Source organism: Panthera pardus, unplaced genomic scaffold (genome assembly GCF_024362965.1).
Source record: "Panthera pardus isolate Hobbes unplaced genomic scaffold, ASM2436296v1 HiC_scaffold_25, whole genome shotgun sequence".
In the NCBI taxonomy this organism is placed as follows: domain Eukaryota; kingdom Metazoa; phylum Chordata; class Mammalia; order Carnivora; family Felidae; genus Panthera; species Panthera pardus.
The window spans coordinates 29,208,679-29,279,291 of record NW_026526821.1 but is presented as its reverse complement, the minus strand read 5'-3'; the positions used below and the strand labels follow the sequence as shown (position 1 = coordinate 29,279,291).

The window sequence follows — 70,613 nt, the reverse complement described above, 5'->3', positions numbered from 1 at the left end:
GCTGGTGTTGGTTATGGCAAGATGGGGAGCTGTGTCTACCCCTCTCCCACTTTGCCCCCTGTCCCCGCCATCTCCGTGGCCTGGCCCTGGTTCCCCATCAGGACCACGGGTGAGGCCTCTCTTCCCAGACTTTGGTTGCTCCCCAGGGACCGGGCCTTTGGTGGAGCTGGCATCTCATCCTGAATTTACAGGTGGCACTCTTTACAGGGGAGAAGGCCGGTGGCCTATCTTGGGGAACCACCCCCTGAAACAGCCCAGGGGGACTTGGCACCTGTCAGGTATTAACTATACACAACAAATAAACGCTCTTTGCCTCCCTTGAGCAAATCTCGTGGCGTGCGGTGTTTGGGGGACCGGACAGGCCCAGCAGCATTAACAAGAGACTGGAACGAGCCTGCGCACTGAGCTGGGACGTGTGTTGGGAGCTGGACCCCTTCCTACAAGTGGGAAGCCGAGGTCAAGAGGAACATCCAGCAGGTACAAACATGGGGGTCACCATGACTCTGTCTTTGGTCCTGTTCTCTCATTCTCGACCGCTACAGATACATTTGTCTAAAATAACAAATGGAAAGTGTACTTTTGAAAAAAAGTGAACTCACAGGGACAGAAAGAATGACGGTTGCCAGGAGCCAGGGGTCTGCTGGGGGAAAGAGGGAGAGGTTGGTAAAATGGCACAAACTTGTAGCTAGAAGACGAGGAGGGTCTGAGGGTCCACGGTAGAAAATGGTGACTATAGTTGATAACACTGGATTGTGTAATTGAAATCTGCTAAGAGAGGGGAATGTAAATATTTACATACACACACACACACACACACACACACACACACACACACAGATAAATCTGGGAAAGGATGGATGTCTTAAGTAACTAGATGGAGAGGATCTTTTCACAATGTATACGTATAGCAAATTGTCAGGGTGTCCATTTTAAATATCTTACAATTTTATTTGTCCATTTCACCTCAACAAAGCTGCAAAAGAGAGGTGTTTGAAGTTAAAACAGACATTCCTTCAGAAAGAATAGAAGTACTCTTTGATAGAAATTCCTTCATTATGGCTAGAACCCCACCCTTCATGGGGTGCCTGGGTGGCTCATTCGGTTAGGTGTCTGACTTGGGCTCAGGTCATGATCTCGCGGTTCGTGAGTTCGAGCCCCACATCCGGCTCTGTGAGCACTTAGGATCCTCTGTCTCCCCCTCTCTCTGCCCCTCCCCTGCTCATTCTCCCCCCCCCAAAGTAAATAAATAAATTTAACAAAAAAGAACCCCACCCCTCAGAAATCACTAGTTAGATTGGAAAACAGTGATTCTGAAACTTCTGCTCTAAACATTCACCTTCACTGACCTCATCCAGGGCCAGGACTTTGAGTTGATCACTTATAGCTTGATATCTTTTGAACATCTGGCTCCTGAATTCCAGAGACCGATAACCAACCTTCCCCAGGATACCCCTCAGGCGCCACAAACACACATTGAAAACCAATCTTTTTATCTCTCCCCAGTCTGCTCTGATTTCCACCTTCGTCCCTGCCAGAAGCTCTGGGCTCTCTCCTTTGGTCCTCTTGGCCCCTGGACTCCTGCTTCTAGTCACCCTGGTCTGTTTATCACACTTTCATTTTACATGAAGTGTTTTAAATGTTGTATGAAGTCAAGGGCCTTGATTGTTTTCTTTTGGCTACTTTTTCCTGAGTTCAGATGGCTTCTTGGAGGTGAAGAGGGCTAGGCCACAGTAGTCGAGAAGCATGGGGTCTAGGGATGCTTAGGGCAGTCAAAGGCCGTCACCCACCCAGGAGGATCCCCGGCAAGTGTCTGGGGAGGCCTGCAGGGGGCAGTGTTGAGTGGTGTCTTTGGCTTCCCCTGAAAGCAGGGCTTAAGACAAGGGCTTGGGTGCGCATAGTTGATCTGGGAGATGATCCAAGGAAGCAGAAGGAGCACTCCGGCTGGTACGGAGGTGAGGAAGGTCAATCAAGCGTGTATTAGTAAGTGTCCCACCCGAAATTCATATATTGAAATCCTCACCCTCTGATGTGATGGTATTGAGAGGAGGGGCTTCTGAGAGGTCAGTAGGTCACGAGGACTGAGACCTCATGGACGGGATTAGTGCCCTTATAGAAGAGACCCCAGAGAGCTCCCTTGTCCCTCCTGCCACATGAGGACACATCGAGAAGTCAGTAGTCTGCAACCCAACAGAGGGCCCTGACCGGAACCTGAACACACAGGTGCCCTCCTCTCGAACTTCCAGGCTTCCGAAGCGTGAGAAAGGAGTTTCGGCCAGTCCGTGGGGCTTTGTTATAGCAGCCTGGATGGACCAAGGCACTTCCTCTGGGCAACTGGGGCTTCATCCTGCCGGCCACTTTCTGAGAACTGTCTGGAATACACCTTAGGACCATCCCTCCAAAAGATGGGGGGCCCGATTCCAAAGTACGGGCCAAATGAAATCTTTTATCGGCCTACCTCATACACCAACGGTCCTTAAACATCAGTGTTCAAGAGAACCTTCCAGGGTGAAGGTAAGCGTGTGTATTTCTGGGCTTTGTCCACACAGATCCTGCACCAGGAACAGGCATTACTATGTCTCTAATGAGAATGTTTGTCTTAAAGTCTATTTTGTCTAATGTTAGAATGGACTCCCCAGCTCTTTCGGTTGTTGTTTGCGTGGTATGTATTTGTGTATCCTTTTACCTTCAACACATTTGCCTCTTTGAATCTAAAGCGTGTCTCATGTAGACAGCGTAGAGTTGGGTCACGTCCTTTTATTTTCTTTATGCATTCTGCCAACCTCTGCCTTTTGGGGTGGCGGGGGGGGGGGGCGGGAATCACAGAGATAGACACTGAGAGCATTTAAGGTAATTACCGTTAGGATAGAATTTATATCTGCCGATTTGTTTTCTGTTTTGTGTCTTCCTTCCTGCATTACTGATTTCTTTTGTGTTGAGTAGGTGTTTTCCAGTATACCATTTTCATTGCCTTGTTTCTTTCACTGTAATTTTTAAACTTATTTTCTTAGTGATTGCCCTGGGCTTACAATTAGTATCTTAAAACAATCCCATTTGGATGAATACTGACTTACTGTGAATTGCGTGTAGAAACTTTACTTCAGGGACACCTGGGTGGCTCAGGCGGTTGGGCGTTGGACTTAGGCTTAGGTCATGATCTCATGGTTCGTGAGTTCAAGCCCCACAGTAGGCTTTCTGCTGTCAGTGCAGAGCCTGCTTTGGATCCTCTGTCTCCCTCTCTCTCTGCCCCTGCTCCTCTCTCTCTCTCTCTCTCTCAAAAATAAACAAAAGTTCTTTTTAAAAAGGGACGCCTGGGTGGTTCAGTCGGTTAAGCGCCTGACTTCGGCTCAGGTCACAATCTCATGGTTCATAGGTTCGAGCCCCGCGTCAGGCTCTGTGCTGACAGCTTGGAGCCTGGAGCCTGCTTTGGATTCTGTGTCTCTCTCTTTCTCCCCCTCCCCCACTCATGCTCTGTCTCTCTCTGTCTCAAAAATAAATGAACATTAAAAAATTTTTTTTAATAAAAAAAAAGAAACTTTAGGATACCTTCCTCTCCTCCCCAATCCATCGTGTAATTATTGTCATACAAATGACATTTTATGCATTATATATTGTATACATTATACGTTTTTATACATTATAATGTATACATTATACATTTTTATACATTTGTCGGTTTTATTAATTTTTTTCAAGAAACCAATGTTTTGCTTTGTTGAGCATTTCTACCGAAGGTTTTCTGCTTTTTTTGTTTTTGTTTTTGTTTGTTTTTGTTTTGCCCTTTCTCTTATGTCCTTTATTCTATTTTTTCCCCCTTATTCCTTTATGCAAGGCTGTCTGGTATTGTTTTATGCTGTTTTCTTTTTTAAAAATCCATACTAGATTAATACATGCAGCTCTAACAAGCTCCCAGTGCCGTGAATGCACTTTCTATGGTGCTGATTCTGTCTTGTGCCCATCGAAATCACCCGGTTTCCTGGGTCAGTCTTTTGCTTGTTGCTGAATTTTAGGGAGGCTGGTTGCAGGCTAGGTCTCCCTCTGTTGGTTGTCCTTAAGATTGCAGCAGGCCATCCCCAGCCTTCATCACCCTGGAGCCTTTCCTTAATATCCAGGCCACATCTCTCAGCGTCTATATCTGTGATTCTCCGGAGGAGAGGACCTCTTCTCTACTCCAGGAAAACCCTCAGAGCTGTGAGCTGAACCTCAGCCTGGGTCTTTCCCCAGTGCTGCCAGTTCAGCCCTGATTAGACCACCCTGACCAAAGGGGAGATCAAATCTCCCCTCCCAGTTACCTCCAGGCAGAATGATCGAGTCCTCCCTCCTCCCTAATACTCTCGAACCCTAGGCCTCAGATAGGGGTGGGGAGCCTCTGGCCAGGGCGATGCTTGGACCAGTGCTTGGGCCTGGCAATAATAATTAAAGCTGCCCTTTACCAAACACTCTGTCAGGCACTGTTCTAAGAGCTCAACATGATTAACTCGGCTCTGTGAGGCAGGCACAGGTATTAATCTGCATCGTACAAATGAAGAAACGGAGGCACAGAGAATTTAAGTAATTTGCCAAAGTCCTACGGCCAGTTGAGAGGCAGAGCTGGGGTCCCCCAGGCAGTCTGGTACGAGAAATAATATTATGTATTAGTTTAATAACTTTAATAAGTTAATTCATTTAACCATTATTCATTTAATAATGTAATTTAATAATTTAAATACTTGGTTTGATGATTAATTTACTATTAATTTTTTAACGATACCGTTTCTGTGTCCAAGCACCGCTAAGTGCTTGATGGTCACGACCACATGTAGTTTTGCAGATGGGAAGTCGGCATTCAGAGAGGAGGACTCAGACAATGGCGTAGACTCGGGTTCGCCTGTCCCGAAGCTCCTCTGAGCCAGGGCGCCTGTGTCGGCAGAATTCATCCGCGATGCTCATCGAGCGCCTACATCAGATACATCTGGATGCCATAAAATGCATATGCCTCACGATTCTGAGCCAGTGAGTTTGGATGATGGGCTGTGAGAATGTGCATTTAACAAGAACTCCCTGTTGATCCCGATTTATTTAAAAAAAAAAAAAAAAAAAGAAAAAGAAAAGAAAAAAGCGAGCAACCTTACTGCCCTGCTTCTTCCACCCATCAGAGCACATCCTATCAGTCATCTTAGACGTGAGTTACTTGAGCTCGTGTCGCTTTCCCTCGATCACAGTTAAAAAAAGTGCTTTTGCTGCCAGTAATAGGACCTCTGACAACAGTGGCTTAAGTTCTGAAGGGCTTTATTGTCGGCTTAATAAAATGGCCAGAATGAGACAGTCTCAAGGCGGGTGTAGCAGTTCGGCAGTGTCATCGAGGGCCTCGTTCTTTTCGCCTTTCCGTCACGCTCTCCTTGGCTGTTGGCTTTTCTTCTTCACGCTTGTGGTTTCTTTTTTTCAAATGTTTTATTTAGTCTTGAGAGAGAGAGAGAGAGACAGAGCGTGAGCGGGGGAGGGGCAGAGAGAGAGGGAGACACAGAATCCGAAGCAGGTTCCAGGCTCTGGGCTGTCAGCACAGAGCCCGATGCGGCGCTCAAACTCACGAAGCGTGAGATCGTGATCTGAACCGAAATCGGATGCTTAACCAACTGAGCCACCCAGGCGCCCCTCACCTGGAATTGTTAATTGGGAGGTGGTGGCAAGACTGGGGACAGTGAGGACTCCATTCCGGGGGACAATGGTGATGGCTCTGGGGGCCCAGATGGGTTCTTCTATATCTTATTCTTAGGTCGGCAATCATGTGCTCACTCCATGGGTTTTGTGATGCAATTCTCGCTGCAATGCTGCCTGGGTGGTCACCCTTTGGTCCTGCCACTTTCTTTTTTTTTTTTTTTTTTTAATTTTTTCTTTTTTTAACATTTATTTATTTTTGAGACAGAGAGAGACAGAGCATGAGCAGGGGAGGGTCAGAGAGAGAGGGAGACACAGAATCCAAAACAGGCTCCAGGCTCTGAGCTGTCAGCCCAGAGCCCAATGTGGGGCGCGAGATCATGACCTGAGCCGAAGTCGGACGCCCAACCGACTGAGCCACCCAGGCGCCCCGCTCCTGCCCCTTTCTAAGCCTTGTCCTCTGTCTTCTCCACCCGGTCTGGGAGTTTCCTGAGGTCCCTTTGAGATTTCCTCCTCTCCTGGGTCCAGCCAGAGTCGGCTTCCGTGGATTGCGGACAGACCCACCAAGTGTGGCCCCTTCAGGTCTGAGCTGAAAGACGACTCCTCAGAGAGACATTCGCTGGCCATGGAGGGAAGGTGGCCTGTTATTCCCCAGGACAACCCCCCTGGCTTTCTTTCACCGTGTGGATCGCAAACGGTTTGTATTTTATTTGTTCGCTTGTTCTGTCTGGCTCCGCATTACGGTATAGGCTCCAGGAGGCCACAGACCATCGTGTTCTCGTGTGTGGGGTGCAGTTCTGGACACACAGCAGGTGGTCCAGGTGGTTGCGATACAGACATGACTGGTGGATGGCGTGTTTGGGAAGGGGTTGATGTGGGAGGCACCCGATGGGCAGATAAGCCCCCCATCTCAGGTCTCATCTCTCCACTCCTCCCTCTCCCCCCAGTCTCCTCCTTCATGAAGAGCAGTCAGGTCATATTACAAGAAAGCATCATGAAGAGAAAACCCTGCTCTTAAACAGGATCACAAGGGTTGTCCCTGCCTTGGGTGAGGAGGGTGCCTGCCTCCCCAACGCACAGGCACCAGCCAAGCACGATGGGGAACAAAAGTAAAATAATATTTAGATAAAAGGCCATAATTAGCCTTAACGCCTGTGCATAAAGCCTACTCAGACATTGATAACCCTGGAAATAATATGGAGACATAAATGGCACTAGGAAATCATCCACCACGCTGACGTGTGTTGGGATGGTTCCAGTTGCTACCGATGCATAACAAACTACCCCAGGCTTAGCGGTATAAAACATCCATTAATAATTCTTATGTTCTACTGCACCCCATTTGTGAAGGCCGTCTCAAATTGCAACTCTTAGGGAGGAAGTTAGACTCCACCTTCTGATGGAATCTGGAAGAGTATGGATGGAATTCTCACGAGCACTGTGGCCCTTTCCGGAAAAATGGAAAACATCATCCGCTGCAGGGCTCCTCCCCCTGCTCCGCCCCGTCAAACTGTAGTGGACTCTGGCCAGTCAGGGTCAGGCCTCCTCTGGTCCTTGGCCACCCGCCTCTCCAGCCTCACATTCTGACACTGAGCCAACACGGCTTCCTTCTCTTGTCTCCCCCTGCCAGGGTGAGGGAGCCCTAACATCCTTTGCAGGCCGGCTCCTCTGAGAAGTCTGCTCTGATTGCCCCAGCCTCCCAGCTGGACCTCAAGCTTTCTTCCCCGCTGGACCCTGCTCCTCCTTCCAGGACTAGCGTTGAGCTCTCAGCACCTGGGAACTTGGCTGAAGAAGATGCTTTGTGAGCTTAGGCCAGGGTCCCGGCACAGTGGCTAAGGGGGCTGGACGCAGAAAGGCGGCCGATGGGGGCGCAGGAGGGAGCCTGGAGGGGGAGGTAAAGAGCCTCCCACTTTACCGTTTCCCACGGCTCACATTGGTGGAGGAAGAGCAAAGCAGCCGTGCTGCTTGAGGTCTGTCTGGAATCATCGAACGGCTTGGACTATCAGACGATGTCATTCCGGCCTCCTTTCTTCACGCCCCACATCCAATCCCTTGGGACAGCTGGTGGGTTCTGCCTTCTCCACCACGTCTCACGCCACATTGCTGCCACCTTGGTCAGAGCCACCGGCACCCCTGCCCTGGACGGTTGGTTACGATCGCTTCCTCACTGGACTCCCGGCAACAGCCGGAGGGTTTCTTTAAAAACACGAGTCAGAGGGGTGCCTGGGTGGCTCCGTCGGTTAAGCGTCCGACTTCTGCTCAGGTCATGATCTCTCAGTCCGTGAGTTTGAGCCCCGCATCGGGCTCTGTGCTGACAGCTCAGAGCCTGGAGCCTGCTTCGGATTCTGTGTCTCCCTCTCTCTGACCCTCCCCTGTTCATGGTCTGTCTCTGTCTCAAAAATAAATAAACGTTAAAAAAAATTGAAAAAAAAAAAAAACAAACACGAGTCAGATTCTCTGCTCCTTCCCCCTCCCCTACCGCTCCTCCCGCCCTCCGTTGCTCACAGCAAGAGTGGTGCTTCCTCTGTGTCCCCTGTTACTCCTGCCTCGGGGCTTTGTCCCCACTGTTCCTGGAACCCATTCCTTTAGATCTTCACATGGCTCTCCCTCATAGTCCACACCGAGTTTCTACCCAGATACCACCCGTCAGAGGGCTTCCCCAACACATACCCACAGCCTGGATTTTGTTCATCCATTATAGTTCGTGTTTATTCGATTACTCCTTTTATTATTACCTATCTCCCCACACCCACCCCTGTACCTCTGCCTCCCCGCGATGACAAACTTCCAGAAAGCACAGATCATCCGTGCTGAATCCCTGGAACCCGCTCACGGTTGGGGCCCATGAATCATCTGTGATTCAGTGAGATCTTGGCCATGGAATTTTTAATGGCTTGGTGACCCTGGGAGGTCACAACTTCCACGATCAGGTGAGTCAGACTGCCGGTGTCATACACAAAAATACCAAAATCACTCTGTAGAGTGGTGCCCCCAGCCCCCAAGGGCATTTCAAGTTTAAATAGAAGGCTAGGCTTTCAGTCTGAAGCATTGGCCATCAGATGCTTTTAGAAAAGCCTGCAATTCCCACAGTGGAACAGTGGGAGGCACCCCACTCATCCCTCAAGGACTCAGAAAAATCAGGAAGGACGCACACTCCAATCTCAAAACTCGGGTGTCCTCTGGGGGAAAAAGTGGAAGAGAAGTGGGGAAAGGGAACCGTCTATCATTTCACTCTCGCATGCTCTTGTATTTAAGCAATTTTTATATTGCGAACATATTTGCATAAAAATATTTTAATAAATGTGTGTGTATATTTTAAATTTTTTATTTCACAAGAGAGAAAGCTAATTTACTATGGAGTGGCCATAAACTCAAAATACATAAGTAATATTATTTTATTTTGTTCCAGATTGAACCCCCTCGAATACACTTTCCGAGGCATGCTAAAAGTGTGGGCTTATTCGATGGAAATCAGAGACATAGATCATCCAAGGCAGCGTGCAGGATTAATGGAATCGCTGTGTTAACACTCCAATTTTGTCGCAGTTTTGCACAGCACAACAAATTGTGCCGTGCAATAATTCAAACACGTTGAATTTATCATGCAATGTCACCGAATGTATCATATATTCTAATGTGATATCAATAAATCGTGTTTATGCATGTTTGCCAATGCTTGCACCCTGTAGATCGGCAACCATTGGCAGATAAACGGTTGCCATAAAATATTGTAGGTGATCATAAAGGCATGTGAAGGCTAGAATGAGAGCGAAGAATGGAGAGCGCTTGCTCTAAGCCTCTGCTTCCCCGTTGGTACAACGGTGGGTAAATACTGCCCCCTTTTTGAAGGTTGCCAGCGGGGAAAACAACATAATGAGGGAACCTCTCCTACTGGGCAGGCTCCGGGAGATGCTGGCTGAATCCAGTTGTCTGAGGCTGGCTTCTGAGGCACGTATGATCAAGATTGGGAGGAGGAGCGGTTGAGAGCCAGAAGCAGGGCAGATGAGGAGGCTGCTTCTGGGAAGAAGGACTCTAAGGTCCCTTGCTTATGGCACCTCCTTAGGTTGGGAATGCGAGAGCCAGGAGCCAAGCAGTCGCAGGAGAGTAGGCTGGGAGGAGGCATCCAAGAGTGGCTCTCTGGGGCTGGGTGCCACTGCACAGATACACTTCCTTAAGTTTCTGCATCCTTTAGCCCCTGTCTCTTTGCAAACCTGTGATAGAATTCATCACTGGATACCTTTTTAGAATTTGTGCATAACACTGAGGCGAGGCACTGGAGCCGGCCTGCCTGGGTACCAGCGCTGCCTTTGCTAACTCTCCCGCGACCCAATTCACTGGCTAAGTCTCGGTTCTCAGATCTGTAAAGTGACGGCAATATTATTAGCCCTTTCCTCAAAGGATTATTGGAAGGAGTAGATCAACAAATACCTATGAGACGCTTAGAACAGGCTTCCGGCTTCCAGCTTCTGGTCTGGCACAAACGAAGCTTCAAAGTCTCCACTCCATCCTAACAAGTAAAAAGCTGAACAAACCAATTTTTCACGGTGCAAACCACTCCCCGAAATTGGAGACACTGACAGGCGAATAGAGAATCATAATTTACAGGAGCAGAAACCCACGAATAGCATCTTCTGTAGAGGCCAGTGCCGGGGTAGGGAAACCTGAATGGTTATTGATGAAAGGCTAGAGGCTCGGTGTGGACAAGTCTGAGAGTTAAAATCCCCGAGGGGCCCCATCCTAGAGGGCACTTAACACCTCTGTGAGCTTTACCCCCCAGGAAGCTACCAGACTCTCACAGTGAAGATCAGAGAAAAATCTCCTCAGGCTTCAGGAAGGGAAAGGAAAAGAAACTATTTTGAAATATGCCAGAACATTCTGTTCTTCTTAGCAAGGTCGGCCCCCAGGAGAAACTAACCAGAGCTGGGCTTTTGTCAATGCCTAACTGACCCCGAGGAAGGGAAATACCTAATTTCAGCCCCTTCTAGCCTTCCATGTGGGAGAAGGGAAATACACAACTCCCGCACATCCCCGCCTTTCAGTCCCAACCCCCTATGGAGAAGGGGCAGGGACTGAGAAGCCTATGTAAATTTCACAGGTCAGAGGCACAGACACACTACAAACCAGACCTGACCATAGAACTATAGAATGCTTCCCCTCCTGCCACACCTGATGACCACATCACTAAAGCTTATTTACAGTAGTTCATCTTACCCGGTGCATCATGTCTTGCTCTCAAGAAACAAATTTACAAGGCATACTAAAAGGCAAAAGCACAGTTTAAAGAGACAGCCCAAGCATCAAAACCAGACTTAGATATAGCAGGGATGTTGGCATGATCAGACCAAGAATTTAAGACAACTGTTAATATGCTCAGAGCACTAATGGATAAAGTAGACAGCATGTAGGAACGGACGAACAATGTAAGCAGAGAGCTGGAAATCCTAAGGAAAAATAAAAAGAGAAATGCAAGAGATCAGAAACACTGTAACAGAAATTAAGAATGTCTTTGATGGGGGGCCCCTGGGTGGCTCAGTCAGTTAAGCATCTGACTTTGGCTTTGATCATGATCTCACGGTTTGTGGGTTCAAGTCCCACATCAGGCTCTGTGCTGACAGCTCAGAGCCTGGAGCCTGCTTTGGATTCTGTCTCCCTCTCTCTCTGCCCCTCCCCTGCTCGCTCCCCCTCCTCTCTCTCTCTCTCTTTCTCTCAAAAAATAGCTAAAATAAACTTTAAAAATATGTCTCTGATGGGCTTATTAGTAGACTGGACACTGCTGAGGAGACAACTTCTGAGCTTGCTATCTCTCAATAGAAACCTCCAAAACTGAAAAGCAAAGAGAAAGCAAAGAGAAAGAAGGGCTGGAAAAAAAAAAAGAAAAAAGAAAAAAAGAAGAACAGAATACGCCAGAACTCGGGGACAACTATATATGGTGTAACATCCATGTAATGAGAACACCAGAAGGAAAAGAAAGAGACAATGGAATAGAAGAGATATTTGAAACAATAATGACTGAGAATTTCCCCCAAATTAATGTCAGACCCCAAACTATGAGCTAGGAAGCACGGAGAACACCAGATAGGATAAATGCCAAAAAAAAAACCAAAAAAAACCAAAAAAACCCACAAAAAACAAAAACAAAAACAAACAACCCCCCCCCCAAAACCCTACATCTACATATATCATTCTCAAACTGCAGAAAATCAAAGAGAGAGAAAAAAATCCTGAAAGAAGCCAGAGGTGGGGCAGAAAACAAACAAACAAACAAACAAAAAATCCACCTTCTCTATATAGGAGCAAACATAAAAATTATGTCTGATTTCTCAGAAAACGTGCAAACGTGGAGCTAAATATTTAAAGTGTCAAGAGAAAAAAAAATCCATCAACCTAGAACTGTGAAATTATCCTTCAAAAGTGAGGAGAAATAGCGACTTTCTCAGACAAACAGAAATGAGGGAATTTGTTACCTTGCAAGAAATGTTAAAAGCAGCTCATTGGAGAGAGGAAAAAATGATCTAGTTCAAGCACTCAGCTCTACATGAAGGAAGGAAAAGCACTGGAGAAGGAATAGGTGAAGGTAAATAAAAACCTATGTATTTTTTTCTTTTTTTTTGTTTTTATTTTATTTTATTTTTTATTTTTTTAAATGTACATCCAAATTAGTTAGCATCTAGTGCAACAACGATTTCTGGAGTAGATGCCTGAGTGCCCCTTACCTATGTAGCCCATCCGCCCTCCTACAACCCCTCCCGAAACCCTCAGTTTGTTCTCCAGATTTATGAGTCTCTTCTGTTTTGTCCCCCTCCCTATTTAAAAAAAATTTTTTTTAATGTTTATTTATTTTTGGCAGAGAGAGAGAGACAGAGCATGAGCAGGGGAGGGGCAGAGAGAGAGGGAGACACAGAATCCAAAGCAGGCTCCAGGCTCTGAGCTGTCAGCACAGAGCCCGACGTGGGGCTCGAACTCACGAACCATGTGATCATGACCTGAGCTGAAGTCAGCGCTTAACCGACTGAGCCACCCAGGCGCCCCTCCAGATGGATTTTTAATGTCACACCTTAGGAGTGTCACTCCAGGAGAAACCCAAGGATAGGGATCATGCTGTGGTTGATTTTTAATCTCTCTTGACCCCATGCCCAGCAGAAAGCCTGGAACAAAGTAGGTCCCTCCGGAAATGCTTGCTGATAAGATGACTGTTTGTGGAAAGTAAGGTCTGGGGCAGGCCTCCCAGGGATGGCAAGATACGGATTTCCTTCTTTCTCTCAGAGACCGGAGTAGGTGTCTGTTGATTTCACCCTCTCCTACCTCACTGGGGACTGCTGCAGAATTTCCGAGGAGGAACGGAACACCCCATCTTCAGGCCTAGTGCAGGGCCAAGGCCCCCAGAACGCTTGGAGAGGGTGGCAGAACTTTCGGGAAGAGAGACAAGCCCCTCGCTCTGCAGGGGAAGCCTCTGCTGCGTTTAGACATGGGAGCCGGGGTCTGGTGATGGTTCCTTGATGTTGGGAGCAGAGTTGGGCACGAGTGCTGGTGGCGGCTGCCTCCAGGAAACTGTGGAGGTGGGAAGCTGAGCCTGGAGCGGCTTGAGTGGCAGGAGGAGGAAAGAGGCAGCTGGGGCCGGCCAGCCCTTTTGGTGGATCAAGGAGGTTGCGAGCGTCCCATGGGCCAGGGGACCCCACTAAGGGCAAGTGGGCTCTGGAAAAAGCACAGGACCTTCCAGTGCGGTTAGAAGTAGTGGGGTGAATCTCTGGGGGCTGAAATTAAGGGCCATGTTGCCCCCATCATGGAACACGTAGTGGCGAAATCCTGCCTTCACACGCTGGCCGACATCAGTGGATCAAGCCATACGAGGGGAAGGGGGAAGGAAGGAGGAGCAGGTCGGGCCTGAGCCGAGCAGAAGGCAGACGCTTTGAGCTGGACGTTGAGGCAGAAGCTTCTGTTTAGCCCGGACTGGCCGACTCAAGAGAGCACGGTACTATTGCCAAAACGGAATCTGTCAGCACAAGGGACCGGGAAGCTATGGGCTCTGCTTGGGGTCATTTCGAGGGGCAGGGAGACCGAGGAACCACCAAAGCGTGCACGAAGGCAGAGAAGGTTCCGGCTGAGTTAGCAGTGCTGTGGCCTCCTGGCTGCAGGAGGAGAGGTGCGGCTTTGAGGAGGGAAGAGCCCGGTGCGAGCAGAGGCTGGGCCTCTCCGGGAGTCTCCTCTGCAAAAGGGTTCCAGGGAGGACTTTGAGGTCCCTTCCCACTCGGCCCAGCAGCCACACAGAGAGCACGCAAAGCCTGCCTGGGACAAGGGGCTCCCTCTCCCGGCAACCTTGTCTATTTTTGGACATCCTATTAGAAAGTTTATTCACTGAACAGTGAATAAACAGTGATCTGTCCCACACAAGCCCACACTCCCTTTGGACACTGGCATGTGGGGAACAAGATGTCCTTGGGTCATCCCTTCTGCAAAAGAACATGGCCGCTGCCCCCCTTCCTCCTCCACCACCTTAGGCAAAGCAGCAGTCTAGTACAGCCCGTGCTGATTGTGTTCTTTTTAACTTTTATTTTGAGTGTAAAGATGTGAGTGCCACGACAGTGTGAGTGCGGGACAGTGCCTCCCGCGGTGGCCGGAGGGAGGAGCGGGAATGTCCCAACTGCATAGGCTTGGGATCAGCAAACCGTCCGCACCGTCTCCTCCCCCACAGCCATTCAGAGAGTCGCTGGGTCAGATGCCACTCTGTCCTGCAGCATTGCCGGCCTTGAGGGCCGAGCAGGGCCACGGGGCTCATGGGAACGTGCAAAAGTGAATGCGTCTCAGGGCGGGAGGTAGCCAGCCCAGCCCGGGAAAGGTGGGGGGGGGGGGCGGGGGCGTGCATGTGCCGGAGGCTGGGGGTCCCGTCCGGGCTGGCTCGGGGGACGTCGTGGATTTCCCAGGCTGGACATCATGGGCGGGAGGGCTCACTCCACAGGCGAGCGCCGCCTGCCCCGTGTTACCCAAGTTTGTATGGGGCCCCCTCGCGCCCTTCATTCGGCCACGTCGATGGACAGCATGGCCTTGATCGCAGGGAATTTGTTGCAGGAGAAGTCAGCGAGCAGCTGCTTGGTGCCACTCCGGGTGGGCAGGATCTCAAAACGCACCCGGGACCGCTCCTTGGGGCGCAGGGTCGGCACGCTGGTGGGGAAGCGCACCGTCAGGGTTGATGGCGAGGTTCGCGGACCTCGGGCTAGAGGGGCCCCCTGCAGCCTCAAGTCTTGCGCTGGTGGGGCTCCCTCTGGCTCCCTCCCTGAGTCATGCCCCACCCCCTGCTAGCTTGGGGCCCCTCAGCTGGGGAGGGAGGGAGCCCCATGATCTCCCACATACGGAAAGCCCTGAGGACTGGCTCCCAGCACCGGTGATCTGGACTTCCTGGGAGTTCAAGTCTGGTCAACCCCCAAACCAGATGCAAACGTGGGTGCCCGCGTGCGGACTCTCCCAGGGGCTGCGGGGAGGCTGCCTCCGACCCCCTCCCACCGCCCCACACTGGCCCCTCAGGCCCGGGACTCACTCAATCCTGAGGCTTCCCAGCAGCAGCCCGCTGCCCTCCACCATCAGCACGCAGTCCTTCACGGGCTCATCCAGCGGGTTGGAGAAGAGCATCTGGACGTTCACGGGCTGCTGCACCCGGGCCTGGTCCAGCACCTACGAGGAGAAGGGTTGCCGGAGTCAGGACATGGGCTGGTAGCCTCACCTGCCACTTGGTGAGAGCCCACGCAGGCTGGGTGGACAGCTCAGTGACAGGCAGCCACCCCTGCAGGGGCTCCCTGGGGGACCGCTGCCAGGCCCCGTGCTTCTGACGGGACCCCAGGCTCGGAGGGAGAGGCGGCACGTTGTAGTGACTGAGAGCACTTTGTCTTCTCTGCCCCTCTTCCTGGTCGTGCTGGGAAGGGCAGCCCTGCTTCCCAGGAGGGCCCGTTCCACGTGGGCTGCTCAGAGGGCGGGGGACTGTTTCATTCTGAACTTAGAACTTTCCTGGGGCGCCTGGGTGACTCGGTCGGTTAAGCGTCCCCCAGTCTTGGTTTCAGCTCCGGTCGCGATCTCACAGTTCGTGAGTTCAAGCCCCACGTGGGATTCCGCGCTGACGGTATGGAGCCTGCTTGGGATTCCCTCTCCCGCTCTCTCTGCCCCTCCCCCACTTGTGCGTGAGTTCGAGCCCCGCGTGGGGCTCTGTGCTGAGCTCCAGCTCAGAGCCTGGAGGCTGCCTTGGATTCTGTGTCTCCCTCTCTCTCTGTGCCCCTCCCCCACTCACACTCTGTCTCTCTCTCACTCTCAAAAAAAAAATAAACATTAAAAAAATTAAAAAAAAAAAAAAAAAAGAAAAGATAAAAGCAGTATTTTCTTTGAGGCTCCCACTCACCGGTCTTTTTCTTCCCTTCCAGCCTGGAAGCCCTCTCCCTGGGAGGCCTGAGCCCACTCAGACCCCCACTCAGAGCCTCATGCTCCTCTCCACAGGACATGGCATTGGGCCCCTCAATTCAGGCCACTCTCTGATGACACCCCGGTCTATCGATGTCCTTTGAAACTTCTGGAGCCAAAGTTTTCCCTGCGTGTCATGTGTGGTCTGGACAGGGCTCCCTCCCCGCACTGTCCTTGGCCAGAGAAGCCTCGGGTTCCCATCAAGAAAGCAACCTGGACTATTTGTTTGCTGTCGAAGAGAGAGCTGTGCTTCTGTCCCTCCTTGCCTTCCAAAGAAGGAGCCAGATGAGCTCATGGATACGTAAACACTGACGTAGTGTTCACACTGATATTTGGTTTTCGTGTTATTTGTTCTTCTTGCCTTATTGCTGCTTACCACCCTGTCCAGTTGACCCAAATCTGTATGTGCACCCAAAAGGGAGGATAAGAGCCACCAGAAATCTGAATCTGATTATCAGTGGTTCATGGGCCAACGTGAGGGACATCACCCTTTGGGACAAAGTTCAGATTTCATGGTCTGATTCCACAGTATAACGTCCTCAATGCTTGCTGCGAATCCGTGCTGGGTTAGAGAACGGGACTTCATCCGAATGGTTACCTTTTCATACAGATTACCCTCACGGGTTTAAAAATCCGCACCCTGCTCTGAGTGAGCTGTGCACGGATTCTTTCAAATCAAGGTAAGAATGCGTGGTGCTCTGCAGGCTGATGTCAAGGCGAGATTGTGTTAGGAGCAAATTCGCACAGAGACGTCCGAAAGAAGAGAGATCAGATGCCCTTTTGAAAGATTAAGTAAGAGAGTTCTTGGTGGCACATTTCCAGCCTATTTGTATTCTGATCTCCTTTCTAAAGATATTATAGTCTCTTCAAAGACAAAGGCCACTCGATATGGAAATCCAAAAGCAACAGTGTTGCACAACAGTGTTGAATAAAAGAGAAATGATAAAGCTACAGGGGCGCCTGGGTGGCTCCGGTGGTTGAGTGTCTGACTTTGGCTCAGGTCATGATCTCACGGTTCTTAAGTTCGAGCCCTGCGTTGAGCTCTGTGCTGACGGCCCAGAGCCTGGAGCCTGCTTCTGATTCTGTTTCTCTCTCTTTCTCTCTCTGCCTCTCCCCTGCTCATGCTCTGCCTCTCTGTCTCTCAAAAATAAATGAGCTTTAAAAATGAAAAAAATAAATACATTAAAAAATTAAAAAAAAAGATAAAGCTATAAGAATATTTGATGATACTGGATAAAGGAGTATAATGGGGGGAAAATTACCTTCACTTAAACACTGATCATTTTAACACAATGTTTTCATAACTGAACCAGCTGCTACCCAGCGTCCCCTCCCAGCTTCAGCTGTCCATCACGTCCATGGAGAGGATGCGTGGTTCTTGGAAATGCCTTGGGAAGCAGGAGAGGCTTTGGCACACAGGGGACAAGCACCAGCTGATGACGAGGACGCGCGGGTGGGGAAGAAGGCAAGCCGGAAGCCAAGTGCCCTGCTCTGCTCATGACTATTTTACAAAATCTGATTAGCTTCTAAGATGTGGCAGCAGGGGAGCCAGTGATGGGCCCAGAGCAGGGACAGCGCCTCCCCGGGTGGAGTTTACAGATGGGTAGGAGAATGGAGCCAAGGTCAAAGTGCACAAATACAGGTATAACTTCAACTAGAACAGATGCCATAAAGTAAGAGCACAGAGGGCTCTCAGGGACCTATAACTGGAGACCGAGCCTTATTTGGCGGGGCAGGGAGGGGACGCGTCAGGAAACGCTTGTCTGGGGAAATGGCCCCTGCAAGGGAGGTATTTTATTATCGCGATGACAGAGTTAGAGCAATGGAGCCACAGAGATCAAGGGACTTAACTCAGGGTGGCTGCTGGGAAATTGGTGGGGCCTGGGTACAAGGTCAGGCCCAAGGGCTGAACGGCTGCCCCTCTCTGTTTTCCCCTAAACTCCCTGGCCAGGACAGGGGCTGCTCTTCTGAGGTGGGGGACCACTGCCCACTCTGAAGCACAGTCTAGACGATGCTCTGCAAACGTGGCCAGCAGCTAGGCTGTGGGCTAGACCCACCCCTTGTGAGTCTCTGTGATTCTCGAGCCTGGCCCCGCCCGGAACACAGCAGGTGCTCAGAGCTGAGGAACCCCTCCAGCGGCTTCTCAGCTGATGCCCCCAGTGCATCTGGAACCTGATCCGAAGAAGCCCAGGGGCAAATGTGTTTGTTTATTACCAGAAACAAGGATTCCGGTCTGAGCGGGAACGCTGGGCCATCCACTTGGCGGAGGCTGGACCTAGGTCCCTGACCCTCTCAGCGGGGAAGGAGCTGCTTTGCGGTTTGGGGGTATTGGTAGGGCTGGGCTGGCTGGGGAGGCGCCCATTCACCGCCCCCCTTACCTCCAGGGTCAGGCTGGGGTTGTCCAGGATGATGTCCCTTTCTACCACCACCTCTGCCTCGTCGGAGACCTGGCACACGGCGGTGGTCCGGATCATGTTGTCTGCCTTTAGGTACTTCTCGTACTGAGCGTATGTAATCTTCACGGGATGCTTTATTTCTGGAAGGAGAAGCCGGGGAGGGCAGAGTGAGAGAGAGTGGGGTGGACTTCTGGAACCTTCAGAGCTGATGATACCAAGCCAAGGCTTCGGGAGCTGGCAGGGAATGTCTGCAGCCCGGGGCTTGACTGAGCCCTCCCTGCTGGGCCCGGTGGGAAACAGGCCCCTGTTCTGTGCAGCCTCTAGAGCCGAGGCTGGGGAGAGACCAGGACTCCGGCTGGCTGGGCAGCTTCCCAGGAGGATGGGTTGGATGGGCTGGAGACACTTCCCTTCCTGGAACATGTCAGAGGGCAGGGAAGAATACAAATGTTAGCCGATTGCCTAACGATGACGACAATGGCGATGACAACAAAATCTTAACTAGGAAGGGAAGCCAGGGATCGGCTGAAGAAATCGAATAGCCTGGGATTCTATTGCGACAGGTCCCCGAGCCACCTCGCCACCGCTGGTCTCTCCTGCTTCCGAGTCCCCCCAGCCCACACACCAGGCGGACGCGGCTTTGGAAGCGCTCCCCCCACCCACCCCCTCCAAAATCATGTTCCTCCTCTCCCATGCCACTTCACAAAGCTCCTTGCTGGCTCAGAAACGAACAGATGATCATAAGGGGGAAAGGATAGGAAAAATGAGGTAAAAACAGAGAGGAAGGCAAACCATAAGAGACTCTCAAACACAGAGAGCAAAGTGAGGGTTGGTGGGGGGGGGGGTGGGGGAAATGGGGGATGGGCATTGAGGAGGGCGCTTGTTGGGATGGGCACTGGGTGTTGTATGGAAGTGATGAATCATGGGAATCCACTCCCAAAGCCAAGGGCACACTGCATACCCTGCACGTTAGCTAACTTGACGATAAATTAAACAGAAAAGAAAAGAAATCACGTTCCGATGCGTCCGTCTGGCCCTGCATCCCTGAGCCCAACTCACCTCCCCCTTGAAAGAGCCCTTAGTGATTGTCATTGTTCCTTTGACCACACAGACACATGGTGGCCAAACCACAAGGTTCCTTCGGCTAGAAATGCCTCCCCCAGCTTCTGTCCATTCACCTGGCTTTTCCCAAGTCTCAGGGCCCCTCTCCCTCCTCTGTGGTCCAGGCCATTCCCGCCTCTCTCCCAGGGGTCACACTGGGTGGCCCGGGGTGCCCCGGCACCCCTATGCCCTTTGAGAGGGAAGCTGCCTCGGCTGTTCGCACTGGAGGAATGTACGAGGACTGCCTCGACTGTACAGATGGATGTGCAGAGTTGTGGTTGTTTCAACCCTTTCTCTCATGTGAATTCTTTTTGGTCCACAAAAATAGCTCTCCCCTAGAGCCTTGAAGGGAGACAGCAGCCCGGCGGTTGCTTCTGGAGGGGGGAAGATTTCTGCTGAAATTCTGCCAGAAGACAGGTTGCTAGGGCTGCAGCCTCCTGACAGGTGTAACACCTCTCAGTGTCCCTATAGACAGAGCTCTTCTTTCAAGACGGGCTGTATAATTAATCAGTTTTTATTATGGGAAGCAAATAGCCACCCCACCCTTGTTAATCTGCTTTGTAAGTCCCAACTTTTCATAACAGCTTGGCGGATTTTGCCAACGTGGGCACGCCTGCCTTCTAATCCTCTCAGAGCGCCGGGCCTTTTTCTGCCCCGCCTCGCTCCTTTCCCATCTGCGCTACCCAGGACCGGGGAGTTTCTGCTCCTCCCAGATTCTCTGGCCTCCAAGAACACCCATCACTGCCGAGGGAAATCGGGAAGCTTCCCCCGTGGCTGCGGTGTGGGAAGGAACATTGGACAAGGGTTTGAGACCCTGCTCTGTATTGCGACCCGTCCGGGGGCAAATCTGAAAAGTGGTTCGTTGTGGGGTGGGGGTGGGGTGCGCTGGGGTGGGGGTGGGGGTGAGGCGTGTGGGAGGGGTAGGCAGACATATAATCTAGAAAATGGGGGGTGGGCCTGGATTTAGCATCAGGACGCCCAGGGCTGAGACCCCCGTACTGCCGCTAGCTGTGACGCGTAAGCTCTTAAAGCAAGGTCACAATGTCTGCAAGCCTCAGTTTCTGCCTCTGGGAAAGGGGATACTGAAATCTGCCCGTTTCAGAAGATCAAATGAGAGAGGATGTGAAGAAGCTCTCTGCACGCTGAGCGAAGTGCGTGTACCTGCAAGGGACGTCGCGGTGTGGCTATTAACTGCCAGAGCCTCCTTCCTTCCTCCCCCCAGGGGTGTAGAAGGATCTGGGTTGGCACCGCCCTGACCTGCACTGTTCTCACTGTGACAGCTTTCAAAACTTCAAAACCCAAGGCTTAACCACAGCAACCATGGGCTGCTCCTCTCTTAGTCAGCTGAATCCGTTCCAACAGGAACCCTCCAACCCCAAAAGAACATGAGCCGCCTTGGATGCATGGCGTCCCCACAAACCACAGGGCGAGTTACCTTCTTCGGGATCCAGGGATATTGTGACAGAGTCCTTCCACACTTCGTGTACCAGTGTGCCGTTGTAGACGATGGTCCAGGCCGTCATGTTCACGGTCACCGTCTTCATGTCGCTCGTCAGGTTTTTGAGTATCAGGGCCATGTTGACTTCTTTGCCCACCTCCAGGATGCCGGTGACCTTGAACTTCCCAGAGATGCTGGGCTCCCTCCCCCCTCTTTCCAAGTGTCTCGCAGACGTCGCACCAAAAGCCATGCGGGGTTTAAGTTTCCCCAAAGCCTTCTCAAACACTTGTCTCTCCTGGCTGGAACCTGTGTGGTTGGAAAAGAGGGAAACATCTCAGGGAGGGGGTGGAGCCTGGACAAAGGACAGCGCTCTACCTGGAAAGGCAGCCTGGGACTAGTTGGCTTTGCCCACTGAGCCACGATTCTCATCGTAGCAAGTGGCCACGCTCTTGGGGCCTCCATTTCATCCTCCTTAACGCGAGGCTCACAGACCCACCAGTCTGTGGCGCTTTCCCATTCAGTGGGGAAAGCTTTAGCGACACCTGCACCAAGTTACCATCTGGCTTGATATTTTGCTCAGCTTAATCAGTGTAGATTTCGTGCCCCTTTTCTTTGTTTTATTTATTTATGTTTGGATAAAAGGTCCCTGGCGAGAACAAGCAGGTACTTTAAAAATAAGTGACGGGGACATTCGTGTGGCTCAGTTGGTTAAGCGTCCGACTCTTGATTTTGGCTCAGGTCATGATCTCAAGGCTCGTGAGTTCGAGCCACACGGCAGGCTCTGCAAGGACAGCACAGAGCCTGCTTGGGATCCTCTCTCTCTGCCCCTTCCCCTCTCACGCTCGCTCTCGCGCTCTCTCACTCAAAATGAAGAAAGGAGCTTTTAAAACAGAAAAAGTAACAAAAACGGAGTAAAAAAAGGTTAGAGTGAGTTCATAAGCAAAAAGTGGGGAAAAAAGGTTATGATTTAGAATTGGCTTCATTAAAAAAAAATTTTTTTTTTTTCCAAACCACTTCACCGTGTTATTCTGCTTTGTTTCTAGAGGTACTTTGGGGTCAAAGAGTGGCACTTCTGTCCGTGTCAAAAAAGAACTTCCTGTGGTTGATTTGGTCCCGCATTATGACTGGTTTAAATTGTCGAGAGAGTTCAGGTTTTAAAACCCCAAGGATGGATTTTCTGACTCCGACTCAGATTGTGAACACTGCTAAATGTGACGGTAGAGATGTCCCCTGGAGAATGGCCATGGTGACCCTCAAGGTCGTGGCTCTTGGGCATTAAGGTGAGTAGCCACCTCCACGCCTCTGGGCCAATGGTGGCCACACAGTTCACATAAGGCTCCCTGCCTTGACCTGAAGATAGACCCAAGATCAAGGAGAAGGTGCACTGACCCTCCAGGAATGTGGGCAGACATACACAAGGAAGGATTCCCATGTTTGTATCTGCAGACCATACTTAATGGCCCCCGTCTTCCCCAACCAACTTGTGACATTTTTAAGACACCAGATGACTTATCGTAAGCACTTTACAACTTAGCGAGGCCTTTCCCGTAAGTGACATGTAACAACTGGCTGAGACCTCAGAGGCCAACCCATCCAAGGCCATCGTGTTAAAAGGAAGGCCTTAAGAGAAGACACGACCGATCCAAGCAACTGGTCTAATCATGGGGTTAGAAGCAGAGAAGAGGGCCAGTCCCCACGTGTCTATACCCGTAGTCCAAGCTTCCCCCCGAACATCCTACTGAAAAGGAGACAGGCAGCCAGATTACCCAAGCTGAAAGCTCCTGGTGGGCTGGGTTCTTTCTGGTGCCTTCCCATCTTCTAGCAGAGTTGTAAGTCCACACCCAGGGCTGGTGTCTGTGCAGGGAGCTGAGCCTTCTGTCCCCAGGACCTCAAAGCAGGCGTGTTTGCACAACGAGGCGCAGAGCCCAGATACCTATATAGGTCACCTGCTGAGCTTACTCAAGACTCAGCTTCCTGCTACTGTCTTCTCCCTTGGTGTTGACGTTGTGCAAATGCTTAGCAACCCATTTTATGAGCTTTTCCTCCCCGGGGCCCTCGGAGACAGGCCGGCGGGCATCATTAGGTAAGGAGAACCGGGGACAACAGTCATCAGCTCTGCTGTCACGCAGAGGCTGGGGCACTGTCCTGCATGGACTCACCCCAACCTGGCCACGGCCCAGCCCTTCTCCATTGGTGAGGAGGTTTGGCTGGGACAGGCAGAGCCCCTCAGTAAGCAGAATCAAGGGGTGACAGCAAGGTAAGGAAATCCACAGGATATATGTCCAAGGAAGCAGTACACTTCAAAAGGCACCTTGGGAGGTCATCATTTCAGTGCAGCGACAGAAGTCCAAGTTGATAAAAATCACCACTATTTAATACATCCTCACTGTGCCAGGCACTGCTCTTGGCCCTTCCTGTGCACAAGCTCATTTACTCATTTATTTATTTTTTAACGTTTATTTATTATTGGGAGACAGAGAGACAGAGCATGAGCAGGGGAGGGGCAGAGAGAGGAGGAGACACAGAATCCGAAGCAGGCTCCAGGCTCTGAGCCGTCAGCACAGAGCCCGACGCGGGGCTCGGACTCACAAACCGCGAGATTGTGACCTGAGCCGAAGTCGGGCGCTCAACCGACGGAGCCACCCAGGCGCCCCTGCACAAGCTCATTTAAATCCTACTGAAGACAGGCATTGCTGTTCTCATGTTACCGGGGAGGGAGCCAGGGATCGGAGATCCTAAGACTCCTGCGTGAGGTCTCCTGGTTATAGGTGTATGACGGGAACTGACCTCCTGCCCCCCGGCCCCTACCCTTGTTTCTACATCATGACAGTGTTGAAAATTCTTCGACATCTCCCTTCCCCCTGGCCTGTGAGCTCAGGGAGGGCAGGGCTCCCGTCCGCTGTGTCGCTCATTGCCTCCCCGGAGCCGATCACGCAGTGGGCACCAGCTGGGTCTCAGTCCATGTTTATTGACTGAGAGAAGGGCTGTCTGGTCCCAGCCCTGGGGATGGCCTGCAGAGGCACCTTGGGGACCAAACTGAGGCTACCGATCTCATTACCCTAGGCCTATGCTTCCAAATGTCCATAAATACCACTACCCGGGCAGGTTCCCTGCCCTCCACCACCAGACTTGGAATCAGACCCCGTCTCCCGTGCTCAGCTTTCCTCTTTTGTGAGCTGCAGCCGACATCAACAGCCAGCATTTGTGAGAGTTTTGGGCTTCACTCCAGGGCGTGCTCTGGGTCCCTTTAGGGGAGCACCGAGGCAGGGACCCACATCCTCGGGGGCTTTGCCCATTTCGGAGTCCGGAGAGTGTTTCCTGCCTGTGTTTCTTTTAGGCTAGCAATTTCTCCTAAAGCCCCCGGGCAGCCTCCCACGGGAGTCGTGTTTCTCCCCGTGATGTCCCATCGCAGGGCTGTCACCCCAGTTGTGGGAAAGGGTCCCGGCCGGAGAGGAGCCGCACTGCCAGCTGCCAGGCCCCGCGGCAACATTCCACGGGCGCCGCGTCTGCCTGTGATGGTTCCGTCCCCACTGGAAACAGTCGGAGGAACTGGGCGTTAGGCGCCAGGGAGCAGTCCTCCCATTCAGGCCGAACGGGCTGAGAGCACAGGAGGAGGAGGAGGAATTCTCTCCCTCCTCCGCCCTCAAAGCCGTCTTCCCACCGCCCAGCACTGGGCGGCGCAGCCCCCAGGGGCTGTGCCCCCTTCCTACCTTCTGGATACTTGTACTTCTCCGTGATGTCCATGCGAGAGTTGCTGCCCACCGCCTTGGTGCTGATGTACCTGCCGATGCTGCGGGTGTCCGTGGAATTCTGCTTCTGGGTGTTGTTGCGGACGTCGTGGATCCAGGTGATGCGGTCGGCGTTCACCTCCGCGAAGACGAAGGGCATGTCGAAGTCCAGGTTCACGTCACCCTCTCGCACGGCGGTCACCGAAGCGGGGCCGCACTGGAACACCCCTGGTGGCCCAGGCGTAGAGATTGGATGCGTGCCAAAGCCAGGCCAGGCGGGCGAGAGCTCACCCCGGGGAGGCCGCCCACGGCGACGCAGCTTCTCTGCCTCTACCCCCTGAGACTCCTTTGGCCCCGGCTGCCTGCCCCACTCCTTTGGCCCTGGGCACGGGCCCTCCCGGGGGTGCTGTTATCTGCCGTGGTGACACCCCGCTCAGACGGCACTTCTCCGGAAGACTGGCCAGTCCCGCAACCCGCTGGCCGCCCCGGGGGGCTGTCTCCTAAAGAGGAAAATCTTGCCGTCTTGTGCCCTTTTCTACCTTCCCAAATCCTCACCCCCTATTCCCAGAAGAATACCCTAAACCCAGCCCGCAGGGGTCTTGCTCCTCTGAGCTCCCAAGCCCTGCCTGTCCCCTCGCGCCTCCCGCACTTGGCCGAGGTGGATCAGACAGGTAGAGACAGGTGTAGATGTGGATACACAGGATACAGTTTCATGTGACATTCAACATGAACGTAGCCCGCGACACACGGCCCGCAGGTCACAAGCGGGAAGAAGAAGACTTCCTGGAGAGTCTGGGGCCCAAGCCGCAAAGGGAGAGGCCGGAAGTGGGAGCCGAAGCCCTGGGCACCGGGACAGGGAGGGGGCCAGCCTGCATGAGGAGAGCTTGGCTTGGCAGAGGGGCACCGTGGAGGGGACAGAGGTGCTGGGGGCCCTGATCACGGAGGTCTCCAGCTGAGCGGGGGACTCTGGGCGAAATCCCTGGGCAACAGGGGACCGGAAGGTTTCTGTGCTGGGAGGGACAGGCTCCTCGAGGCAGTGTGGGGAAATCCCTGTTGGCAGAGCGTGGCGTCTTCCCCTTGTCGCCTGGCACGTGCCAGGGCCTCCACAGCAGTGACAACAGTCACGTGGGCGAAGCCACTCGTCCAAGTAGCAGCCTGAGCCAAGGAAAATTAGGATGGGAAATCTATGCTGAAAATATTTTGTCTTCGTTCCATCGAGCCTTCCTGACATCGAGCCTTCCTTTCCTTCCATCGAGCCCTCGGGTGGCTTTCCTGAGCCGCGTCCACTGCTGCACAGAATTGAGAGGCCGGGACATAGGGTGAAACCCAGAGGAGGGGGCGGTAAGCAGGGCTGCTGGAGGGTTACCTTGGCTCCTCTCCTGGGGGGTGGCGTCCAGGACCTGCCATCCACTGTACGAGGGGCCCAGGTCAGTCCGCACAAACCAGCCTTCGTTCCAGACGTGGAAATTCCTGCGGACAGAACCACAGATTGCAGAGCTGGCCAAAGGCCACGAAGCAGGAGGCGGCAAAATACCACACCTCTGCCTGACAGTGCGGCGCCCCTTAGTCACCGAGCGAGTTTCCCCTGTGCCAGCTACTGTGCTAAACCTCACCGAGCACCTAAGTCCTCACAGCGCTAGGAAACAGCGCCTTCATGCCGATCTCATAAGAAGGAGAAACTGAGGCTCAGGGAAGTTAAGCAGCTTCCAACAGTACGGTCACAGTTTGGATCCAGGCACCCCTAACCCCCAAACCTGGGTCCTCGACCACGATGCTCTACTGCCTTTCTGAGGAGCAGAATGGCCCCAGGTGGGAGCAAGCATCCAAGCAGGGAAACCCACACAGCTTTTTTTCCTGCGCGTCCTGCTGGGAAACACGTCTGTATCTCACGCCAGCTGAAAATAAATGGGGCTGCAGCAAGAGTGACAGGTCTGGCTAAGAGCCACGTGCTTCTGGGCTGAGGTCTGGCTGAAGAATGACACACGCCAGCGCAAAGATGTTCTTCGTCAACCGAGTCACCTCGTCTCCCAATCTGCGGGGCTCCGTCGCGTCTCCAGGGATAGCCAATTAGCCGATGTCTCCGTCATCCCACCTGGTGGTTCTGCCCTCTCCTGTCCTCTCTACGCCCACTGCAACTACATTAGCCTTGGCTTTGGCAGCTTTGATCCAACTAGAAGAAACTGCACATCGGACACGAATCCAACTTCCATTCGACTTGGAAACACAGCGTTTTATACTCGTGAGGTGGAGAGAGTTTGAAGCCGAGTGCCCACTCAGAAACCATAAAGGAAAAAGATCGATACATTTGACTAGGCAAAGATATTAAACTTGCATATACCAGCCAAGCAAGCAAAGTGTAGTTCCATTTCCCGTATGGAAGAGGAAGCTCCTTGTACGTGGTCCCTTCCGCAGGTAACAATAAACTCGGAAAAGGAAAGCAAAACAAAACAAGCCCCCCCCCCCAAAAACAAAAAGAAAATAAAAACCAAAAAAACTAGACAACTACCTGAGCGTGAACAAAACAGAAGGATTTTGGAAAGGAGTCTGAACTTGGAGGAAGGAGCCAGCGTGGGGCAAATTGGACTTTTGGTGACTTTGCCCTAAGTCAGACCACATCTGGGGCGAGGTGCGGGGCAGTAAAAACTTCAACGGGTAGCCCACATGTTTCTGACCTGAGGAGCCAAGAAACAGCCTGGGTCAACCAGGGCCACTAGACAGTGAGGGGGAAGCCCTGGAGGGAAGGAGTCAGAGAAAGAAAATCCCAGATTTGTATATAAACTCTGCCCAAGCCTCTGGGCGACTCTGATCCATGCATGTATACAGCAGACAGCAAGCAGTCGGCTAAAGATAAAAGAAGTGAGCTGAGATTCGAGTTGTTTCCTCCCATAGGGTGAGATGAGGTTTGCAGTTTGGACCCAGCCCAGGCAGGCTGCTGAAATAAAATAACAGAATCCAGACATCTCAATGCCCGGGGTTACAGTCCCAGATGACTCAACATAGGAAGAACCAGAAAAACATGACCCATTCTTCAAGGGAAAAGGCAACAACAGAGAGTAACCTTAAACCAATATAGATGTGGGAATTATTGGACAAGGACTTTAAAGCAGCTCTCGGAACGAGGCTCAGTGAAATACGGGGAAATATGGCAATAACAAGTGAAAAGAGAACTTTTAGCCGAGCAAGAGAAACTATTTGAAAGAAAAAAAAAAAAGAACCAAATGGAAATTCTCAACAGAAAAAAGACGAATATCTTAAATTAAACCATTCAATGGGTGAGCTTATTTGTGGAATTGAGAGGACAGAGGAAAAGTTCTGTAAACTTGAAGATAGACCAGTGGAAATTGTCCAAGCTGAAGAAGAAAGAGAAAAGTGGTTGAAAAAAGATCAATAAAATAGGGAAAAAATACGTAACATATACATAGACAGAGATTTACTATAATTAATATTACAAAGTACTTATAAATCAGTAAGAAAAACACAAGAGGACGGGTCAAACACACCAAGAAAGGACAATGAGCAGGCAATTTTGGTAAGAAATACAAACGATTAGGGCACCTGGGTGGCTCAGTTGGTTAAGCGTCCAACTCGGTTTCAGCTCAGGACATGATCTCAGTTCGTGAGTTTGAGCCCCACATCGGGCTCTCTGCTGTCCTCGCAGAGCCCGCTTCAGATCCTCTGTCCCCTCCCCCACCCCCGACCTTCCCCTGCTCATGTGCTCTCTCTCAAAAATAAAAAAATAAAAACTTAAAAATTAAAAAAAAAATAAAAACTGTCAAGTAAACATATTAAAAAAAAAAAAAGAAATACAAACGATCACTGAACATATGATTACCCTAGCATACATTTAATCCCATGACCATGGAAAGAAAATTAAAGTGACAAAGAGATACCATCACACCCATGCAAGGAAAAAGACAAAGGCCCAGGATGATGCATGTGGTTGTGTGATGCCTGTTTCCAGATGTAGGAACACAGGCACTGTCAGAGCTCACTGGTGGGAGTTTAAATTGGGGTGACATGTATGGAGGGCCATTGGGTAATGGGTACGAAAAACCTTTAAAAATCTACATACCCACTGAGCTGGTAATTCCACTTCTAGGCATTTTTTCTATAAAATAAGTCACACGGGCTCACATAGGGACACGTGGAAAGGCGCTCACCGTGGCATTGTTTGCAATAGCAAAAACAATGGAGGAGAAATTCGTCAGGAGGGAAATTGCCAGAGAAGTTGCGGCACAGCCATGCACCAGAATATCAGAAAACCGTCCAAAAGAATGAGCAAAACCAAGCTAGCATTTACGTGGAAAGACGTCTAAAATATATCAAGTAAGAAATGGTGCATGGTCCCTGATTTTTAACCACCACACGATCCTATCTGTCTCTCTAAATTTTTACTTATTAAAAAATTTTAAGAAAAGAAAATGCAACAAAAAGAAAAGAAAGAGAAAAGAAAAGAGAAGAGAAGAGAAGAAAAGAAAAGCCAAGAAAAAAGAAAAAGGGGCACCTGAGTGGCTCAGTCGGTTAAGTGCCTGACTTCAGCTCAGGTCACGATCTCATGGTCCGTGGGTTCGAGCCCTGCATCAGGCTCTGTGCTGACAGCTCAGAGCCTCGACCCTGCTTTGGATTCTGCGTCTCCCTCTCTCTCTGCTTCTCCCCAGCTCTCTCTCTCTCTCTCAAACATAAAATAAAACATAAACAAATTTAAATTTTTATTGATTGACATAGAAAGATATAAAAAATTATAAAATAGTTTAACTTGATCCTATTTGGGTCATGAAAACCACCACACATCCATCTAATGTGTGGACAGGACAAAGGGTCTGGGAGAATCCATCTCAAAATGTTATTAGTGTTTTTCTTTGGGAAGTAATTTTGCGCATTACTTATGTACTTCTTTGTTATTATTTTATAATCAGGAAAAATTTGTTTTCATGTTGCATGTTTGGAAGAGGCTTCCTGTGGGGCCAGACGGAAATCTGTGTATGCTAGGCAGCTACCGAAGGAGTTAGAAGCACCCCGTCAGTACTTATGGGGTGCCACATGACCGTGCTAGTCCTGCAAGGAACGAGGGGAGATATAAAAAGTCAGCTCCAACACAAGGCAGAAGGGGATAAGGCCATAAGAGGTGAATAAACAGATGAGTAAGAATAATACGAAGCAAGGATACGAGTGAAGAAAAACAACGCTCTTATTCACGACTGCAGTGACCATAGGTCATCACAATCTTTCTGGAAGGCCACAGTAGTAGATGTCAGAAGCCTTAAAAATGTTCCTTCCCTTTAATCCAGGACATGCCATGTCTAGGAATCTTTCTTACGGGACTAATCACAGATTGTGCTCAAGATTTATATCTGAGAACGTCCATTAGTGTGTTATTTATAACAGGGAAATAGATAGGTAACCTAGGGAATAGGGATTATAGTAATAGCAAAGGTAGGAAAAGAAATAATGGTTCAACCATACAGTGGAATTTGACACACTCAAAACCTTATTTTGGAGATTATTTAAAGACAGGGAAAATGCTCATCATGTAATGTTTGGGCGAAAGCCCAGGACTTTAAAACAAACAAACAGGGGGCGCCTGGGTGGCTCCGGCGGTTGAGCATCCGACTTCGGCTCAGGTCATGATCTCACAGTTCGTGAGCTCGAGCCCCGCGTCGGGCTCTGTGCTGACAGCTCAGCGCCTGGAGCCTGCTTCGGATTCTGTGTCTCCCTCTCTCTCTGCCCCTCCCCTACTAGTTCTCTGTGTCCCTCTTCCTATCAGAAGTAAATAAATGTAAACAAATAAAATAGAAAACAAACAAAACAGCGAGGTTCGTTTCCAGGTGTGGAAAAAAAGGAGGATGCATCTGTGATACGCTCTGTCTTGCACCCTGCCTCGTAAAATGTATAATCCCAATTCCATAAACAACTGATGGAGGAAAGATGGGCTGGAAAACGATCAACTACTCAAAGTATGTGAACAATGGGACTACAGATGGCTTGCATTTCTTTATTCTGAAACTGCCTGTAACTGGGGGGGAAAAAGGGTCATCATAGAAAGGATTGCTAGGAAGATCCATAAGTCTTTTGGAACGGGCCTCCAAGATCAGTGAGAGTTCGCCCGGGAGAAAGCAGGGGGTGTGAGGTGATCAAGGGATGGGACAGGGATGGGAAAGCAGTAGGAACACCAAGTTTCGCGTTCGTCTACTTCCTGGCAGAGAACCCTAGGGGAAGGGCGGGTTTGTATCAAAAATTGATAAGTTGCTGGATTTTAATATTTATTTGCAGGGCGGGAATTTAAGAGCAGATAACAGATTACATCCTGGTCCCTCCCGCATTTGGAAGCCAGGACTTTACGCACGATTATTTGGGATGCATGTGCCTGTCTCTCGAGGGGTTTCAGGAGGGGGGGGGGCGCTCAAGAAAAGGACACACTGCAGGTGTTAGAACTACCTGAGGCGTTTACTAAAAGATGCAAATTCCCCTATCTACCCCCACCCCCCCACCTAAGTCGGTTCTAATATAATCTTGGAAGTTTATAAACCATTGCCTTAGAGATGGCATCTGCCTTCTGCTGAATTCATGGGGTCAGGAGACCCCATCTAGAAAGGAACCCCCAAAGCCCTCTCCCTTCCCCTGGTAGACTCCCATTTGTCCTCAAAGCAGTCCAGACACAACCTCCTCCAAAAAGTCTTTTCCTGATGCGGGGAGCCAGTGCCAGCCGCATTCTGGGCTGTCTCTGAATCTCGCTCAGGATGCGGTTATCTGGGCTTTTCTCCTCCACACCTGCCAGTCTCCTTACGCAGCCGCGAGCTCCTCTGGCCCAGTGCCTGCGTCTCGCTCCTCTTGGGGCCCTGGGCCCCGGGCAGGGCCTGGCACGGGGGACGCACGTCATCGTGTTTTCCGGGGCCCGGGCCATTCTGGGAGCCTTGGTTTCCTCGCCGCAAGTGTGAGCGAGGCGCGTTGGGGCGGCCGCGTGTTCGTGGAGGCCGGTAGCCATGGAGAGATTGCATCACGAGCCAGCTAACAGGGTGAGGTGTGGTTGCCAACAGCTCTGCCCCAGAACTGGGCAACTCTACCTCCCTGTGACCGGGCAGGGCGGGCCCCACGTGCCTTCTATCTCAGAGCTATATAAAGTCTGCAAGTAGAGTCAGGTCTGTGACTCCAGAAATTGAGGAATCGAGTCAGGCGAATAAGGAAAACAGGCCAGAGATGTCAAGGGAACGATAACCTTGGCCGTACTTGTTCCAAATCTTTTGCTTAGCGTTCAGTGACAGAACAAGGCCCCACAGGCCTCCTCTACAGTGGCTCGGAAAGGAACCGAATGAAAGAAGCATCTCAAACTAAGCTCCCTGCCCCCACCCCCAGAGGAGCCTGATTCTCGAGAAGCGAATACTCCAGAACCCTGTCCCTCTTAAGCCGAACCACTGGCATGAGCAGCATGGCTTGGAAGAAAACCTACCCCACTGGATGCAGTTAATGTGATTTGAAGAAAGATCTGGAAGAAATTGCTGAGGTCCCCCGGCCTAGCCCTTCGTTTTGCAGATGGGAAACTGAGGCACAAAAAAGTTAAGGAACCTATGTAAAGTCATACACTTTAATTTAGAAAGCCTGAGTGTCTCTCTTATTTCTCTCTGGGCCTTTGTTTTCTCATGTACGGAATCAGCAGGTCCCTCCCCAAGATCCTTCCAGTCTCCTAAGGTTCTCTGACTCGGGAGAGTCCTGTTGACAGGGATCTGTGTTCCACCCCTCACTTGGACCCGAATTCACAGTTTGACTTTGGGCAAGCCATTTCCCCTCACTGAGCCCATGAGATAGCGTTTAGTCTTTTTAAAAGATGTTTATTTTTTAATTTTGAGACAGAGAGAGAGAGAGAGAGAGAGAGAGAGAGACAGTGCACCAGCGGGAGAGGGGCAGAGAGAGAGGGAAAGAATCTCAAGCAGGCCCCTGGTTATCAGCGCCGAGCCGGACTCAGGGCTCGATCTCACCAACCGAACCGCGAGATCCTGACCTGAGCCGAGATCGAGAGTCAGACACTTAGCTGACTGAGTCACCCAGGTGCCCCGAGAGAGAGCGTTCAGTCTCCCAGAGAAGGGCCATCTGCCACCGAAGTGTGAATCAAAGAACCAGTCCCCTCCATCTGCACGGGTTGGACGGCACCCAACCTCACCGCAGCCCTGCTTGGCATCCAGCCAAACCAGGAAAATCTCAGAGTCAGCAGGGTTCGATTGCTCAAGGTAACATTAATCAGGAATAATAACAATGTTCTCTGGCATGTCTCTGGTACCAAGTTGCCTGGGTTCCGAATCCCACCTCCACCGTTTGCTGGTTATGTGCCCTGGGGGGGGGGGGGGGGTGACTCTGTGTCTCAGTTTCCTTGACTACAGAATGGGGGTGATGACGATACCGCCCTACCTCATTGTTCCTGAAGACCCCGTGTGGGCCCCGAGAGAAGTGTCCGGTAAGCAGCGATTGCTCAACAGGCTATTCGTCACTGCTGTCATTATCAGGCACTATTGGCCATTTCACCTCACTTGATCCCTACCTTCTATTTATTACCTGAGGCAGATCTGAGCAAGGTTCTCCAGGCTTTCAACATTTGCAACCCGCAGAGATTCGGATCAAGGTTTTTCTGTCCAAACCCAGACTATCCTTCTACTAAGAGGTTAGCGAAGTCCCTCCAGGCGGAGGACGACTTGTGGTTTCTCTCCCTCCCCGCCACCACCCCCCCCCCCCGGGTGGCATCTGCACAGAAGGGACAGCACGGGTCCCTTGGGAAGGGAGACAAAAAGTGGGGTGAGCCGGAGTTGCAGGGAATCGAAACAACGAAAGCCGGTGAGAGTCTTAAGGGAGCCAACCCTCGTATGTCACTGATGGATAAGCGTGGAACCAGAAAGATGATGTAGCTTACCGAAAGTCCTCGGGCAAGATGCTAGCGGGGCTGGAACCAAGACTCAGGCCTCCCTGTCCTTCTATCAACCAGTCCCCACCTGCAACCGGTAGGGAGTGGGGTGGGGAGGGACCCCTGGTTGCCACTGCTCTCTGAGGAAACTTCAGAAGAAGCTGGTGGGGGGTGAGAGGGTGAGGGGTGAGGGGTGAGGAGACCCCCAGCAAGAATCAGAGCTTTTGGGGCCTGATACCCTCCAACAAGCCCCCCCCCCCAAAAGACAGCAGAGACACCCTGGAATGCCTCCAGGGGCCCATGCTTGTCCTAAGATGGTCGCATCTGGAATGAATTATAAAGCTAATGTGGTGTGGTAGTGTGAACCAATAACCACGAGAGCTGGATCCTAATTCCAAATTCAGCTTAAAGGCCCCACATTTCTGTTCTCAGGAAGCCTTCCTTGAGGCCTCCTTTCCCGAGCTCCCACGGTGCTTGCCGTCTGATGTGTTTCCCTGGCATACCACACACCATCCTGTGTTGCTAAATGGTCTTGACTAATGGCTTGCCCCTTCCCTGTCTTCTGACAGCAGCAGAGGGACCGAGTCTCAAGCTCTCTGGTCCCTCTGAGGTTCCTAGCATGTAGGACAATCACAGAAGTGTTGTGCCCAATGGGACCTCCCCTCCCAAATGGTATTGGGCCAAGCATCAACTCTTGTGAAGGAAACCAAGGCCAGGAATGACATTGCCCCAGCGATGAAAACAGGTTGCGGTGGGATTTTGGACACAACAACAAAAAGGAGAAGAAAACCAGGGAGAAGAGACCAGGGAGAAGAAAAAGTACCCATTTATGAGAAGCTGGAAAACAAAATCTTGCTAAAGCAGCAATGCCATTAGAGAGGAAGTTGTACGTGCACAGATCAAGAAAGGACATCCTGAAATGAGCTTTCTCTCCCTCATTACTCCCTGGAATCCACGTGACCTTGGGTGAGCTACATAAGCCTTACGCTCCTTCCGAGGCGAGGGGATATTGATATCACCCAGTTCCATTGTTGGTGTGGGGGTTGTTGTTGATTTGTCTGAACAACTTTTCCCATTAGTATTTAGTCCCCTTTGACTCATTAAATCGGTTACACTAAGAGCATTTCAGAAAAGCTGGACCTCCCTCTTCTGAGAATATTAAGTAACAGGGAATATTTTATAAGACTGTCTCAGAATTGAACGTCTGGAAATAGATGGCATCAGGTTATCTAGCCATATGCATGCATGTGAGGGATGGTGTGTATGGGGGGGAGGGATAGCCTTTGAAATGGATTAAAACAGTAGATTATCGACATAGGCCTGTAGTTCTTTGCATATATCGGCACAGAGATATCTACGTGTATGTACAGATATAGACATAATTATTTTCAGTTGCCATTTGGTAATAACTTGGCTTACTGCACAATCTCAGATAGCTGTAATAATATTTATTGCATGTATATATATTGCCATATGAAGTCATAGGTCTATGTCTATAAGTTTTATATAGCCTGCCTCTGGGGGCCATCTATTATACATTACATGTGTATGTGTGTGCACATGCCATATATACGGTTAGAAATGTATATGTTCAATTACATACCAAGCTTCTTATGTTCAGCTGGAATCCAGAATAAACTAGCTTTGTATCGTATCGATCCAGGTACACGAAAAGTACATATGCATAAGAGAAAATGTGTTGCTTTCCTTTAAGAAAGCCCCTAAGTCATACGAGTCGCCTGAAATAAGGTAAATTTATATTTATCAACGGAAAATCAATAGTTTCAGCATTTACCGTTCTGAAGTACAGAGGGTCTAATGGGCCCTGTAAATTCAGGGCGATTGTGCACAGCCTGTGAGCCATTGGTTTTCACTGGTATCAGAGCCTTCATCTGAAGGCAGGGGGGTGGACTGCCAGACTTCCCAGGACCCTGGGAAGGGGTGTTTTGGATCTTCCTAGACGTCTAATCGGCACCGCCCACGTTTCCATTCCAAAGCTTGTGTCGATGCGTTAACTTGCCTCCCAGCTCCTGTTGGGAGCTGGGTCCCAGAAGCCGCTCAGGGCTGGTGCTCAGAAAGGGTCAACTACTCACCACACGCTATCACTGCCCTTGTCCATGGGTCTCCCATAGGCGTCATAGTACACGTCCACACTGAGGTTTCGGTCTGTGTCATGAGCCGAGTTGAAGTTGGTGACCACCCGGGAGGGAATCCCGAAAGAGCGCAGCACTGCAAGTCAAGGGGGCCATATGAGGACCCAGGCTGCTGTGGACATGACCCTCCTGGGGCCCCCTACTGCGGCCCACTGACGCAGAGTACCTGTGTTGAGGGTCCCAGCAAAGACCCAGCACTGGCCATATCGGACTGGCCTGAAGCCAGACCTTTTCCACTCCTTGAGGATCTCCACACTGCCATTCCAGTTCCGTGGGTCCCGGCCACCCGTGTAGCTGCCGCTCCAATTCCCAGAGATCACACCGTTGTCATCATTGCCGTTGACCTGGGCAGGAAAAACCCCACATGAATCAGCGTAGAGTTCAGGGGACAAGGCGGCGAGATGAGGAAGGAAACCGGGGACATGGTCAAGTGGTTTCTCTGTGTCTTTCTGGCTGATTTGGGGATGATCATTGTAATAGCGATCCTCTAGGGGCACGGAACAGTTTAGCAATTTAAAAGTGCTTTGGGCCATGATCGATGGCCCATGACCCATCTATCAATCCTGTGAGCGGACTCACATGACCAACTGAGGCTCCACGGCTTTTCAGTGGCAAGGCAGAGTCAGTACCCCAGCCTGCCAGAACTCAGGGACTGTCGTTGATGTCTGACTTGGAAGTCTATGAAGCAGCCAACTTCTTGGAACGCATAAAGATGGAATATTGCTTTTCATTCATTCACTTCATTCATTCATTCATTCATTCAACTTAAGATGTGATTCTTGGGGAAGTAACAAGCAAGATGCAATGTGAACAGGGCACCCGATTAGGAATCAAGAGACCGGAGTTCCATTGTCTTTTAGAGACACATATTGAAGTCTTTACGAATGAAATGATATCCTCAAACAATCTGTAAAGGAGGGGGTCAGAGTGACACAAGACTGGCCTTGAGTAAAGTAACTACTGAAGCTGAGGGTGGGTCCACGGGAGTTCAGTTTACTCTTTCCTCTACTTTTGCGAAGGTCTTGGCTTTTCCATGACAGAAAAGTTAAAAGAGAAAGAAAGGAGAAACCAAGTTATAAGGCCAACTTTGCCACTTGTCAGCTGGGTGACTAGGGGCAGGCCATTCAACCTCTCTGGGCCTTGGTTCTTCACCTTCCTTCCCCTACAGGGAAAGTTAGAAACAAATGACTTCCAGCGGCTCAAGTGTTCGAAGTTTAGGAAACTTTGACAGGCATTTAACCCAACCATCGAGGCTGCGAGGCCTGCTCCCTCTCTTTGTGGGGCTCCGCGAGTGGCAAGACCGGTGAGAACAGATAGTCTGGACCCAGAAGGATCTTCACCCAGCCTCCCGCAGCCCCTCCGTATGAGGGATGTGCTCTTCTGCCCAGCTTACGGGAAGGCCTGGGCTATAATCGTGGAATCAGGCAAGACGGGCCTCCTCCAAGATGGAAGATTGCACGGCCCAGCCCATCTCCTGAGTCACAGGTACCCCCGCCACAGCCACCGGAGTGGTAATCAGCAGGGTCATCTCCAGCTGAAAACAGAGCATCTCAAAGCACTGCACAGGCCATAATTAGCTCAAAGCCCAGCCCGACCAGGAGGTCTGGAGAGAGTGGCAGGGAGGTGCAGCTCAGGAACTTGGCACTGAGATACGGTGCTTTGTCCCCAGGGTCAGAGTGAGTCAGCAGCTGCCAGAGCCGGCTGGCCTCACCCACCCTCTCCTGGGCCTGTGAGGCTCAGCCTCCCTTAACCTAGGCCTCAGCTCCGTCCCACCCCTCCCGGGCCACTTGGTTTTCAAAGCTCAGCCTAGGCCCCACTTCCCTGGTTCTAGCCCACCGCCTCCATACTCCCTGGGCCTCCCCTCTCCTTTCCTGCAAGGCTCCGTTTTAGACTCCATGCCCTTGCAGGAAGCCCTTTGGTTAGTAAGCAGTCAGAAGATGGTTCCAATTTCTAACAACGTAACGAGCTCATTAACTCAGGCTCCAACTCAAAAGTAGAGACCAGGAATGCCTCGTCCATTAACAACATCCAGAAAGGGGGACACCTTCTGGGCAATTAGTTTCAGAGGATTAACGTTCAAGAGCTCTTTAGCTTTCAGCTTTTTTTAAAAAAAATTTTTAATGTTTATTTTTGAGAAAGAGAGAGAGAGAGAGAGAGAGGGAGACACAGAATCTGAAGCAGGCTCCAGGCTCCGAGCTGTGAGCACCGCGCCCGACATGGGGCTCGAACTCACGGACCGTGAGATCGTGACCTGAGCCGAAGTCGGATGCCGCCCAGGCGCCCCAACTTTCAGCTTTTTAACTGGTAACTTTTGAGCAGATTGACTCCATGTTTGGACCCTTTCTAATGGAGGCTTTCTCTACACAGCCAGTACCTGAGAGAGAGAGAGTCCTCCAGGATCCAGCCTGTGTGTGTGTGTGTGTGTGTGTGTGTGTGTTTGGGGAGGGGGCACAGGTCTTCCACGTGGAAGAACTGAGTGAATGCCAGAGGCCGTGCAGGCAGCTTGCAGACTTGCTCTGGCTTGACTCAGGCTGTGTGCTGTGAGCAAGTCACTTCGGTTCCCCCATGGGTTCCCACTTCGGTTCCCACTTGGGATTCCCCATCTTGATAAAGAGCGGGTGGGCCTGCTGCCTTTCCAGTCTGACATTTGAGCACTCTGCTGCACGGGATGGAGCACAGCAGAGGCGGGTTGATACCCCGGGCTCACTTGGGAACTCACCTTTTCCCCCCTAGGGGGTCCGGTGATGGAGCAAAGTTTCAGTTGTGCACCCTACTTAGCGTGGGGGACGGCAAAAGGGCAAGTGCCCTTATCATCTGAGAAAGGCTTCAGGATACAACGGAAAGGGCCTTGGGGCCCGGCCAGTTTCTGCCTCTGCCATTCACTCACCATGTGTCTTTAATTTAGAGGAGCCTCACCTCCATATGTGCCAAATGGGGTGGTTATAGCCACCAACTAGATTTTGTGAGTCTTCAATGACAGGTGTAAAGGACGCAGGTGCCTAACCCATAGCTGGGTTTGATCTATGGGAGCCACGAGTTATTATGGTTCTCCTGTCACTCACCATGGCACTCAGCACTCGGCCGACATATTTGGGGTCGCTTCTGCGGGCCACATCGGTAGCAGGGTCCCGACGGAAATTCAGGCTGTGATCCAGGATTGAGAGGCAAATGTCCAGGATGCCTTCTTCAAACTGTTCCAAATGGGACCATCCGTTACGATGAGACAAATGACAAGCAGCGTTCACTATTGAAGGGTACAGGAGCTACATACCGGTGGGAACCACAGGAATGACTCGGGCCCTTTCGCTCCGTGGCCTCTGGGACACGGAGCTCTCTAGGAGCAGCCACCTCGCCCAGCCTCTAACCTGCAAACTCGTCCGGAGCCCTCGCCATGCACGAGGTCCCGTGCCGAGGTCCCGAGAGGGGACGAGACCCCCTCACTGTCATGGCCCGGGGAACAAATCACTTAGCCTGCCTGGGCCTCGATTTCCCCATCTGTACGACAGGGGATCGGGCCAAGCTCATCCCAAAGTTTCCATCTGGCCCTGACTATGATTTTGAGCATAGTCTTTAGACTCCGGGGAACTAGTTATAAAGATAAAATATCTCACTAAAAGATTTTGAAGCCGTGTTCCCCAAATAAGACTTATTTGTTGTCACTGCTTCTCAAACAGAGAAGGCCACGCTCTCTCCTGCCTTAGGCGCTTTGTGTGTGCTGTTCTTTTGCCTCTGATGTGTTTCTCCAAGATATCTATCTGGCTCCCTTCCCTTTCTCAGGTTTCTGATTAAAAGTTCCTTCCTCAGAGAGGTTTTTCCAGACCATGCCGTCAAAATCAGCCTGCCTTCCACCCCTGGGTGCACTGTATGCCCTTATACATTTTTTCCCCCTTTTGTCTTCCTTCCAATGCACTTCAACCCAAAGGGCCAACATCTAACTAGGCTGAGCACAGCTGAGAACTCTGTGGACTCAGATTGGGGGGGGGGGGGTGGGGGTGGGGGTGGTCATAGTAACGAAGGACCAAGAGGCTACGGCTTTGAGAGGCCAAATGCTCACGCTAGGGAAGTTTCGTCATATTCTTACGCAGAATTACGATTAACAGAAAGTGTGTGGTTAACCCGAGCGTCTCTCCTAGGTCTTATCCTCATTCGTCTGTCATGACACCAATAATTCCTCAATGTATTGATTTAGCTGTATATTCGTTTTGCCCCCCTAGACTGTGTCCCCCTCAGAGAGACAGATAATGTGCTTTTCTCCACCTTCCGTGTCTCGAGTGTGCGGCTGGGGCCTGGCACACAGCGGCTGGTCAATAAATGTCTTCTGAACGAGTACATGTATGACTAGAAGGGCAGGCAGGTAGGCAGGTTTGGGAACTTCTGCCTTTCCGCTGGGACTGCCACAGAGCTTCTTAAGACCCTTTTACCTGCCCGAAGTTCCAGCCGACCATGCCCATTCGATTTGTGCTCCCCACATAGATGATGCCGGCATCTTCCTGAACGTACTCCTCTCTCTCCGCGTGGTTGCTCATAAAGACACCATCCTCTGTTTGATACAAAAGTCAGATCCCAGGCACTAGACTCCTACAGAGGACTATGGAGACCCGTTCTCCCATTCCTGAGGGCCGGCCTGGTGGCTGGAGCAGGCCACACCTGCAGCCCGTCCCCCAACCTCCACCGAGGAACGAAGCCTGTGAGCTCTAATGTTTCCAACTCATATTGTGGGAACTATAAACTTGTAAGAGAACCTGAAATGACCTGGAGGGCAGAAAATGAGACCCTAGGAGGGAGATACTTGCTCCTTCGGGCAAGAAGCGGCCTCCATGCTGTAGAATTATACTGTGGTCATTGTTTTTTTATAGTTACACCACGTGACGTGCTTTGTAAAAGCTCATGGGGTCCCCACAGTAGCCCCGGAGGCGACAGCAGGATTTCCACGTAATGGTAAGGAATTTGAGGCTCAGAAGGATAGAGCCACTGCCCAGACTTACAGAGCTGATTAGGTGGCGGAGCTGGGATGAAAATCTGTGACTTCTGACTTCTGGCTTCTATGCTATTTCCTTATCCCACGCACTCCTGCTACTCAAACTTGAGCCTATAAAAATCATCCCCCCATCTCCTTTCCATCGGTGTTGCTTAGCTGATGGCTAGGCGTGTGGCTGGTTGGATGCCTACCTTGCACCCATGGGTTAAAGAGCAGTATGAACGTCCCAAGTTTCTGAACGAAGTCATTGCCCTGGGAGGAGATCTGGGTGCTCAGCGTGTACCATCCGATGGGCGCATTGGCAGGACTAGAGATGGAGATGGTCAGAACATTGTCCTTGTTGGACACGAGCTGTGCGCTCCAGCCACCACGACTTATCCCACTGGAGAGCGGAAACACAGCCTTTGTCCTGGCCGACTCTGAGGGGTAAGGCCCTGTAGAAGAAGACAGAGGGCAATGAAAACAGCTGGCCAGACAGTGGGGAGCGATCAGATTCCAACCTAACCACAGGGGTGCTTTGGAGGGGGACGTCATCCCCCGAAGCACCACAGAAGAGCGCTGAAAGCGACGACAGAGAGCAGGTAGGCCAAATCTCTCCTGATTTGAAGAATAGGACTCTTGGGCTCAAAGACCAGCAGAGGCTTGCCCAAGGTCACACCAAGTATCAATGGCAGAGCGGGGTTAGGACCCAGAGCCTAGTGGCCCAGTGTGACGCCACCGAACCCTTGGAAGCACAGCCCCAAGGGCTGTTCTAGGCCTGTGTGTGGGAGCGGGGAGCAGGTACCTGTGGAGGCTATGAAGCCCAGACTGTCTCCACTGTCAAGACTTCGGTTCAAGTTCATAGAGAAGCTGAAGGGTTGGCCTCTGCGCACGGTGAGCTGCTGGCCAGAGAACCTGTCTGTGCGATGTGCCTGCCGGTTGGAGGTCACCTGCCAGTTGATACTCTGGGGTTCTAAAGCTGGAAGACAGAAGAGGGGACCTAAGGTCCTGGAAGGCGAGGGAAGGTGGGGTGGGGAAAGGCGTACGTTACCACAAGGACAAGCTTTTGGGTGGGGCCGGTTGGGGAAGAGTCCAACTTCTAGGAAGCACCCCATTAAAATTCAAAGACCTTGATGGAGAGAGGTGAGCCCTTCACACCCTTCTCCCCGTTCTGTCCCTTCAGGCAGCTGAGCCTCTCTGCACACACTACCCACACGGCTTGAGAATATCCTCTCTTCCACTCGATCAACCTTCACTGGACCCTGAAAGAACAGGCCATGCGTTCAGCATAGCTTCACCCAACCAGCCAGGAGAACCAGGTAACCAGCCCTGGGTAATCACACTCTGTGTCGCGGGAGCGTCATTGCTTTGGGGGTGGGGGGGCTCACGCAGGACCGGGAGGGGGCGCTGTCTCTCAAATCCGCCACGCTGGTTTGCCTCGCTTTGCTTTTTTCCCCTTCGCGCCTTCCCAGATACCAAGTGCCACATCCAGCAAATACTGACCCGTGTATTTCTTGCTTTCCCTAGATGTGCAGCACCCGGATGTCGGCCTGGGTCTCTGCTGCTGGCTGAGGAGGACAGCAGGACTCCTTAGTGCTCTAAGGAGCACTTCTAGGCCTAGAGATGGGGCGATCACTGGTCCGGAGGGGACTTTCAAATGCTCACCGAAAACAGTGGTAGATAGCAACAAGTCAAAGCTCCAGGAGTTCTCTGGATAAGATGCTGAGGGCAAACATCTCGGACGCCTTCTTTTTTTAAAAAAAATTGTTTTTAATGTTTATTTATCTTTGAGAGAGAGAACGAGACAGAGTGGATGAGCAGGGGAGGGGCAGAGATAGAGGGGGGACACAGAATCTGAAGCAGCCTCCAGGCTCTGAGCTGTCAGCACAGAGCCCGATGCGGGGCTTGAACCCACAGACCGCGAGATCATGACCTGAACCGAGGTCGGATGCCCGACCGACTGAGCCACCCAGGCGCCCCCAAACCCCTTCTTATGTGATTGTGGAACTAAACTGAGGAGGGTTTATGACCCACACCATGATGTACAAGGAGTGTCACCTGCATAAACCTTCTGAGAAAGTTTATTCCTTCAAGCAAGAATTTGAGATGTTTTGTGATCCATTCCTCTGCAAACCAAACCGTTTTTCTGGCTTTATGATGGGAGTGTGGTGACGCATTCCCATAGACGTGCCGGGCACAACTATTTTTTTTTTATATGTGTCTGTCTCTCTCCATCAGAATATGTCTTCTTTTTTTTTTTTTTTTTAAATGTTTATTTATTGTTGAGAGAGAGAGAGCTCGTGAGCAGGGGAGAGGCAGAGAGAGAGGGAGACCCAGGATCCGAAGCAGGCTCCCGGCTCCGAGCTGTCGGCACAGAGCCTGACTCGGGGCTCGAACCCAAGAACCCGTGAGATCGTGACCTGTGCTGAAGTCAGATGCTTGACCAGCTGAGCCACCTAGAATGTGCCTTCTTGATCTTCCCGTTCTGATGCCTGGCGCCTTACTTGGTGGTGTTAGGACAAGTAGATAAACCAATGGATGAAGGAATAACTGAACAAATAAAAAAACTAGTCACGCAACGGCCATGATGACGACAGTTCAAAATTTTGTCCATAAGGAAAGGTGTGCAGGGGGCATCCAATCACCAAACACATCTAGAGTACCTAGTATTTGCAGGACATTACATTAAGCACGACGCCGGGGGTGTAAACATGTATGAAAAGCAGTTTTAACCCTCCAAGAGCTTCAGCCGTGGGTAAGACAAGCCCAAGTGGGACTGGATGATGGGAAGGGGGTGAGTCCACTCTCCCCCGATAAAAGGTGGCTAGGAGAGGCAGGCAGAAAAGAACCACTTCCGGTCGTAGAGATCAGAAAAGCCTTCATTGGAAGTGCCAGGTCTTGGAGAGAGTTTTGTTCGATGTGAAGGGATTCCAGAAGGTGGGGAAGGGAATCCGAAGGCAGGGCAAGCAGGGGTGTCATTTGGCTAGCGCAGAGGCGCTGCGCACAAGAGGAAGGGGGGGCGGGAGAGGGTGGGCCTCCGAGGCAGGCCTGGGGCCAGGGGCTCCGGCCCAAGCAGCTGGAGAGATGGGTACAGGCTCATCAAAGACACTCCCAAGTGAAATGCAGGCTGTCCGGGCTGGTGTGAGCCAAAGACAGCGGGTCCAGGGAGGGATCTTGCCACAAGCTCAGGGTTTAAACCCCCGTGTCCTTCTCTGCATCTCCCAACACCAAGCGTGAGCCCCGGCACGAAGGAGCCAAACTCCGCAGCAGGGTGCCTGCGGGATGCACCGGGGCCTCTCTGAGCGGGGAGGTGAGGAGAGCGGGGCTCACATGTGGCCTCGGTCTCCTGCATACGCCAACTGCTGTTAACAATACACTGAGCACATGGCCGACATCGTGGGTGGAATCCTCATACGTGTTGGAAACTGACGCTCAGGGGGATAAACTTCTGAGTTGGGGTCCGTAGGCCTAGCAACTGGCAGAGCCAGGTTCTGAACTCAGATCTTACTGGCACCGTCCTGTTGCCGGCGGCCCCTGGGTCCCTGCTTGGAAGGGGGACCCGTGCAGGACCTTCAGTTCCCAAGTTACCCAGGGGGTGAGTGGACCTCACCATGCATTTTCCTCCCCATGGGCATGTTCATTCCGACAAAGAAGAGAGAGTGAGCAGGGCAGGGAAGGGAAATGTGTTCCCAAATAGCATTCGCTCTGCACGGGGTGGGGGCATAAAACGGGAGCAGCCTGTCCCTGCCGCCCGGAGTGGACAGGGCAGCTCGAGTGCCTGCTCGTGAAGCCTCCGGTGTGGTTTCTGGAAACTTTCTCCTTCCACTGGCCGCCACCTTCAGTCACTGTCCTGCCTCTGAACCCTAGGACTGGCTCTGCCAGCCCCCAAATCGAGGATCTGGTCACCCTGTCTGTGGATTTCCTCATTTCCCTCCCCCCTCCACCCCTTCATGTCCCCCTAATCACAGCCCCCTCTGCCAGAGTGGAAGGGAGGGGAAGGGCAGGGAGCGGGGGAGGGACACAACCATGTAAGGTTCTTCTCAGGTTTACGAGCCTCAGGGCAGTTTTCTGCACCAGTCTGGACAGAACAAAGGGAGGAAGGGAGAGTTGTGTGATGTGACTCCGACAGTGGACTCATTAACACACACTCTTAAAAAAACATCAGAGGGAAAGGAACCTTGGAGACGGATCATGTGCTCACGTCCTTATTCCGGATGCGAGCACAGGGAGGCCCGGAAGGTGGCTTGCCCACAATGGGACACTCTGGATTCTCATTCCCGTGTTCTCCTGGTCCCATGCCACCTCCCTGAGTTCTGCTCGCCTCTCGTGTCAGGCCTGGGGCCACGACTCCAGTTCCTTCTCCTGAGAATAGCATTGACACCAGCAGTCCCAATGGGGCAGAGACTGCTAAGTGTCCCTCCCGATATTTCCTCACCCCTTCTTTCTTGGTAATTAAATCCCCCATATAACTGGGCACTACATTTCCTGGGCCCCCCTGCAGCCGGGGACGGGGGCGGGGATGGGGAAGAGTAGTCACGTGAATGAATTCTGGCCAATGACCCATAGGCAGAAGTTCTATATGTTAACTGCCAGGACACCTCTTTTTTTTTTTTTTTTTCATTGAGCTAAAATTCACAGAACATGAAATTGGCCACTTTAGCCGTTTTAAAGTGGACGCTTCGGAGGCGCTTAGTACGTTCACCATGTTGTGAAACCATCACCACTATCCGGTTTCAGAACCACTCATCAATCCCCATTCCCCCTTGGCGACCACTAACCTGTTTTCTGTTCCCCATGGACTGGCCTCTTCTGGACATTTCGTATAAAAGGAACCACACAGATAGGTGGTCTTTAGGGTTGGTTTCTTTCGCTTAGCATTACGTTTTCAAGGTTCAGCCATGTGATGGCATTTTGGGGGAGTTCATTCCTGCCTCTGGCTGCATGATATGGCTATACCATATTTCGTTCAGCCGCTCATCAGTTGAGGGACATTTGGGTTCTTTCTGCCTTTTGGCTCTTCTGGATAGTGCTGCTATGAACGTTCATATGCAAGCATTTGTTTGAATACCTGTTTTCAGTTCCTTTGAGGAAACCTCTTTTTAAAAGCAGTTGGCAGGGGCAACCCCGGGTGGCTCAGTCGGTGAAACGTCTGATTCTGGCTCAGGTCAGGATCTCGCAGTTCGTGAGTTGGAGCCCAGCGTCGGGCTCTGCACTGGTGGTGTGGAGCCTGCTTGGGATCCTCTCTCTCTCTCCCTCCTTCTCTCTCTCTCTCTGCCCCTTCCTCACTTGCATGCTCGCTCGCTCTCTCTCTCTCAAAATAAAGAAATCAACTAAAAAAATGAAAACAAATAAAAATAGTTGACAAATGCCCTTAATCTGCTTACCTCCAGAGCCCGGGCCCCCGGGGATCCGTGCACCTGCCTTCTGCACCCAGAACTGCCTACATCAAGATCAATTGTTGAAGGAAGAAGTAAACTCCTGTCTTGTGTCTCTAAGCCATTGCTCCTTGGGAACTCGGTGTTATTCATTACCAAACCTAATCGCATACACCCGAAATGTAACTCCCACCCACTTATTCTGTGGTCTACCTTTGGCAGGGATAACATGAGAAGCACAGAACAGATTCCAGACTGTGCTACTAGTCAGCTGTCTCCATCTTTATCAGCCTGGCTCTGTAATTGAATCACCCACCGCAGACAGGACAGCAGTAGACAGAGGTTGCCAGCTGTGTGGCTGGGGTTCTTGCTTCCTATTCCTGGGGGGGGCCACACCATGCAATTGCTGGTAGGTGATCCAACATGACATAATTGATACTCAAGTGGTTAGGTCTTCCCCACCTGCCCAGGTCCTGTCTCTAGACAAGACAGATTTTTATCTTACAGATTTCTAGACCTAATTAGGTTGATAGATAAACTAAAAACCGTCTAGCTGAGTGTCTTCAAGCATTTTGTTAGAGACCACATTAAGAAATACATTTTCCAGAGTATGGGGTGCCTGGGTGGCTCGGTTGGTTAAGTGTTCACCTCTTGATTTTGGCGCAGGTCATGATCTCACAGTTCATGAGTTTGAGCCCTGAGTCGGGCTCTGAGCTGAGTGGAGCCTGGTTGGGATTCTCTCTCTCTCTGCTCCTACCCCACTCACTCATGCTCGCTCTCTCTCTCTCTCTCAAAGGAAGGAAGGAAGGTAGGAAGGAAGGAATGAAGGAAAAGGAAGGAAGAAAGAAAGAAAGAAAGAAAGAAAGAAAGAAAGAAAGAAAAGAAAGAAGGAAGAAAGAAAGAAAGAAAGAAAGAAAGAAAAGAAAGGAAGGAAGAAAAGAAAGAAAGAAAAGAAAGGAAGGAATAAAGAAAGAAAGGAAGGAAGGAAGAAAGAAAAGAAAAGAAAGGAAAGAATGAAGGAAGGAAGAAAGAAAAGAAAGAAAGAAAAGGAAAGAAGGAAGGGAGAAAAGAAAGAAAAGAAAGGAAGGAAGAAAGAAAGAAAAGAAAAGAAAGGAAGGAAGGAAGGAAGGAAGAAAAGAAAGAAAGAAAAGAAAGGAAGGAAGAAAGAAAGAAAAGAAAGAAAGGAAGGAAGGAAGGAAGAAAAGAAAGAAAAGGAAGGAAGGGAGGAAGAAAAGAAAGGAAGGAAGAAAAGAAAAGAAGAAAGGAAGGAAGGAAGGAAGGAAGAAAGAAAGAAAGAAAGAAAAGAAAAGAAGGAAGGAAATAAGAAAGAAAAGAAAGAAAAGAAAGGAAGAAAGAAAAGAAGAAAGAAAAGAAAGAAAGGAAGGAAGAAAGAAACAAAGAAAGAAAGAAAAGAAAGGAGGGAAGGAAGGAAGAAAGAAACAAAGAAAGAAAGAGAGAGAGAAAGAAAGGAAATTTTAGAGTGTTTAGATACATGGGTCTACAACTAAGTTTCATAAAACAATACTAACCTTTACTATGTACAATGTACCGATATTTTCTCTTCTACTTCTTCCTTTTTTTTTTGGATGGCTGGTCATAATCCACTAAACTGATTTTACAGTCTTCTAATGAGTGACAACAGGCAGCTTGAAAAACAGTGATGTAATCCCATATTCCCGTCTTACAGGAAGAACACTGAGGCCCCCAGAGGGTTATAGGGTAGTTTAGAAGCAGAGCTTGGCTCAGAAACCAGGTCTGAAATCCTGGTCACTGAGGGGCTGTGAACCACTCCCAGTTCTCCCTCTTCTCCCTGTCACTCCCCTCTAGGCACCTGGAACACCCCCTAGTTCCTGGCCAGTCTCCCACTGGCCCTGGGCACACAGGGCTTTCCTCTCAGATCTCAGGTCTCTTGAGCCTGGCCCATTTCCCTTCGTCCCCCCCCAACCCCCACCATGTTCGGACAAGTTCAATCCCTGTGCAGCATGGGGGGGGGGGGGGAGGGTACTGTCCCTTGGCACCCAGCTGGTGGGGAAGACGGGGTTCTGCGGGCAGCTGAACAAGGGGCTGGTGAAGCTCCCTGGGGTGCTGGGGCATGAGCCCTGCACTGGCAGTCTGGAGGGCCTTGGGCAAGCTCCCCACATCTCCATCTGTAGAAGGGACAGTGACACCTGAACATCCTCCCTTGTAGGGTTATTACTGGGATCCAAAGTGTGCCCTTCACTAATGCCTGGGCCCCAGCGGGGGCAGGGCAGAGGGACAAATCCCTTGGGCTCCTTCCCACACATAATGGCAATAGCAACACAGGATAGAAGAGGGCTTGAGCTTTCTCATGGGCTGCCATCGAGGGCCTCGGATGCACCAGGCACCGTGCATTTTTTACCTGCGTTACGTCCTTCGATAGTTACAAAACCCCTACGATGTCGTTATGCCCATCTCACGGATGAGAGATTTGAAAATCCAGTTGGCTGACGTCATCTGCCAAGTAGCACATGCTCAGGCAGCTCCTGGACCCAAGCCCAGACTGGAAGCCAAGTTCTGCCTGACCACACGTGACTCCTAGCTGCCACCAACTTTGACACGGTGCCAGGAAGCTGCCAGAGAGAAGGGGCCCCCATGGCCTACTCCCTGCCTTGACATTACATGGTCAGGGGCACGGGGAGGAAGAAGGATTCCTTGGCCCCTTCACTTCCAAAGACAGGTGAGAACCTCTTGGCCCCGTGGGTCTCCAGCCTGGCTGCACATAAGAATAGCCTAGAGAGTCTTACTGGCCTGAGCCCCTTCCTAGACCAACTAAATTAGGATCTCACGGTTAGGGTCAGCATTGGTGGGTTTTGTTGGTTGTTTTTTGCTGTTTTAAACCCTGCTGGTGATTCTAACACGCCAGCAGGACTGAGAATCACTCCCGTAGGCCTGTGCATCATTGGACATCCATCAGAGGACTCTCACGACCAAGTGCCTCACCGGAGCCACACGGCAGCTCTGGGAAGCAGGAGGGGGAAATCGCTGCCTCCTTTTTACAGGGGGAGGAAGCTAAGGCTAAGAGCAGGGAAGGCCAGGCACCTTCTGAACCCATCCCCCAGCCCCTACCAAAAACCCTGGGGCCTTGTTCCCTCCGCTCCGAGGTGATAGGGAAAAGAATTTCCTGCCTTCAGCTCACACCCCAGGCCGGCATGTGGGCCCTGGGGAGAGGGATTGCCCCATCCGTGGAGCACAGCCCAGCAGGGTGGAGACAGACTGAGAAGTTATATGAGGTGAATAAAAACGACACAAAGACGAGAACTGGGGACTTGAGAAGGGGCTGGTGAGGGGGTCGGGGATGGGGGTCTTAGTGGGAGAGGTTCCTTGGAAAAACTCCTCCATTAAAAAAAGGGACTTCATCTCATAGCGTTTGTCTTCAGACCCCAAGGCAAGGAGGAACTAGGCTCAGGAAAAGAAGTTCCCAAGTAATAATGAGCCATGCGGCCTGAGCATCTAGAAAGGGGATATTAAAAGAGCCCCATTAAAAAAAAATTTTTTAATGTTTATTTTTGAGAGAGAGAGAGAGAGAGAGATTGAGCACGAGTGGGAGAGGGGCAGAGAGAGAGGGAGACACAGAATCTGAAGCGGGCTCCAGGCTCTGAGCTGTCAGCACAGAGCCCAACGCGGGCTCAAACCCACGAACCACGAGATCATGACCTGAGCTGGAGTTAGACGTTTAACCAACTGAGCCACCCAGGCGCCCCTAAAAGAGCCCCATTTCAGAGAGGAGAGAGCTGAGACACATGGTTAAGTCAGCTGCCTAAGGTCACTCAGCTAGCAGAGACAGAGCTGAGACGCAACCCAGGGCCCCTCTCTGGATGTGAGCCTGTCACCCTTTGGCGATTCGACCTCCCCATACAATCTTGGGTAGCAAAAGTGGAAACGGGCAGCCTGCGTTGCAAGGGGATACAGCCGCTGGCAGGTCTGGGTCCGATGAGGGCAGGGGGACAGCAGTGGCGACCCCAGGTGAGAGGAAGCCGCTGGGCCTGAGGCAGGCAGGGGGCAGCTGTCCTCCTCCACAAGCTGAGCCTGAGGGCTGCAACCCTGAGCCCCGGAGCCTTACAGGGCGGCTCGGCCTGCAGAGAGAGCCTAGATGTTGCTCTGGTCCCGGGGGCTGAAACGCAAAGCGAGGGCCCCTGCGAGGAGAGTCCTGGACGCTTCCGGGTCTACAGACGGAGGCAGGACCCCAGCAGGAATGCCCGACTGCTTCTACAGCAGAAAGAGCCGCCGGTGTCCCAGCTCCGGGGAAAAATGCTTTGTGGCAGACCCACAGCCCAGAATGGCACGGGTCCTTTGCACATCGGGAACGAGGCCCGGAAGGTAGTGGTCTGCCCAGTAAAGCAATTGGCAAGAAAGCTGACGGCCCCAGGGGGACGGAGGGTTTCATCCCCAGAAGGTCGGTCCTGGTCTCCCACAGGTTTGTACCCTGAGGACTCTGCCTATGACCCCAGGCCCCCAAGAGGCTCTGGGGGAGAGGGAACAAGGCTTCCCCTGCAGGTGAGCCCAATGTCCCCAGTGGGCAGCAGGCCCAGGACACCCCCTCCACCGCTGCCAGCCACACCTTCCTCTGCCACCGTGGTCCCCACCGCAGCCCAGACTGCTCTCTCTGAGCCCCTGCAGATTCCAACTAGAACCTTAAGTTAGGAACGGGACACAGAGTCCTCTCAAACCTGCACACGTGGGACCCTGCTGGTCCCCTGGGTCACGCCTGCTGGCCCACCCACATTTCTTTTCCTGTTCCCTGTGCCCAGAACACTCCTCACCCCGCAAAACTCCTCGCCGTGCCCGACTCCTTGTGACCAAATGCCGTCTGCTTCGCTCCCCCGGCGCCATCCCTGGTTGAGTGAATCTCCTCCCCCCCTCGGCCCCCACAGCACGGGGGTCCGATTCGCAATGCAGCCTCGTGACAGTCCACCTTGCGGGTCACTTGCCTACCAACTGGTGTTTCCAAGCGCTGTCAGGCTGAGAGCTCACGGAAGGCAGAGACCACAGTTCATTTGTCTTTGTCCCCATCTGCACCTCCCCTTGGCTCCTTTCCCGAGGTGTCCAACAGGTAAAATTCATTCATTCGGAAAACATTTTCTGAGCACCGCCTGGCTGGGGGGCTAAACGCTGAGCTAGGAACTGCCTGTGTGACAATGTGACACGTCGAAGGGAGTGAAGATAATTCACCTGTCTCTCCCCTGCCTTTTTAAAAAATTGATTTTTTTTTTCCCCCAACCGGCTATTGTCTACCTTCTGTTGTGACCTTAGGACATCTCTGGTCGATTTAGATGCTGAGCTCTTAGAGCTCAGCGTCTCCACGAGTCACAGGCACTGACACGCTGGGCCCACACGTGTGGAGCAGCCTCACGGCGGGCAGGTTTAGGGGGACGGGGCTTGCAGGGCCTGCAGAGCTATTGGGGGGGTACACTAGGCCCTGGGGCCCATGCTCCCCGCCCCTGGTTTTCCTCTCATGGCACAGCATTTCCTACTAGAAGGAGCCTGGAGTCTATTTACTCCAGGCCTTTCCTCTTGCAAACGGAAACCTGAGGCTCGGTGACATTAAGGAACACAAAAGCAGCTGGGGAGGAGAGTTCAAGTTCGGTACCGCTTTTCCACGTCACAGAGGTCACACACGGCTCATCTAGGAGCTCAGCTCTGGTAATAGGACAGAATGGAAAGGGCAGTCTGGCTTCTGCTACCAACTTTCTGTGCGGCCCCGACAGTCTGCCTAGAGGGAGGGAGTCGGCCCAGGGGACCCTGACATCCCCTCGTGCTAACGTCTGCGGGATCCAGAGCTCTTCTCGGCAACCCAGCAATGCTGCAGGTGCACAGGAGGAAACGGGGGACCGTGGGGGCCGGGGGGGGGGTTCGTGTTTGCAGCCCCCCCCCGCCCCCGTCCTGCTCTTTGGGATTCCGAAGTAACCGGCCTTCGCCGTTTGCATCGTGCTGAGCGATTTCTTTGGCAAAGCTTCCCCAGGTCCTAACCCCCACTCGCGATATTTTACAGGTTTGACTCATGCCTTGTTTGGGTTTGGCGTCTCTGGCAACCCACTAGGCTGAGCACCCATGACAGGCAATAATTAGCACGCTGCCTGGCAGGGGTGCTCACAAGAGCCCAGAGCCTCCACCGGCAACCGGCGACCGCAGAACTAAAAAACCTGTACTTCCTGTAGCTCCTTTTCACCTCCTTCCCGGGTGCTGCTTGCAGGGATGGCCTGTGGTACACCTGCTCCTTCCGCCCGGGGGAAGTTTCAGCTCATCAAGTCCCTTTCAAAAAAGAGCCTGCGGTGCTTCCGGATGTGTGGTTTACTTAGGAACATTCCAGCCGCGCTAATGATTTTTTTTTTTTTTTTTTTTTGAATCAACGTACACGCCATCACTCTCTCTCTCTCCCTTGGAGCTCTGAGATGTGCTTTTCTTTGCCGACATGACTGACAGCTGGGAAAACCGCACTGAGAAATACGGGAAGCAGGTCTCAGCCAGCTTGAAAGGGGCGAGACTCGTCCATCTGTCCGAGGGATGTGAGGTCCAGCTGGGTTGAATACACGGCCCATTACTCTGGACTACATTCCAAGCATGTTCTACCCCTGGAACCAAGCTGGAGGGACTAGGCAGCCACTGAGAAAGAGGCGCCTTTGAATGCCCTCCTTAAATACTAAGATCTAGCCTTCAGAGCCCCTGGGGCAGCTGTCCCGAGCTGAACACTGGCCTCTCAGGCTGGTCCAGGAGAAGCTTCCAGCAAGGACCTGTAGAGTAGACGCCATGCACTCACCCGTCATGTTCGCCTTCCTCTGCCTCTTCTCTGGGAATGGCGCGGACAGACGGACAGAAGGTGTGGGGAGACAGCTGGGGATCTCCTTACCATTTATAGCAGCCTCTCCTACACATCCAATTAGAATTCTAATGAGGTGGGCGAGGCACCAGGTCATTCCTGTCGTGCATGTAAACGTTTCACTTACGACATACTTGTCACCCAATGGAAGGTCATCCTGCTTGTGCAAGACCAGCTTAGGGAGAAGAAGGGAGATAAGAAACACCAGGCGTTCACTTTTATGATTTTTTTTTTTTCCCGAAGACAAACTTCCTGGATTGTAGGGTTTAGGAAATGATGTCATGCTTTTCTCCAGGTACCTTGTCCAGAGTTGGTGCTAAGAAGTCCTCCGGGAGGTCAACTCTTTCTAAAGAAGCAGCAGGGACAGCCACAGAACGCGTAGTCGTGACACGGTGTCATGCCACTTCTGCCTCGTGCTCTCTGTAAGAGGGAGGGTAGGTCCTGCATGGTCTGTCTCGGGGCCCAGGCTCCATACCGGTTTAAAAAAGGTGGAGGGGGGCATGGGGGTGGGGGGGACTCAGACAGTCTACCTCTTGTGTGTGCTTGTTTGTCATTTATGTATTTTCCCCCAAACCCCTCTTGTGGGTATTTACAAGCACCAAGGTTTCCTGTGATCGACAAAGGAGTTTAAAAACATCATAATGCCGGAGCGCTGGGGTGGCTCAGTCCGTGAAGCATCCGACTCGTGATGTTGGGCTCAGGTCACGACCTCACAGTTCGTGGGTTCGAGCTCGGCTTCGGGCCCTGCGCCGAGAGCGAGGAGCCTGCTTGCGATTCTCTCTCTCCCTCCCTCTGTCTGCCCTCCTCCGGCTTGCTCTCTCTCTCTCAAAAACAACGAACTGAATAAATAAACAACCAAATAAACGCTAAAAAAAAAAAAAAAAGTAGCATAATGCTTCAAAGATTCATGACAGAGCAGAGACGACTCAAGGCCTCCCCCAGAGGTGGAGGGGGAATGGAGACCTAGCACCACAAAGACAGGATTCAGTCTCTAGGGACAAGGTGGGCAGGCTGGGCCTTGAGAAAGCTGAGACGGAATAGACAGGTGGGTTGGAAAGGAGAAATCAGCATCCTCTGTCCAGCCTCTCAGCTCCCACGGGCATTTTGCGCCGTGCGTACTTTGGGACCTCGTTTACCGATGCATGTCACCACACCAGATCACCTGTTTACGTCTGCCCCCATCCCTAGACTGAGCTCTGGGAAACACGGGCTGTGTGTTACTCGCATCTTCTCAGAGCCTAGCGTCGGGCTTGGCACACGTATTTTTGGATAAGTGAATCAATCAATCACCATAAACGCGGAAGTGTTGAAAGTTTATTTGTTTATTTGGCGGGGGGGGGGGGGGGGTAGGGGCAGAGAGAGAGGGAGACAGAATCCCGAGCAGGATCCGTGCTGTCAGCGCAGAGCCCGACTCAGGGCTCGAGCTCACGAACTTTGAGATCGCGACCTGAGTCGAAATCGGGAGTCAGATCGTAACCGGCTGAGCCACCCAGGGGCCCCAAACATGGAAATATTAACCGCCGTCAAATTAGTGCTCGCCGTGGGCAGATCAAACATCTCATATCTGTTACCTTTTCTCATCTTGGTAGCAATCCTATGACATAGGATTTCTATCTCACAGCGGGAGAAACGGGGTTAACTTGAGTCTCTGCAAACCGGGAGATCACACCCATATGTGAACACCTCCAGAGCCTGTTTGAAGTCCGCTGGCCAAGCGAGGTGCCATCACACCCATGACAGGCAGAATGTGACCCCCCCCCCACCTTGGCTCTGGCAAATGACCAAGAAGAGAGCAGAGGGGTGGATGACAAAGAGTGCTGGACCCTGACGAGGGGGTTTGAGTGGGGGTCTTGGCCCCCACTGGCTGTGACTCGAGACCCTAAGAACTTCGTGCATCATTTCGGCTGAATGGGTCTGATGCCCTAAGATGCACTACTTTGGGCACGTGGATTTTTTTCAAGCTGACAGCAGTCAAGGCCCAAAACACGCAGGAAGAAACGTTGACCTCCCGCCTCCCCAGTTGCCTAAAATGGTTTTTTATAGAGGACCTCCTCCAGGAAGGGAGCCATCACCACAGATAATGGCAGCGTGACATGAACTTGGCTTGGTGAATAGGGAGGAGCCCAGCAAGGCCTGTCTGATCCAAATCCTCCCTTTGTCCCGTTGTTCCTGGGTGGCCCAGCAGTGACCTGCTCACCAAACCTTGACCCTTCCCATTCTTCCAGGGGTGCACTGCTTTCCTTTGCTCTGAGTCCCCAGACCCCTACCCCATTCCCCTTAGTCCAAGAGGGCACACATACCTCATCTTGCCTGACGGTCTCGGGAATCGCTCACGTTTATGTGGATTCCCCGCATGTATGTAATTAAATTCGATCTCCTCCTGCTAATCTGTCTCGTATCAAGTTAATTCTTTTTTTTCTTTAACTTTTTTTTTAACGTTTATTTATTTTTGAGACAGAGAGAGACAGAGCATGAACGGGGGAGGGGCAGAGAGAGAGGGAGACACAGAATCCGAAGCAGGTTCCAGGCTCCGAGCTGTCAGCAGAGAGCCCAATGTGGGGCTCGAACTCACAGACAGAGAGATCATGACCTGAGCCGAAGCCAGATGCTTAACCGACAGAGCCACCCAGGCACCCCACATATCAAGTTAATTCTTAGACAAGCCAGAAGAACCTTGAGGAGTAGAGGAAGACTTTTCCTTCTCAATAGTTGGCGCGGCTAGCTGGGTAGACTGTCCTGGCTGGAGACGCCACAGAGGAGAGATCCTAGGACAAACAGCCGGCAGAGGTAAGAATTCTTACCACGGCAGCAGCCCGGAATCTCTGTCTGCAGCATCTGGTGGAGCAAAAGTGGGGAGTCCTTTCTCTCTGTCTCTAAATTGAGATGAGCAGGGAAAAAACATATGGGGAAGTCGTTCCTCGGTTTTAATGGCTCTGGTAAATTTGATAGAGCGCTCTTGGGTTTTACTGACCCATTTCCTCTCAGAGATAGTCACCGTTTTTCTGTGTCTTCTGTGTCATTTGTCATAAGAAGAGTACGAACACAAGCGTAGGTCCTATAAGCCTACTGATGGAGCCGGCCTCACAGACTGCTGAGTTCACGGTTCTCCCAGACCAGTGTCTGTTTAGACAAGCTTGCTGTGGGCCACTATGCCCACGAGGTAAAAGCTGTTGCTAAGGGGCGCCTGGGTGGCTCAGTCGGTTAAGCGCCCGACTTCAGCTCAGGTTGTGATCTCACAGTTCGTGGGTTCGAGCCCCGCGTCGGGCTCTGTGCTGACAACTCGGAGCCTGGAGCCTGCTTCGGATTCTGTGTCTCCCTCTCTCTCCCTCTCTCTCTGGCCTTCCCCTGCTCACACTCTGTCTCTGTCTCTCTCTCTCTTTCAAAAATAAAATAAAATAAAATAAAATAAAATAAAATAAAATAAAATATAAAATAAAATTTAAATTTAAATTTAAAAAGAAAAGCTGTTGCCAAGGGACATCTTGGAAGCGAAAGTCACAAAATTGGTGGGCATGGGTGGGGCACTTGAGAGCTGTTAGAGCACTAGCCCCCTTGCCCAGAGACTCCCGGGTTAGAATAAGTTGGCCACAGAATAGGTCAGATGGACACTAGATCCCCTGCTGACTTCAAGGAAACTTCTGTCCAACCAGGCACGCTGGACAACACACTGTCCCCCACCCCTCTGAGGTATCAGTGTGGCTCAGAGAGAACCAGGGCTTAGCTAAAGCTGTGAATGTGCATATATAAAAAACTGGGTTAGGTTTTGCTTTCATCTTGTTCTGTGTTCTCAACTGAAAGCTTAACTTTAAGCCCAGGGAGGGTACTCTCTCTGGTCCCTGCCATCTGGAGGTGCGCTAACCAGAAGTGGAAGAGACTGGGGTTCCAAGACCTCCTTTTTGCCCAACTGAGCCGGCTTCCAGGGGGCAAGGAAAAAAAAAAGACTTTAAAGCAACGATTCTTGCTTTTGCAAGAATCTTTGAATCTGAATCTTTGGAAAGGCAAGAGGGTGACTCTGACAGAATGCAAAACCCATTCCCTATTTGCCTCCAGGCAATTGCAGATATTGTAAGAATCTAGAACATTAAAAGAAAAATGGTGCCGCGGTTCAGAAAAAGGAAAGCTTGGGGCACCTGGGTGGCTCAGTCGGTGAAGCATCTGATTCGTGATTTTGGCTCAGGTCATGATCTCATGGTTCGTGAGATCGAGCCCCGTGTCAGGCTCGACACGTGTCTGGGCCGACAGCACAGAGCCTGCTTGGGATTCTCTCTCCCTCCCTCTCTCTCTGCCCCTCCCCCAGCTCTCGCTTTCAAAGTAACTAAATAAACATTTAAAAAAGAAAAAAGAAAAAGAAAAGTTTAGAAGCAATTTCGCTAAACCCCATCACCATCAGAAAGTTCATTTATCTCCTCTTGAGGGACAGTTCCCCCTCAAATGACGGGTCAGCTGAACCTAGCCACACCCCAAAACCCACTATTAAGCCGAAAATAGAGGATGGGGAACATTTCTTAAATGACACTGTGTGATTTTCTCCACTATCGGCTCAAAGAATTTTCCCCACCTGTCCCCTCGGATCCCATTCAGGCTGTCGGAGAGTCTGGGCAGCCTTTCACTGCACACGTCCCAGCCCTCCCCAATATCTTTTTCTTTTTTTTCCTTCTCTTCTCTTGTCTTTTCTTTAGTTTTCTTTTCTTTTTTGAGAGAGAGAGGGCACAAGTGAGCAAGGGGCAGGGAGAGAGAGAGAGAGGGGAAGAAAATCCCACAATGCACAGAGAGAGAGAGAGAGAGAGAGAGAGAGAGAGAGAAAAGCAGGGCTCACCCGAAGCAGGGCTCAAACTCGTGAACCATGAGGTCATGACCTGATCCAAAGTCAGATGCTTAACTAACTGAGCCACCCAGGTGCCCAACACCTTTCTAGTTTCAAACTGCTCACTAGCAAGTCTTTTAGGTAGAAGTATGTTATATAGATTTAATGCCACTATAAAATGCAATGAAAAGGGCATTTTTATCTCCCTTCCTTCAGGCCTAGCCCCAAATCTCTTACTTCCCTTGCTAGAAACTCATTTTGGTTTTAATTCCTCTGAAGAGGAAGTCTTTATTTATTTAATTTTTTTTTTTTAAAGTAGGTTCCACACCCGGCATGCAGCCCAATGCAGGGCTCGAACTCACCACCCTGAGATTAAGACCTGAGCCAAGATTAAGAGTCAGACACTTAAGTGACTGAGCCACCCAGGCACCTTTGAAGAAGATGTCTTTAAAAGATGTTCCAGTTAGGGGCACCTGAGTGCCTCAGTCGGTTAAGCATCCGACTTCGGCTCAGGTCATGATCTCACGGTTTGTGAGTTCGAGCCCCACGTGGGGCTCTCTGCTGACAGCTCGGAGCCTGGAGCCTACTCCCGATTCTGTCTCCCTTTCTCTCTGCCCCTCCCCTGCTCACATTCTGTCTCTGTCTCTCTCAAAAATAAGTAAACATTAAAAAAAAATTTTTTTTAAGATGTCCCAGTTCGTTCCTGGGCTACACATGCACATGGGGTTGGATTGAGTGCTGAGCCTGTGTGCACGGCATTAATTTGGGGAAGGAATAAACGGGTTCTAGCAGTAGCTCAGTACGGGTTTCCCTCCCTATACATAGGCAGAGCACCGCTATGAAATCTCACGTCAGCCAAGATTCAAAATTAACCTCTCTTAGGCTCTGCTGGTACCTCAAGACACATCTTGCTAACCGATGCACAAAATACATCAAGACAAAGCACAGATGCTCACAGATACTTGGAAGCTCTTGGTGTTTTGACGCTGAGATGCTGAGGGTAGTTCCCGGGGAAGGAGCTTGGCGGTGGGGGGGCCACTCACCGTGCTCGGGGTGTGTGCAGCCTCTCTCTATAAGGGCTCACTACGAGACAAACGCTTTTTGCCTTTTCCCGTAAAAAAACAAAAATCCTCTTGGGATTTCTTGCAGTTAGCGAAAACAGGGACCAGTGTGGGTCTTTTGTAAAAGCCAAGTAGTGTGATGCGAATTTTTGGAAAAGCGGGGGACGCCTGAATGCTCTCTCCGACCACGCCAAGTGAGGAGTTGAATCTCTGCTAGACTTTCTCTTGCAGGAGGGTGTGCTTTTCTTTACTCCTTGACCCTGTAACACTCCAGGCTTGCCCGTAAAGAATGAAGGTACATCTGATGCAGACTGGAATCAGATCTGTCTTTTGGTGCAAGATCGAAGGGCCATAAGCCTTTGTACTTCTTCTGCACCCTTCAGTCCCCAGTCTGGCTATTATTCTTACCTCGATTCCTGCTGATGCTGAGGCCGCCTGGTTTATAGTGACTGATCGCTGCTCAGCTTTCCTTTCGATCTCATTGCACCCCGACTCACAATTTCTTTCCGCACTCACAATCAGAGGGAGACAATTTAGTACTGACTCGTGAACTTCAGGAACACTGGGAGTCTCCCTCAACGTCTTCCGCGTACTTAAAGCAGCCTTAGCTTCTGTGACCTTTACCAGAGGCTCCACCACTGGTTCAATATGTTGACGGATCTTTTGCTTTGTAATCAAACTAAGCTCTTACAGACCCTCATTCTCCTAAAGGCACTAGCTGAATGAGGCCAGAGGGCGTCCAGCTCCGACTTCAATGGGGGCAAACAACTATTATCTGCTTAGGACATGAGATGATCCCAGGGCATTTAAAAGCTCACCCTAAAATGCCTTGAGTCAATTTTGTCCAAAATTCTTCCCCAAACGAAAGAGTAATGTTTTAGAGGCAGCTGGCTAAGGCTACCCATGCATCCCTAATTTTGCAACCCTTGCTAACCTTGTGTCCCCTTTTCCCAGACATGTTCCCTCAGAGCATGTTCCCTGGCTCTCAGAGACATTAACCTCCTTTGAAGCCTTGAAATTAACATTGTCAGCACCCCCAGCTCTTGGCTTACCGAATTTAACCAACCTTTTTATCTATACTGCCATAAAAATCACGGAATTGCTGCAGGCATTTTAGGACGATCTTTTGCCTCTCAGATACATTTCGTAGTATGTTGCTCATGCCAGTTAGACCTTGTGGCATCAGGTGCGGCCCCATGTCTACATGCAGCGGCAGCGTTCGGATCGACAAAGCCAACGCTCTTACGTTAGGCTCCCACATTCCCCTCTGTGTTCCCCATGCGGTGTCTGCTCTCTTCCAAGTTCATAAGACCCAGCACCCCTCTACACAGCGACAGACCACTTGTGAACAAGCTCTTGACCAACGCTTCCATCATCTTACGTGGTTGTTAACACTTGAAATCCAGCTACCTTACTATCCCCCGATCACGGAGAGCCCACTCTCTTCCCCTTGATTGCCTTACGAGTATCAAAATGGTCTCAAGGCCACAAGAGGATCTCTCAGACACCTCTCTCCACCCAACTTTTAAACCTGCCTTTATCCTTGACCGATGTTATTAACTCTCAGGCAGAGGCCCCACCATCTGAAAAAGACAGTCGTGTACAAAGAGTGCCAAACAATTACCAGATGAATTATATATTTATCAGGCCAAACGGACCTCCTAGAGCCCCCTACCTTTTTTTTTTTTTTTTTAATCCTTTGGCTTGTACTTTTCTTGCACCAAATGAGACATATGTGCAGACAGGGGATCGTGAAGGAACTAAGAGTCAATTGGTATTGCCCTGGTATCCACAACATTTCTGAGCAAATGGTTTCCCTGTGTACTCCTTGTGAATCTCACCAAATTTCTGGAAGGAAGTGATGCCCCCCCTCCCCCCCAGGAAGTCCTCCTGGGCCCACCCTGCCCTTTCCTGTACTTCAGATGGATTTTGTACATTTGCCCTTGGCCTCGGGCTGTTCTCACTGGTTATTGTCTGCATGTTTGGTGGATGGATTGATGCTATCCAACTAGATGAGCCCATGCCACAGCAGTGGCAAGGACATTAATAACTGAGATTTTTTTTCTCATTTTGGCATCCCTTTATGGATTGAATCGGACCGGGAAACTCATTTTACGGCAGAGATGAACCACTGACTTGCAAAAACTCGGGGGTACTCATTAAAATTCCATACCCTGCATCACCCTCGATCATCAGGGCAAGGGGACAGTAGCAGTCTAGACAGAAAAAGGAGTGTAGGAAAACTCTGTCAAGAAACGGGGCTTCGATGTCCAGAAGCAGTGCCCTTGCCTCTTATAAAGGTCCAGAATATTGGACAAGCCCTACCATCCCAGTCTCCTGGCCTTTAGAAGAAGGTCTTTAGAAGAAAACATGAGCTGTCACCTCGCTGGGGAAGACCTTACGAGGTAAAGCTAACCACCTACACCGTGATCAAAATAAAAGAACAAACCCTCCTGGATTCATGCAAACCACACCAAAGCAGACCCAGCTCATTGCTCTCAAGACCATTGGCGACAAGCCCTACAGCTGACCTTAAAGTGAGGATTTCCAGGGCCAATTCCCAGGCGCCAGAAGCCAGCAGCATCACGAAGCAGACAGCTTATCCCCCCTCTAAACCAGCCGGCAAGCAAACAAAAAGCACCCTACATTCACGCCGCGAGCCAACAGCAACGACAAAACCAAACTCTCCTTGTTCATACTTTCCTGCATTTATGAATCGGAGAGCCGGCTGGAGAGCCGGCTGGAGAGCACGTGTCTCTACGGGTCTACTTCCTGTCTCCCAGTTTCCTCCATGGGCGCGTTTTCAGTCTGTGTCCTCTATCAGCTTCTCTTTTTCAACAGGTGGAGCACAGACCGCCCATCCCCTGGGCCAGGTCGCCACACCTGGCCCCACTATGGACGGCCCCACTCCTGGGACTGGGAGCCGCTTTAAGGGGCTGCGGGCACACGTGTTTCCCCTTGTTCTTCCCGGCTTGTCCTCCTTAGAATCTGTGTCTTCCCTCCCTTTGCAGCTCCCTCGCCACTCGGCTACCAGCCCGTTTTTCTCACTCCACAGTCCCGGGCTCATCTTTTAATATGGGAAACTTCCGGGGAAGTTTCAGAGGCCGGAACCGTAGGGGTTCAGCGTGAGTCGCCCTAAGATGCACTACTCTGGGCACGTGCATTTTTTTCAAGCTGAAAACAATCAAGGTCAGGGAGAAATGTTGGCCTCCCGCCTCCCCAGTGGCCTAAAATGGTTTTTTACCATTTTAGTAAAATGGTAAATGGCACCCTCCTGCTCCAGGAAGGGTGCCATCACCGTAGATAATGGCAGCGTGACATGAACTTGGCTTGGTGGATAGGGAGGAGCCCAGCAAGGCCTGTCTGATCCAAATCCTCCCTTTGTCCCATTGTTCCTCGGTGACCCAACAAACCTTGGCCCTTCCCGTTCTTCCAGGGGTGCACTGCCTTCCTTCGCTCGGAGGCCCCAGACCCCTACCCCATTCCCCTTAGTCCAAGAGGGCACACATACCTCATCTTGCCTGACGGTCTCGGGAATCGCTCACGTCTATGTGGATTCCCCGCATGTATGTAATTAAATTCGATCTCCTCCTGCTAATCTGTCTCCTATCGGTTTCATTCATAGACCAGCCAGAATGAGCGTTGAGGGGCAGAGGAAATTTTTCTTCCCCAACCCTTTCAGTGACCTAGCAAGGCCACCTGCAGAGGTGACCGGGAGGCGGTGCTGCCCTTGGAGAGGAACCCAGAGGTAACAGACACAGGGAACCAAATTCTGTTTCTGCCACGTCACCTCACTTCTCCGAGCCTCGGTCTCCTCGTTAGTGAAGTTGACAGGTTGAAATAGAGCAAGATCAAAGCAAACAGAAAATGAAGCACTTAGCCCATGTCTGTCTGGCATAGCCCAATGCCATCCGTTAGTATCGACGTTATTAGTATTCTGATTATCCTTACAGAGCCCCCAGTCCCGAGTGGTGCAGATTCTTTACTGGGACCCACCAAGCACGGACAGCCGTGCCTGGCCGCTTGGTCTTCCCTTGGAAGGGTCTGTGGCTGATCAGTCTTAACCCGGGTGTGGTAGAAAGACGCCCAGGTCAGACCCAGAAGACCCTGACGGAAAGCCGGGCTCTGTGGCTGGCCCACCGTGTGACCTTGGTAGGATCCTTTGACTTCTCTGAGCCTCAGTTTCCTCGTTGGCCTACCTACACACTTCCCAGGGTTGTAGCCAGGCTCAACGCGATGCAATCGTGGATATGACATACGACGCTCCTCCGTAGACAGGGTGGGGTGGCGCAGACATCAGGCTGGCTTCCTTCCTCCCCTCCCTGCCGCCCCAGCCCGCTCCCCTGCAGCCTGCTAACCAGGGGCAGGGCCCTGCCGGTGCCACCAGAGTCTGCCCGGAGTCGGCTTAATGTCAGGTGTTGGAGGATTGCACCACGGTTCTAGACACAGCCCCGACCTGCAGGCAGGCCATAATTTGCATGTTTATGTCACAATTCTAGCTAAATGACTTTCAGCTCGTAGGTGGAGTCATCCAGCGACACGCAGGATGAAATTCCTGCTCGGCCACACTCCGCACCGTGGCCTCGGTTAAGATGAACGTGCGAGTCTGGGCTTTGTAAAAAAAGGCAACGTTAATTCATCATTTACCCCCTTTTTTTTTATGTCTCTCTCTCTCTCCCTCCAATTATGGGATTTAGGGTTGCCGGAGATTTTGCAACCTGCGGAGAGGCACAGAGTCTTATGGGGAGGTCAGCGGCCCAGGCTTTCTCTGAGCACAAGCATCCCCTTTCCTGACAAATTTCTCTTGAAAACGCCCGTGACGGGGGTGGTGGGGGACTTGCACCTGTCAAAGCAGCCTAAACTCGCGCGAGACAGCTCCGGCTGTAACATCCATTTCTGGGGCGCTTCTGTTCAAGGTGTATCTTTATAGGGGCTCCATGAAGGCAGGGCAGGACAGGGCAGGAGCTGTCCGTATCCATCACTGCCCCATCCCCAGCGCACCCCGGGGCCAGGGGCGTGCCATGAACTGTCAGTAAACTGGGGTTCAAGACCAGAAAGGACCTGGGGGAAAGGACCAGAAAGTTCTCCCTCCTTTGAGCTGAGAATTGGTCTCCCTAAAGCATCTACACTGCTGCTTCGGTCCCCCTCCAATCCCTCATTGAGCCCACGTGAACTGTCTGTTCTCCCTTCACGCAGCAATGACCCTGTTCTCCTCCAGATCTGGTAAACGGATTTTTACGCCCCTCCCCTCCCGCCGCCCCCGCCGCCATGCCACGAGTTTTCTCTTTTCCAGGTTAGACATCAATTCCTTCGACCATTTCTCATGAGTCATGATTGAGAGACCCCTCCCCATCTTGGTGAGATCACGTGGGTCCCCTCCTCTGAAAGCTTCAATGGCTTTCCAGGGAACGCAGCCCACTTTCCTTAGTCTGGCATTCAAGGCCCTCCAGTGTATGTTCAACCTTAATTCCATTGTTTCCTCCTATTCAAGAAAGCACATCTCATCATGTTTCCTCGAATCCAACCTGACTGTCCCTGCCTCGATACTAAAACGCCCTTGCTTGGAACACCTTCCCCGTTCCTTCTGTCTCCAGGTCTCATCATTACCAAGGCCCGTAGCGAGCCCCTCCCCTCCTCCTGACCCAGCCAGCGTGTTGTGGAAAGAGGGTTTGCAATGAAACAAGCAAATCTACGTCGAAGTCTGAGACCCGTTTTCCCTCATCGCGAGCGTGTATTTTTATAATCACACCGACCTTGGGCGAACGGCTTAAATTCCCGGAGCCTGAAGTTTCTCCTTTGAAAAATGTAACGAGGCCTGCACCCCCTCACCCTTTAGAGCAGTCGGAGGAATGGTGACAGGACGTACTAAAAGCCCTCTGCAAATGACAAGATGCCTCGACTTCCCCACCTCCGAGCCTCTCGAACCTGGCCTGTGCCGTTCAGTGGGCACTAACAAAACACAATCTAGATGCCTCGGTGATGCCTCTTTAGGAGGGGAGTATACCAGTCCCCGTGACCAGCTGCCGTGTCCTGAGCCCCGAGCTAAGGGGTTCCACAGAAGTTAACTTCCAAGCCTCGTGACAAGCCTGTGGGGGAGACAGTCCTATTCCACTGCACAGATAAGAAACCAGAGGCTGGGAAAAGCTACGTAACGTATCAGGGTCACACGGCTCACCAGCAGTAGCACCGGGATCTAAATCCAGGCTTGTCCGACAGCAGAGGCTGTCAGTGAAGCCGGTTCAGTGAAGCCTGCGTCCGTCATCAGGAGACTGTTTCTGGTACCGGGGATGACGGTCTCAGGAACTCGGGCTGAACAGGAGGGCGAGGCCATTCCCAAGAGGAATCTCAGAGCCTTGACCTTCATAAGTTTCTGCCCAAGTTTGCCACCTCCCGCCCAAACAAACTAAAATCTTGAAGGAAGAGTGGACGCGTAAATGTCCTTATAACTCATGGTGTGCTCTTCTCGTCCAATGCCTGCTCGCATGAAATGGGTCATCGGTGCTAAGAGACCCCCAGCCCAGGAGGAGTTAGACTGGGAGCAACAGCATTTTTTTTTAATGTTTATTTATTTATTTTTTTTTTTGAGAGAGAGAGAGAGAGAGAGAGAGCGAGTGGGGAAGGCGCAGACAGGGAGGGAGACACAGAATCCGAAGCAGGCTCCAGGATCAAGCTGTCGGTACAGAGCCCGACACGGGGCTTGAACCCACGGACAGCGAGATCATGACCTGAGCCGAAGTCGGACACCCAACTGACCGAGCCACCCAGGCACCCTGCATTTTTTTTTTTTTAAAGACGGAACCCAATAAGAGCTAAAAGGTGTGTAGTGCTCATGGAAAGAGTTCAGAAGCAATGATTTATAAGATGGCGGAGATAAGAGTTATTTATTGAGGAGGACGCCTTTCAGGCATGCCCTGAAGGAGATCATAGGGAGACATTCCAGGCAGGAGGGAATTCAGTGGGGGACAGCATGGGACCCTGCCGGGGAAGTCTGTGGAGTTGATCTAGAAGGAGATGATCTAGAAGGAGGTCATCTAGAAGGAGATGATCTAGAAGGAGTTCATCTAGAAGGAGATGACGTAGAAGGAGTTGATCTAGAAGGAGATGACCTAGAAGGAGTTGATCTAGAAGGAGATGACCTAGAAGGAGTTGATCTAGAAGGAGGTGACCTAGAAGGAGTTGATCTAGAAGGAGTTGATCTAGAAGGAGGTGATCTAGAAGGAGCTGATCTAGAAGGAGGTGACCTAGAAGGAGTTGATCTAGAAGGAGTTGATCTAGAAGGAGATGACCTAGAAGGAGCTGATCTAGAAGGAGGTGATCTAGAAGGAGTTGATCTAGAAGGAGCTGATCTAGAAGGAGGTGATCTAGAAGGAGTTGATCTAGAAGGAGATGATCTAGAAGGAGTTGATCTAGAAGGAGATGATCTAGAAGGAGTTGATCTAGAAGGAGGTGATCTAGAAGGAGTTCATCTAGAAGGAGATGACCTAGAAGGAGTTCATCTAGAAGGAGATGACCTAGAAGGAGTTGATCTAGAAGGAGATGACCTAGAAGGATATGACTTAGAAGGAGTTGATCTAGAAGGAGATGACCTAGAAGGAGATGACCTAGAAGGAGTTGATCTAGAAGGAGATGACCTAGAAGGAGATGACCTAGAAGATGACCTAGAAGGAGTTGATCTAGAAGGAGATGACCTAGAAGGAGTTGATCTAGGAGATGACCTAGAAGGAGCTGATCTAGAAGGAGGTGATCTAGAAGGAGTTGATCTAGAAGGAGATGATCTAGAAGGAGTTCATCTAGAAGGAGATGATCTAGAAGGAGTTCATCTAGAAAGAGATGACCTAGGAGTTCATCTAGAAGGAGATGACCTAGAAGGAGTTGATCTAGAAGGAGATGACCTAGAAGGAGTTGATCTAGGAGATGACCTAGAAGGAGCTGATCTAGAAGGAGGTGATCTAGAAGGAGTTGATCTAGAAGGAGATGATCTAGAAGGAGTTGATCTAGAAGGAGATGATCTAGAAGGAGTTGATCTAGAGCACTCAGGGCCCAAGGACAGTGGGAATGGGCTGGAGAGGCCGAGCTCCACCCTGAAACAGAATCAGGGTGCTGAATCCTGACGCATGGGGAAGGCAGAGCTGTGGGCAGCCCCGGCTCGCCCTGGGACTGACACTTCCTGATGGAAGGGGTGGTTTACCCTGCCAAGCTGTCACTCGGCTGTCAGTGAGCGAGCAGCAGCGCGAAAGCCAAAGAGCGAGGAGAGAAGAAGCCACAGCCCATGACCTGTGGGCTCCCCGAGGCCACCACCCGGAAGGCCCAGTGGTGGGTGGCACAAGAGCCCGGACACCAGAGGACAGGGTGTCGGAGGGCAGGTCACTGGGGTTGTGTAAAATCCCAGAAGGAAACGATCAGAGAGGTCACCCAGCCTGACCCCGTCATTTTCGAGAAGAGGAAACGGAGGCCTTCTGAGAAAACACCGGCCTGAAGTCACAGAATAGCTGACTGACTCTCATCTCAGAGCCAGACGGGCGTTTAGGGGTCGTGTTGTTCACTTCCTCCTCTTACCCGACACTGAAGCTCAAATCCCCCGGGACTAGAATGGGGCCTTTCTAGCCCCCTGGACCCACTTTCCTCCGCACCATGTCAGTCTGTTCCTTTCTTTCAGCGGAGAAACCCATCTTAGGAAGGCCAAGAGGAGGGAAACGTAGCAAGTGGAGGGGCAAACGTTAATAACATCTTTAAACACTTGTACAACGGTCACCCCTTTTGCTCTTGTATTCACCCCCTCATCTGATCCTAACCCAGCTCCCAGGAGGCCCATCTCAGTACAGCCGCCATGTTGCAGGCGAGCAAGTGAATGCGCAGAAGGAGCGCTGTGTCTCGGGAGAAGCCAGACTCAAATCTGAGACCCGGGATTCCAAATTCAGTACTCCTTCCCCACTTCGTGTTAGGTGCTAATAATGAATGGGGTTCAGGGGCGCCCGGGGGGCTCAGTCGGTCAAGCGTCCTACTTTTGACTTCGACTCGGGTCGTGATCTCGCCGTCCGTGAGTTCGAGCCCTGCACGGGGCTCCGTGTGGACGGTGCGATTCTCTCTGACTCTCCCCCACTTGCGTTCTCTGTCTCTCTCCCCCTCTCTCAAAATAAATAAATAGACTTAAAAAGAAAAAAATCACGTTCGGCTCAGGTCATGATCTCCCGGTTCATGAGTTTGAGCCCCGCATCGGGCTCGACGCTGATGGTTGGGAGCCTGCTTGGGATTCTCTCTCTGCTTCTGTCTGTGCTCCTGCCTTGTTCATGTTCTCATTCTCTCTCTCTCTCTCTCCCTCCATCAAAATAAGTAAGTTTTATTAAGAAAAAAAAAAAAATGTTCTGTATCACACCTGTGCTGAATGCTTTATAGTAACTTGTACACGCTGTGCTTTGCTTTAATTTTTGCCATAGGACACAGCATGAGCCTGTGGAATGTAAATGTGACTTATGAAGAGGCCTAAAGCCTTGGGAAGGGGTGCAGGGTGGTCCAGGGGAGTGTGGTAGGGAGGGAGGCACAGGCTGGGCTGAGTTGGCTAGCTACAGGGAGCGGGCCCTGGCTCCAGCCCTGAGGCTCACCTACAGGCGAACTCAGAACAAGGCACGCCCTCTCAGTGTCCAAGAGACTTGAGGTGGTTATGCACGCCCTTCCTCTACTCTGGGTCCTTCCCAAGGGGACTGGGGCCTCCGTTGATCTTTCTCTGAGGTCTCAAAAGAAAAGAAAAAAGATTTGAGGGAGGGGCAAACGCCTTTGGAATCCATTCATTTATCCGCCCAACATTTATGATGTCCGTTGCGCACGGGGCTCTCTTCTGACACTCTGGGAAATCGAAAAACAAACACGTTTTATGGGAGGGTAATGCGTACCAAGACCTGTAAAAGTGTACAAGGACAAACGCCTATGAAACAATCATTGAGGGGCGCCTGGGTGGCTCCGTCGGTTGAGCGTCCGACTCCAGCTCAGGTCGTGATCTCGCGGTCCGTGAGTTCGAGCCCCGCATCGGGCTCTGTGCTGATGGCTCAGAGCCTGGAGCCTGCTTCGGATTCTGTGTCTCCCTCTCTCTCTGCCCCTGCTTTGCTTGCACTCTGTCTCGCTCTCTCTCAAAAATAAATAATAAAACATTAAAAAAAATTTTTTTAAATCATTGATAACATCTGTTAATAAGAGGAAGTAGTTTAGGGAAAAATGTGCTCGATAGTAGGAAGTTTATTAAATCGTGGCAGATCTACACAGGCCGATATTAGAAAGATGTCGATGTTTATGTATTTGACATCGAAAGATGTCCATTGATACGTTCAGTAAAAACCAAAACTGGGTGTAAGAATGAACATATTTAAAGAAACGTATGCGGGGGCGCTTGGGTGGCTCAGTCAGTTAAGCATCTGACTCTTGATCTCGGGTCAGGTCTTCAGCTCGGGGTCGTGAGGTCAAGGTCCATGTTGGGCTCCATGCTGGGCGTGAAACCGAAGAAATAAATAAATAAATAAATAAATAAATAAATAAATAAATAAGAAAGAAAGAATGTGATACATATACATATACTTGCTGTCACAGGAAAAAATCTAGTACATTCAGTATATTGAACACTATACTACAATGTAAACAGTGGTCTCTGTGTCGTGATTGAAAGAAAATCTTGACGCTTTATGCGACTCCATATTCTCTCAATGTTTACAAATCATATTATAAACCATATCACACATCTTTACAATAAAAAAACCAAATTTCAAATTATCATTTAAAACAAGTGACCAGATTGGGGCGCCTGGGTGGCTCAGTCGGTTAAACATCCGACTTCAGCTCAGGTCATGATCTCGCAGTCTGTGAGTTCGAGTCCCGTGACGGGCTCTGTGCTGACAGCTCAGAGCCTGGAGCCTGCTTCTCCCTCTCTCTCTGCCCCAACCCACTCACATTCTGTCTCTGTCTCTCTCAAAAATAAATAGACATTAAAAAATATTAAAAAAAAAAAAAAAAAGGTGACCAGATAATCACGGATGTTAACGATTTATTGAGATATAAAAGTAGATGGGGCACCTGGGTGACTCAGTCAGTTGAGCTTCTGACCCTTTATTTCAGCTCAGGTCACGATACCTGGGTTGTGGGATTGAGACCTGCGCTGGGCTCTGTGCTAGACGTGGAGCCTGCTTGAGATTCTGTCTCTCTCTTCCTTTGCCTCTTTCCCCCACTCGTGCACTCTCTCTCTCTCTCTCTCTAAAATAAAAAGTAAAAATAAATGAAAAAAAAGAAATATAAAAGTAGATTCAAAACTATGTATAGGATGATTCCATTTTGGTGCATCTTTTTTTTAAATTGCTTTTTAATGTTTATTTTTGAGAGAGAGAGAGAGACAGAATGCCCCTTGGTGCATCTTTATAACAAATGTAGGAATTTTATTTTATTACTATTTTTTAATGTTTATTTATTTATTGGGGGGGAACACAAGTGGAGGAAGGGCAAAGAGAGAGAGAGGGAGACACAGCAACCGAAGCAGTTTCCAGGCTCTGAGCTGTCAGCACACTTGGCTTGAACCCGCAAACCACAAGATCATGAGCTGAGCCGAAGTCGGACACTTAACCGACTGAGCCACCCAAGCACGCGCCAGTGTAGGAATTTTAAAAGCCTAGAATGCTGTACAATACAATGCAAAGGGTTTGTATTCCTGATTTTGTTTTGCTGTATTGTCTGGTGTCCATATATATATATGTGTATATATATATGTATATTACATATATATGTAATATATACATATATATGTAATATATATATGTAATAATATACATATATACACATATACA

The 70,613-nt window shown here is 50.9% G+C and overlaps 1 protein-coding gene across 1 annotated transcript; it reads right to left on the bottom strand.

Moving 5' to 3' along the window:
• Window positions 1-14,158: 14,158 nt before the first annotated feature.
• On the bottom strand, window positions 14,159-53,005 carry TGM3 (transglutaminase 3). Its single transcript, XM_019462739.2, has 13 exons — window positions 52,873-53,005; window positions 41,528-41,701; window positions 40,935-41,177; window positions 40,187-40,305; window positions 38,828-38,956; window positions 35,932-36,109; window positions 35,706-35,841; window positions 26,095-26,198; window positions 24,711-24,956; window positions 20,998-21,306; window positions 18,447-18,604; window positions 15,161-15,294; window positions 14,159-14,787 (listed from the first exon to the last, which is right to left on the bottom strand). Exons 1-13 carry the CDS (start codon window positions 52,877-52,879, stop codon window positions 14,640-14,642), a joined length of 2,085 nt encoding a protein of 694 aa, XP_019318284.1. The 5' UTR covers window positions 52,880-53,005; the 3' UTR covers window positions 14,159-14,639.
• Window positions 53,006-70,613: the final 17,608 nt, after the last annotated feature.

What these genes read in the sequence shown, in the direction of transcription:
- TGM3 (XM_019462739.2), bottom strand. An exon ending in TGCTGGGACCCTCAACACAG is followed by an intron (nt 35,842 to 35,931) that starts GTACTCTGCGTC and finishes CTTGACTTGCAG; the next exon opens with TGCTGCGCTCTTTCGGGATT. An exon ending in ATCCCTGGATCCCGAAGAAG is followed by an intron (nt 18,605 to 20,997) that starts GTAACTCGCCCT and finishes TTCTCCTTCCAG; the next exon opens with AAATAAAGCATCCCGTGAAG.